The sequence below is a fragment of the Chenopodium quinoa genome, unplaced genomic scaffold (assembly GCF_001683475.1).
Source record: "Chenopodium quinoa cultivar QQ74 unplaced genomic scaffold, ASM168347v1, whole genome shotgun sequence".
NCBI lineage: Eukaryota > Viridiplantae > Streptophyta > Magnoliopsida > Caryophyllales > Amaranthaceae > Chenopodium > Chenopodium quinoa.
In genome coordinates this window covers 1,416,988-1,487,690 of record NW_018744100.1, presented here as the reverse complement: position 1 = coordinate 1,487,690, position 70,703 = coordinate 1,416,988, and the positions used below count along the sequence as shown (strand labels likewise).

Sequence of the window (70,703 nt, the reverse complement as noted above, 5' to 3'; positions counted from 1 at the left end):
AAAAAGCAGAGCGACCTTTATTGTATGGGCATTGCGGCCCAGTTCGTAAGAGCTAAGCCGTAAAGGGGCCTAGCTTCTTTTTTTATGATGACATTTTTGAGCAAGTTTGTAAGTCACACTCAATACTCATACATCAATTAATCTAAATCACCTTTTGTTCTATTTAATGAGTGATGTAATCCTTTTTCATATAAAGTTCTATTTCTCACATTTTTTATGCCAAATAATGTTTTCTTATACCATTTGAAATTGGACTAACTTAATAAAATACTAGATTATACTAGTGATAAATATGAAAAATTGAAGCTAATAATAATTGTTGGCAAACATGATCCACAACATTATTCTTTATTTATTTAATTTTTTGTTATAGACACAACATTATTCTAACCGTGGACAAATATAGTGGATAAATAAAACGGCTTTTTCACCATATACCACTGAGTTTTCACTTAATTCACCATATATCATCGAAAACTTACAAATTCACCATATACTACTGAGTTGAACAAAAATGTCACAACATGCCATTTTCTGTTAGTTATTAATGTTAACTGTGCCATGAGGCAGCATTTGAGTGGTTCTTATTTAAATTAATTAATTAATTAAAAAATAATGATTAATTAATTTTTTTTTTAAAAAAACTTAAAAAAACAAAAAAAAATCCCACCACCCCAAGCCCAGTCATCCATCCTCCCCGCCCCCACACCGCCCCCAGCTTGCCTTCCACCCTACTGTCGGCGCCCAAACTCCCTTCCCTTGCGCCGGCGCCGCCCCTCACCCTAGCCACTCGCCACGATCCTTGAAAACCACCATCACTCCAGAAAATCCATCCACTGCCCCCACCACAACAATTAAAAATCACCCACAACCTCTAAAATTAAACCAACCACCACTCTCGAAACCCACCCACGAGAAGAATCGACCAGGTTGGAGGAGAGAAAAGTAAAAAAAAAATGGGTTTTTTGTTAGAGCTAAGGAGTGAGATTTTGTGGGTTAGGGTTTGGCTGGTGGCACGACGGGGGAAGGGAGAGGGTCGAGGTAAGGATTAAAGGTAGGGGGTGGGTCGGTTGGCGATGGAGGGTCAGTATGGCTGGTCGCCGGGGTGGGGAAGGCGCTGCTGGTAAGTGAGAGGGTGGCTGGGTGGTAAATTGGTGGTGGGGTTGTGGAAATCGGGGAAAGGATAGGGGAAAGGGAGAGGGTTGGGGCGGGGGTTGTCGCTGGTGCGGGAAGGGAGATGGGCGCCGACAGCTAGGCGCTGGCCAGGGCTGGCTGGGGGGCAGCAGTGGCTAGGTTGGTGGTGGTTTTTTTTGTTTATGTATTTAATTCTTTAAAAGTTTTTTAATTAATTATTAAGTATTTAATAAAATAATATTAATAAGAGCCAATAAGTGACAGCCATGTGGCACAATTAACCTAACTCCGTTAGTCATTAAGGACACGTTGTGACGTTTTTGTTGAACTCAGTGGTATATGGTGAATTTAAAAGTTTTCAATGATATATGGTGAATTAAGTGATAACTAAGTGGTATATGGTGAAAAAGCCGTAAATAAAATGTGTGTTGTTGACCGATCCGATTCATATAACATGAATAAGAGAGTTGTCAAAGGATTCAATCTCTCACAATCACCAGTAATTACTAGATCGAGTAATTGCCTCTTGCATATTTAATGCGTCATTGACTCGCAACTCACTATGACTACGAATACTAGTATACTATAGTGATTGAAAGCTTGCATAAGTGTAAACTTGGTGACTTTAATGATGTTAGTTATATTTGTAAAAATAATACGAACTGTTTCGGGTGAAAACAATGGGACCTTGCCGAAGGTCCGATGAAGTGGTGAAGACTAGATTCGATCCAAGAAATGTTGGGCCGAAGGTTTCCTGCACAGTAAACACACGTAAACTAGCCTCGGGGGTGTTGCCGAGGAAGGCCCCTCCGATGCTAAAGTCAGTACAGTGTGTAGAAAGAGAACACTATGCAAGAGAATTAGTTGCTTGAGGCTTTGCTTGAATGAATGTACAAATGTAATATTGATGACTTTTATACCTCTTCATACATGGAGAAGTTGGGCCTTAGCCCAATTGGCTTGCCTTGAGGACTGATCTTTGACTTTAGCACAATTTGGAGAGATGAACCTTGACCTTGGGCTTTTAATTGGATCATTTAATGCCTAAGCCCAATTGGACTAAATTGGACCCAAACAACTTGCCCCCCAGACCCGATTTGGAAGGATGACGGGTCGGGTTTGATTTAATCAGGAAAGGAGGGAAGTGAATGATTTAATTAATCCAAAAATTTGAATTTAAACCGTAATTAATGAGATAACCACAGTTAAGGCGGATAATTGCGGAAGTTGGACGGATAATGGGCAGTTTAATCGCAAGGTCGTGTGTTTAACGGTTACTTAGTGGGGTATTTAAGATAAATTGAAACGCGGACTCCCCGTATTCCCATTTCTGGAGATATAATCAGAGGCGCGTCATCTCTCCTCACTTATTCACCAACACAAACCCAGAATTCTCGAGAGAACCCAAGAACCCGCATCAAAACTTCGCAAATTCCCCGAGCATTAAGCTTAGAAACTGAGACTTGCCACTACCAATTCGTAAATTGGCAACTTTCGCTTCAGATTAAGGTAAATTCCTTTGATTTTAGTTTATTTTTCTTCGAATTCGAACTCCTTCCCTTTTTTTTCGACTTTTTTCTTCGAAATTATCAATGGCGAGAGGAGTTAGGGGTAGAGCCCGTGCTCCAAGAAGAGCAAGGCCGATTCCCGATCCCAGGAACAGGATTGGGACCTGGAATGGACGAAGAGCAGAGTCTGACCTTGCTGAAGGGATCAGGGCGACTCCAGTTTCCTCGGCTCCTCCTCAGAGAACGGAGGGGCCGAGCGCTTCTGGGCGGGACGATGAAGTTCCCGCCGTCCTTTGGGATATCCTCCCCGGGTTTTTAGAGTGGGAGGATGCCGAAGTAGCTTCGGCCATGATAAAGAACCGCCCCTACTCATGGTGGGTGGAGAATGCCGAACAATATCGGTTTGCCAAACAAATTGAGTTGCATTACGGCATCCTTGAAGCTGATGGGTATTGGTGCCGAATGCCCGTGGCATCCGATAGAATCCATCGTCCACCCCCGGGGTATGTGGGGGTGTACACAAGACAACTTCAGTATGGGTTGAGGTTCCCTTTGGACGTATTCGTCCGAGACTTGCTGATCCATTACAATATTTCCCTATGTCAGCTAACTCCTACTAGCATCCGAAGGGTGATGACATACTTATGGGTCTGCAAGTTCTTCAAGTATGTGCCGAACCTGCACTGCTTCAAAAAGCTTCATCGGCTAGTGCCAAATATTCAAAGTGGGCACGGAAGTTGTTTCGGGGTTTTCTGATGTCCTGCGGGAGAGTTACAATTCCGAGACTGGAACCGGACGCCTGTACCTGCAAAATAACGGAGTCTCCTGAGAGCTCCGCCTCCAACGGTCAAGTTAGTACCTGATTAAGGAGTAATTAATACGGAAATTAAAGTAATAAGGTCTCTCTAGGTGAGAGTGCTTAGTGTTGGTAATCTGCTTTGTTAGCGAGATCAGCCGGTTATCACTGTGTGTAATTAATGTATGTTTTTTCTTCTCTCTTAAACTAATGAGGATTAGTTAAGTATTTATAGCCTTGAGAAGCGTGCCACTCTCTAGGTTTAAGGTAAACCTAGGGCTGATCGGGCCTCTAGACTGGATTGGGCCTTGATGGCCAGTTTTCCCATTTGACATGGGTGGACACGTGGCGTGTCTCAATTGGTCCGCAGAGGACGAATCTGTGATTGACACGTGGCAGGCTCCTATTGGCCTACGTGAAGGACACGTGGCGGAACCTGGTTGGTCCACTTGTCAGACGGCGATTGGAGGATAAAAATCCCCTAATCATTTGCCCCTCACAGGTGGCACGTGACTGGTCACGTGTCGCCTGGGACAGGTGTCGCACGATGACAGGCGACGGCCTGCTACAGGTGTCACCTTGCAAACGGCCGAGAGATTTTCCCGCCCAAATTTTGAATTTGTAAGCGACCCTTCGCCTTCTCACTTTGCCTATAAAAGGAAGTGTTGACTTCGGTCATTTTCACATTTGAGAACTTTGCGAGAACATTCGGACCCCTGAACTTGCTCTGACATTTCGGACCTTTTCTGCCTACCGCCTGTTCTGACAAGCCGACTGCACCGGATTTCCAGAACTTCATCAACCGTCACTCGTTCAGGTAACTCAGTTCTCTTACTCTTAATTTTCTTTTTATTTTTTGAAATGGCACCACGGAAGCACACGACACGACCTAAGTTAGTGATCAGCCGGTCACCGGGGACGGCTGAATCTAGGACTAGGAGTGCCGCCTGCCCTTTTCTAGACCCATCTTTGCCCTTTATACAAAGTCCGACTGTATCTGTGTCTATGCAGAACGTGATGGCCAGAACAAAAAAGACTGCTATGATATCAAACTCAGACGGCTCCTCCCAAAGGGTGCTCCTTAGTGAAACATCTGACCAGGCGCCAGATGTAGAACGAGGCGACTGTCAAGCTGACAGTTCTGAGAGAGGGACCAAGGTGTTCCCTTCCCATCTTACCGTGGACATGTCTAATTTTCCTTCTGCTCCTTCTAAGGGAGAGGAGGCGGGCCCCTCTAGGAGAGGGGAAGAGTCGTCCTCTTCGGACTCGTCAGGGGACGAGTCCGAATCCAGCTCTTCTGGCCACAGTTCTTCTGGCTCAGAAGAAAAACATAGCCGCCTACAAGAGGCGAGACGTTCTCATGCAGTTGAGAAGGGGGATAATTGGGCAGAGCCGTCCGCCTCTTACAGAGAGGAAAACGCCCCCTACTACTGCAGGGTACCCCGGGGCCGGATTGCAACCATGCGAGACAACGTGGCGAGCTTTATTGCTAACCACAAAATGGGCCCGGAGTTTTTACTGTTTGTGCCGGATCCAGAAGATACTGTCGTCTGGCCGGCTGGTACCAGCTATGGTGACGGCTGCTTTGGCTGCTATGTGGCGGCCATCAAAGCTGGACTGCGCTTCCCATTACATCCGGCTGTTCAGCGGATTTTAGATGGGTATGATCTGGGGTTATGGCAGTTAGCCCCCAACTCTTGGGTAAACGTACTCGGCTATGTGGCCGGGTGCGAACTGAACGGGGTGGAGCCAAGTTTTGAGGCTTTCGCCCACATGAACTATCTCAGCCGGACCCCTAAGTCGGGAGGTACCGGCTGGTATCAATTAACAAGCCATAGGGGTTACCTCATGACGAGAGGTAAGGCAAACAAATGGAAGGATTGGCGGAACACCTTTCTTATTATCGAGAGTTCAGACACGGAGCTGAACAAACGCTTTAACAAGTGGAATAGGGATCCGCCTCTTCTCGCAGGCGGCCGCAGCATGCCGCCTGTTCCCCCAAAGGCTAAAAAAGAGATCCTAGACAAAGGACTCTTCAAAGTAGAGACTAGGGTGAACTCTACTTCAGGGGTACGAGAGCAAGTACCCCTAAACTGCGTCCCGAGCTTCAAGTGGCTCTATGACGAGTACTTCTTGGCCGCCTGTGGCCTCAGCAGTCGGTGCTCTAGAGGTAGCCGGCCTGATGAATACTCTGTTTTTTCACGCCTTGTTTACTTGGGATTTTTACTAACTTTGCTGTTTATTTCTTTCAGCCGACGCCATGAGTAAAATAACAGCATCTAAGACTGCGGCGGCCATGCTGCGGGTCTCGCTAATGAAGCAGTCGTATGCCGACTCCCCCAACAAGGAGGCACCCTTGGTAAGCTTTGAAAACTCTTCTCCTTTTAGTTGTCTTATGCATATACTAACTCTTTTTGTTTTCAGTCTGGCACTCCAAGGGCTTCTTCCTCGCAACAGCCGGACCCCAAGGCCCGGAGGACGACTGTTGCAAGCTCTCCTGGGTCTTCCAGGAAAACAGTGGGGCCGCCTAGATGTATGGACACTTGCTTGTAAAAACTCACCCTTGCTTCCTTCTTGATTAGGTCTAACTTGTTTTTTCCTTTCGCTTAATGCAGCCGGCCCTCAGGGGCTTGACTTGGTTGAGGTAGCCAAGTCCATGGTTAAAGTAGTTCCTCCATCTGACAGGGAGGCGGTCAGGGGTGCCGGCAACCTTGACCTTGATGGGATTTCAGGGATCCTTGCTGAGGTATACTTGGCATATTTTTGAGTTTTGGAGTTCTAGGACGCCTGTTAACTTTTTATCTGGAAACTGACGCCTGTTTTTCTTTGTACTTAGGCCCTGCTCCGAGTCAACAGCCTACGCAAGCCGATTGATCGGAAAAACAAAGAGGTAAAGGCCGCAAAGGCTATGGCCGCCTCCAGCTGTGATAAGGCAATGTTTCAAATTGCCCAAAATGAAGTACTGACCATTGATCTTCTTTATTATCAGGCGCAGGCGACCGCCGCTGTTCGGGCTCAGCTAGAGGCGGCCCAAAAGAAGGTGGACGAGCTGGAGGGGACCGTCACCAACCTTAAAGCCGAGCTGAAACCCCTTCGCCAAAAAATGCACTCTTACGAAGCCATGGAGAAATCTTTGGCTAACGTAAAAGAACGCCTGGTGAACCAGGAGAAGAGTCTTACCCAAGAGCTCTCGGATAAGGCCGAGCAAGAGAAACAAGAGCTCGTCCGGGAGATGGTGGAAGACTCCGCTCAAATCCAACGCATGACCTGGGAACGACTGTTCCCCAGTGCCGACTTCGCCTCGTGGGAAAGAACGTACCGCCAGTGTTCGGAAATATATAATCAACAGATCCTGGCGGCTGCTGAAGAAGAGGCGTTGGACGGTGCGTTGGAGGAGGAAGAGCCGGTTGTGGCGCTTGTGCCACTTGGGGGTAAGGCATCAAAAGATGGTGCAGCTAAGGCCGAGTCCAGCAAGAAGAGTGCTGACCAGGCGGCTGCTTCTGATACTGAACTGCCCCCTTCTTAAGCTTTAAGTATTTTTTCTTTTCACGGCCTGCGTGCCGTTTGCTTTGTAATTACCCGGCCAGGGGGCCGGGGTTTTGAATATTTTTATCTATTAATGAAATCATTCTTTGCTTGAAATTTGTCTAAGTGTTGAATATTTGATATTGCATTGTACACTATATCGACTGTTTTGCATGGCCGATTGTAGATAGGTACGGATGGTTGAATATTTGATATTGCATTGTACACTATATCGACTGTTTTGCATGGCCGATTGTAGATAGGTACGGATGGTCCGCCTATGCCCCTGGACGACTGGTTGTCTGTTTCCAAGCTGGGCGATCAGTCGGCCATTTATTTAATCGGTCTGACCAAGTAAATAGAGTGTTAGTCGCAAAGGAATTAAGTAGGATAACAAGCGGCGGGTACCGGTTGTTTCCCTTTATTGCCAATGTTGGCTTTTAACTCGTAATTTGTTAACCCATAATTTGTTAACCCAGCAAGAGTAGTGGTTGAGAGCCCCTGTTTGTTAAAAACAGGCGGACGACTCATACCTTTTAGGCTCCATACTAAGTTTGAGTGACTATTAAGTTAACATAAGAGTTACTTAGTCTTCGTCACAATCTAGATTGAGTAGTAGAGGTACCAGGCGGCGGAAGCCGGCTGATCCCCTTGATTTGCCAATGTTTATTGGTTATTAACTCAATAGGTTACCTGGTAGGAATAGGGGTTTGAGTGCCCCTGTTTGTTTAAACAGGCGGACGACTCCAACCTTTTAGGTTCCATACCAAGTTTGAAGGAGTGACTATGAGTTAACGTTAGAGTTACTCAGTCGCCGCCACTTTTGTTTGAGAAGTAGAGGTACCAGGCGGCGTAGGCCGGCTAGACCCCTTGATTCGCCAATGTTTGTTGGCTATTAACTCAATAGGTACCCCCTGCATTTATCCCAAGTAATACAGGCGGTTATCTGACTCAGATGTCAACTGCTACCACTGGTTTGGTTAGTGATAGAGTTATCCTTGTCTCAAAAACGGCTACGTGGTTGCCCTTGGGGACAGTCGTATAGGTGCCGTGTAGTTAGTTTATAGAACAATGTTCCACCCAAAAGGGAGCTGCTCTCTGCGACGAATTTCATCCGGAGGGATGCCGTCGGACGCCTGCTATGATGTTGGGACAGGTCGTATTAGTTTTGTAAATTGATCAGGTGGCTTGGCGCCTGGTCTGATCATTCGGCCGATGGCCTTGGTAAGTTCTTGGTGAACGTAGGTGCTAAGTCAAAGAAGGGTAGCCGCCTGTTAGGCACAGGGTCGGCCAGGCCCTAATCTTTTTAGCTAAGTATTTGTGAGTAAAATACTCAATGGAGAGTAGCCGACTGTAAAGGAACAGGCGGCATGCCCCTCAGAAGATAGAGTGAAAAAACTCAATGGAGAGTAGCCGATTGTAAAGGTACAGACGGCATGCCCCTCTGAAGATAGAGTGAAAAAAACTCAATGGAGAGTAGCCGACTGTAAAGGAACAGACGGCATGCCCCTCGTAATACAAAATTGAATGGTAAGTGCAAACTTTGTTAAGTAGCCTTTACTTTACATCATTCAAAAGTAATATTTCTTTAGATTATCTACATTCCAAGTTCGAGGCAACGGTTGTCCGTCTGGTGTTTCCAGACGGTAGGTACCGTCCCTGACTTCCTCAAAGATTCGGTAGGGTCCTTCCCAGTTGGGAGTTAGTTTGCCAGACTCATTAGCCCTACCAACTGCTTCCATTTTTCTAAGTACAAAGTCCCCCACTTTGAGTGGACGCCTGTGTACTTTTTTGTTGTATGATCTAGTCATTCTCAGGCGGTAGATCTCATGGCGCAAAACAGCATTGCCCCTCTTTTCAGGAAGAGAGTCTAATGCCAGGCGCATGGCTTCCCAGTTTGCCTCTTCGTTATACAGCATTACTCGAAGAGTCGGCTCGTAGTGTTCTATTGGAAGAACAGCTTCTGCACCATAAGTTAGGAGGAATGGAGTTTCTCCAGTCGCCCCTTTTTCAGTCGTCCTAATGGCCCAGAGAACATGTGGTAGTTCATCCGCCCATAGGCCGCCTGCTCGTTCAATCTTTTTCTTGAGACCGTCTGAGATGATTTTATTAAAGGCTTCTACCTGGCCGTTTGCTTGTGGACGGCCGACAGATGCAAAGTAGTTTGCAATTCCTTGGTCACCCAACCAGCTTTTGAGAACAGGCGTCTCAAATTGGGGACCATTATCAAAAACCATAGACATGGGAACCCCGAACCGAGTGATGACGTTTTTCCAAATGAATGAAATTACATCTTTCGTCTTGATTCCCTTTACAGCCTCCGCCTCTACCCATTTAGTGAAGTAGTCAACAGCAACAAGTATATACCTTCTGCCGCCTGTAGCAGGCGTATATGGACCCAGAATGTCCATGCCCCACTTAGCAAACGGTAGTGGGCTGTGAATGGTAGTGAGGTCAGTAGCCGGACGGTGAATTAATTTGCCAAACCTTTGGCACTTGTCACATTTTTTCACCATCTCCATTGCATCTGCTTCCAAAGTAGGCCAAAAGTAGCCCTGCCGCCTTGCCCGTTGAGCAAGCGTCCTACCACCTATATGTGAAGCACAGTAACCAGAGTGGAGATCGTCTAGTATCTCTCGTCCCTTTTCAGGAGTAACACACTTTAAGAAGGGTTGTAGGTACCCCCTTTTGTGAAGTTCTCCCTTTATAATTTCAAAGTTGGTGGCCCGTCTTTTCAGTGCTACCGCCTGTTGAGGATCATCCGGCAGTGTACCGTTTGTCAGGTATGCCCTGATTGAATCCATCCAGGTTGAGCTTCTGTCTAGGACTCCAATAGGGTTTTCCTCGATGCTTCTCTTCTCCATTACTTCCCAAAAAACAGTTCGAGGAGTATCGGAGGAGGCGGATGATGCTAATTTTGACAGTGCATCTGCCTGGTTGTTTTCTGATCTCGGCACTTGGATCAGATGGAAATCCTCAAGGGAGCCGACTGATTGTCGGACCGCCTGTAAATATTTGATCATGGCCGGATGGGTTGCTTCGTATTCGCCATTGTACTGACTCACTATCAATTGTGAATCTGAACAGGCGTCTATTTTTCTTGCCCCTGCCGCCTTGCACATGCGGATCCCGGCTAGTAAAGCTTCATATTCTGCCTCATTGTTTGAAGCCTGAAAACTGAAGCGTAGAGCATACTCGTACCTGTCGCCCTCTGGCGACTGACATACGACGCCTGCTCCACAACCATTTGAAGTAGAGCTTCCGTCCACATATACCTTCCAGACTTGGTCTGGAACTTGAGAGTCAGGAGGACGAGTCATCTCTACAATAAAGTCAGCAAAGGCTTGCCCCTTCACTGCTTTTCTAGGCTCGAAAGTAACTTCGAGGCTCTGTATTTCTATGGCCCATTTGATCATTCGTCCTGACGACTCCATGATGGTAAGGGGCCGTTTGATTGGTTGGTCGGTATACACGACGACTGCATGCGCCAAAAAGTAAGGCTTCAATTTTTTAACAGCCATGAAGAGTGCAAGACCAAATTTCTCCACTAGGGGATACCTCAACTCGGCATTTTTCAGTACGTGACTGACAAAGTAGACCGGGAGCTGACAGCCGTCCCTTTCAGCAAGGAGCACAGCGCTTAACGCATGATCAGAGACGGCCAGGTACATGTAGAGATCCTCTTTGGGCAAAGGGCTGACCAGCCTCGGCAAGGAATGCAAGTGAACCTTTAATTTCTGGAAGGCGGCCTCAGCATCCGGCCCCCATTCAAACCTTGCCTTTTTCTTAATTGCCTGGAAAAAGTATAGGCATTTGTCGCCTGATCGGCTTAGGAATCTCCCCAAGGCCGCCAGACAACCTGTTAACTTCTGAACCTCTCGGATGGTACGAGGCGACTGCATGTCAATGACCGCCTGTACCTTCTCAGGGTTCGCCTCTATTCCTCTCTGATTGATAAGGAATCCGAGAAATTTCCCAGACTCAACTCCAAATACACATTTCTTGGGATTGAGCATGACACGGTGCCGCCTGAGTGTGGCGAAAGTTTCTCGGAGGTCCGTCAGATGATCTTTCTGAAGTTTAGTCTTGACAATCATATCATCAATATATGCCTCGACGTTTCTCCCAATTTGATCAAAGAACACTGTGTTTATCATTCGTTGGAAGGTAGCCGGGGCATTCTTAAGACCAAACGGCATGACCGTGTAACAGTATAACCCCTGATCAGTGACGAAGGCCGTCTTCTCCTGATCTTTCTTCCATAAGGGAATTTGATGGAAACCAGAATAGGCGTCCATGAAGCTCATCAAGGCATGGCCGGCTGTTGAGTCGACCAGGTTATCAATTTTAGGCAGAGGGTAACTGTCTTTGGGGCACGCCTTGTTTAAGTCTGTGTAGTCTACACACATTCGCCAGGTGCCATTCGGCTTTTTAACAAGCACCACATTTGCAACCCAGTCTGGGAAGTAACATTGCCGAATGAACCCTGCATCAAGTAATTTTTTAACTTCGGCGGCTGCCGCCTGACTTCTTTCTTCGCCATGGTTCCGCTTCTTTTGCCGTACCGGCTTCTTTTTCGGATCCACAGCAAGTTTATGTACCGCCAGATCAGGACTAATGCCTGGCATTTCATGGACTTCAAATGCAAAGATGTCCTTGTACTCTTTCAACAGGTTGTGAAGGTCGTCACCAAGGTTTCTCAGAGCAGTCGTCCCAACTTTGACTGTTCGGTCAGGACGTGAGTCGTCTAATATCAGGTCCGCATGCTCACCAGCCGGCTGAGGGCGGAACTCATCCGGCCGCTCCTCTACCAATGATTGCTATTTTCTTGCTTTTCTTGCGGACTCTGTCTGGGACGCCTTTCTCTTTTTGTCGCCTGTTTCTTGAACAGGCGCACTCTCCTTGACATTGTCAAGGTCTGTTTTTCCTCCACTTGACCCAGTGGCCATAACAGTGGGCTTGACATCCGAGAGATAGCACTCTCGGGCCATCCTCTGATCTCCCCTTAGGGAGCCGACTGTTCCATTATCCCTCTCAAACTTAAGCAGCATAAGAGACGGGATTATAACAGCCTTGGATTTATTCAGGGTTGGTCGACCCAGAATCATGTTGTAGGCCGAGAGTTCCTCTACTACTAGGAACCGGACTACCATGTGTCGTCCTTCGCCTTTTTTGCCCAGGCGAATGGGTAAATCTACTCGTCCCAGTGGGTGGACGACTCCTCCTCCAAACCCTATTAAAGGGTGGGAGGCCGGATGTATGCAGTCCGTCTGATATTTCAGTTTTGACAGACATTTGCTGCTGATAAGATCTGAGGAGCTCCCGGTATCTATGAGGATTCGGCCAACTCTCTGGTTGGCCACTTTACATTCAATAACGAGAGGGTCGTCATGCGGCCCCCTTACCCCTCCTAGATCCTCTTCAGTGATAACAATCTCAGGAAAAGTATATTTGGACGGCCGTTCTTGGTGAACGGAATTTACATCTAACCGCCTTATATTATCTTTGTTGCCCCTAATAGTGGGGCCGCCTCCTGAGAAGCCGCCTGCAATGGTGTAGACGACTGCATCATCAGTGTCGGAACTGTCGGCCTGTTGATTCTTTTTGGCCGACTGCTTTTTTGAGGAGGTGTTCCCCGTAGATTTCTTGACATATGTGTCAAGATCACCTTGCTCAGCCAAGCGGTCTAGGTACCGCATGAGACTGATGCAGTCATTGGTGTTATGACCAACGTCATCATGATAAGCACAGATTTTGTCTTGGTTCCGGTTGCTTGCAGAACCCTTCATGGGGAGCGGCTTCTCAATTGAGAACCGTCCCTTTATTTCTTTTAGGATAAACTGGTTATCCTTGTTAAACGCATACTTTGGGGAGTATGGTTTGAATTCTTTTTTCTTTTTCTGAGCCGGCTGTTTAGAGGAATCAGCCGCCCAGACCTCTTTTCTTTTCTCATCTTTGTTGGACGACCGTTTCTGTCGTCCCTCTCTTTTGTCGAACCTCTTCCCGTCCGACTGTTTTATCGTACACAGATCAGTCGCCTGTATATAGGCTTCTGCTTCAATCAAGGCCTCTTGAAGAGTCGCCACCCTTTTTCGAACTAGATCAAATTTGAAGGTAGACCCGTCTTTGAGACCTCTAAAAAAGTCAGTATAAGCTACCTCATCCGGTAACCCTTGAATCTGTATTCTCATCAGGTTGAACCGCCTGATGTAAGAACGAAGCCCCTCCTTCTCGCCCTGCTGAATTGTTCCCAAATCAAGGGTCGTTTTCTTCGCAGGGATGTTCATAGCGAAGTTGGAGGCAAATAAGTAAGCAAGCGTCCTGAAGCTGTTTACACAACCAGTCGGCAGGTTGCCGAACCATTGCTGTGCAATTCCCTTTAGAGTTGCTGGGAAACACTTGCACCAAGTGGAATCGTCCAACCCTTGAAGGTACATCAGGTTGGTGAATGCCATCAGATGGTCTTCTGGATTAGTAGTGCCGTCATAGGCACCTACTAGAACATTTTTTACTTTGGCCGGCTGAGCGGCTTCAGTAATTTCCCTGGAGAAGGCCGACGGCTGTTCACCAAGTCTAAGCAGCCGTAGCTGCCAGTCCATAGGTTGGACGTTTTTTGCTGCAGGTCCACCAAATGGAGGTGGCTGCATGAAATACTGTTGTTGCGGCACAAATGGTAAGTTTGGTACCGCCTGGGCACTATGAAAGCCGGACTGACGGGAGGTGCCGCCTGACTGACTCTCATGGTACGACTGAGTATGCCTCATCGAGGCATTTCGCAAACTGTCTTGAAAATTTGAAGTAGAAGCCGACTCTGATAATCGGTCACTCTTCTTCTGCTCTAGCAGGAGCCGAGCATCTGTGAACGTTTGCTTTGACCCGTCCGCCTGAATATGACGAACCGGTTTCCTGTTTCCCGTAGGATAACGGAATTTTGTGAAATCAAGAGCAGGTGTCTCCCGCTTTTTGGATTTAGGATGAGGAGTCGCCTCTCGCCCTTGAACTGGCTTCCTCTTCAGTGAAGTGGAAGGTTTCTTGGCCGACTGCTCTTTGACTGAAGCAGGCGGTTTTTTGTTGATCAACTCTTGAATCTCTCCCTTGAAGTCCCTCATGAAGGTCATGAGTTCGTTCCTTGTGATGGGAGCAGACCCATCAGTCGGCTGTTGCCGAGCAAGCGGTGCGCCTGCTGGCTCGCTCCCTGTTTGAAGATGCTCCCGTTCCCTCCTTTCGGTATGACGGGTACGTCGGGCTCTTAGGGTCCCGTCTGGAGCTGTATGAGTTTCAACTTCAAATTCACTTTCGGTATCATGGTCCGACTGAACTTGAGGGTCGTCTAGGGGACGCCTCTCTTCTGGAGTCGGTACAGACTTGGATGCCATCTCTGAAGTACTCTCCCCACAGACGGCGCCAAATGTTTCGGGGTTTTCTGATGTCCTGCGGGAGAGTTACAATTCCGAGACTGGAACCGGACGCCTGTACCTGCAAAATAACGGAGACTCCTGAGAGCTCCGCCTCCAACGGTCAAGTTAGTACCTGATTAAGGAGTAATTAATACGGAAATTAAAGTAATAAGGTCTCTCTAGGTGAGAGTGCTTAGTGTTGGTAATCTGCTTTGTTAGCGAGATCAGCCGGTTATCACTGTGTGTAATTAATGTATGTTTTTTCTTCTCTCTTAAACTAATGAGGATTAGTTAAGTATTTATAGCCTTGAGAAGCGTGCCACTCTCTAGGTTTAAGGTAAACCTAGGGCTGATCGGGCCTCTAGACTGGATTGGGCCTTGATGGCCAGTTTTCCCATTTGACATGGGTGGACACGTGGCGTGTCTCAATTGGTCCGCAGAGGACGAATCTGTGATTGACACGTGGCAGGCTCCTATTGGCCTACGTGAAGGACACGTGGCGGAACCTGGTTGGTCCACTTGTCAGACGGCGATTGGAGGATAAAAATCCCCTAATCAGAAGTCATGGTTCTGGGTGGTACCGGATTGAGTCTCGGCCCCAGTACCTAACCATGTGGCCGAACGACTCTTCAGACAAGGACTGGAGAGGTCAATGGATTTGGGTTAGGGCACCCACGGATCCGGGCCACCCTTGCGTCTTCAGCGCTCCCCGGTACCTTGCTGAGCCTGATCCCGACATGGGAAGCTTAGGTCCCCCCGCAGATAACGGCCCAGATCCAAACCTTAATTAACAGAATATCTTCGGCAAGCTGCCGAAATGGGGGGGCAGCGGCCGAATACAGCATATCCCGGAGACTTGGCTCCCCGATACGCATTATGTTTTCCAAGAGAACATGCTAGCAGCTGTCGGCCTCAGCCGAAAGTTTAAGGATGGTAAGCTTCTTCGGCTGGGGCCGAGGCTTTTTAATTATATCCTTTCCTCCTCTCACTTCGCTTTTTTATGCTGTGCCAACCTAACTGAACTGACCTTTCCCCTTTTCTTTTTCAGAGCGGGACGAGACCAACGTCGGCATTAACTACGCTCGTCTTGGCGTCAACCGAGAACGAGTTGTAACTGATCGGGCCCCCTCTATCACTGAACCGAGGCATAGGGAAGTTCATCTAGACTCTTCCCACTTCCAAATTGAGGTTGTTGCTCTGTATCAGAGGCAGAAGCCTTGGTGGAAGAAGAGAGATCCATGGTTTCAGCTGCTGGACGAAGAAGCTGAAGCTGCCCGTACGACCGAAGAGGTTGCACGGGTTATTGAAGCTTGTGAAGGAGGAGAAGGGTCCTCCAGGGCTGCTGAAGAAGAAGTTGCAGCTAGGGCAGCTGAAGAAGACGAGGCTTTGCTGAAGACCTCGGTGAGCTTTCAGACTTAACTTTGTCTGTTTCTTTTCTTTTTCTTTTTTTTTTTTTTTTTGCTCACATTCTTCCTCCCCCCTTGTCTTTTACAGTCTGAAGAGAGTAACAGACACAGAGAAGGGAAAGCCCCTGTTCGTCCCGAAGACCAGATACAAGAAGAGTCTTCAGACTCAGACATGGACGAGCAGCCGCTTCAGAAAAGGCGCCGAAGAATGGCCATCATCGGCCCGCATGACTTTCAGCGGAGGCCGATGACCATCGGCGTTGAAATAAGGGAACCCAAGGAAGGCAATGGATCGCCGAGGGTTCCCCGGCCACCACCTCAATCACCTCCAAAGACCCCTCCGCCACCTCCTGAGATGGAGGTGGATCAGAAAACTCCCGAATCTAAGGGAGGGGTCCAAGAAGAAGTTCAGGAGAGTGCTGCTGAGCACAAGAATGAGGATGCCGTGATGCCCAGTGCTGAGGGTTTTACGGCAGACATTGCAAGAGAGGTTGAGGCTTTCGTCCTCACCCCTGAAGAAGAGGAGGTCATAATAATTGACTCTTCTGAGAAGGAGGATGCTGAGCCATCCAAAGTTAAATAAGCTCCGTCGTCATCCTTTCCTTCCTTCCAGACTCTGCAATCTGGAGAAATGGGTTTCTCGGCCCCCCGAATTCCAATCCCAGATCACATCTGGGACCTCATATGGGGTCAGAACCGAGAAGGTGCTGCAGCCTACTTCGGCGATTTTGCTGGCACGTCCGAAGTAGATAGGGCAAGAATCTGGTCGCTGAAGGCCACTGCTGGGATGGGCGAATCCAGCAGATCAGTTCCTGACCCAGCCAGGTCTAACCAACTGCTGATGATGCAGGTGATTTTCCTTGCCTTTATTTCCTCTAAAATTCAGCTCTATTTTTATTTTTTTTATTTTAACTTGTGCTCCTGTTTTCAGTTCGTGCACAATAAGACTCTCACTGTAGAGCTGATAGATACCCTACAAGATAGGGTAGACGCTGCCGAGCACGACAAAAAGGTAGCCGAAGAGGAGTTAAAGCTTGCTAAGCTGAAGCAAGCAGCAACTGAAGAGAAGCAGCAGAAGGGTGAGGAATACGAGAAAAAAGCTGTTGAAGCCTTCAAAACCTTCTGCGACGCTATGGAGAAGGAAGTTTTTCCCCCACTGATGGAAGGGGAAAAATTCCTCCAAGAGCACATGGGAGTGGACATCTCCAAATTCAAGGCTACCATTGAGAGCCGAATCCAGGAGGGAGCTGCTGCACAAGCTGAAGTGCAGCAACGGCTAGAAGCTCTTGAAGCCAGCAGAATGGCTGCTGAAGAGATGCTCCAAGCCAGGGATGTCCAACTCTCAGAGGCTGCTGCTGCTGCTGAAGCTCAGAGAGCTAAGCTCCAAGAAGTTGAGGATCAGCTGATGGCCAAAAAGGAAGAAGTGGCCCAGGCTCAGACAGAGGCTTCCCAAGTTCAGCAGGAGCTGAATGAGCTGAAAGGTTCCTCCTCCAAGCTCGCCGATGAGCTGAAGAAATCCAAGGAAGACTTGGAGGAGACCTAGAAGAAGTTGGCTGATGCTGAGGCTCTACTCAAAGTCCGTGTCTATACCCAGGAAGAATATGAAATGGGTTTCAGAAACGGGTTCAGAGTGTGCCGAAGAGTCTGCCTTCATGCTGAGCCGAAGTTGGACTGGTCCAAATGTGCTGAATGGGTCCAGAATCCCGAAGACCCTCATATGAAGTATGCAACTCCAGTCGAAGCTGAAATTCTTAAGGCTGAGGAAGCCGAAGAAGAAGCTGAGAGAATGGAGTTGGAGGCTGAACAGAGGGAAAGGGAGGCTCGGCAGAGTGCAAAGCCTGCTTCCTCTGCTGCTGGGGCTGAGACCACCATGAGGCCCAACAATGCTGACCAGTCTGATCCTCGGGCTGAAGCATAGGAACTCGGGCAGTCGTCTTCAGAATCTTGCGGTTCATCATGCGCTCAACTTTAGACTTGCCGCTTTCTGAATTTTTTGCCTTGTTTTTTTTTTGCTTCAGCTTGCCTTGTCGTACAAAACAGTTTATTTTTTTGCTTCTGTACGTATTTCGGCAGCTGTTATTTTCCGCTTGTGGGCGGCTGCCGATACAGTTTATTTGAACTTGTAGCTCAATTTCTGAGCATAAATTATTAATTTGATGTTCTTTTCTTCAGCTGCTTTGTTTTTGAGTGCTTTACTGTTTCTTCAATTCTGCTGAACATAAACTTGCACTGGTAGTGCTTCTTGCCCCCCCAGAAATTGAAGTATGGCTTCAGCTGAATAAACAATTTCTTTATTTCTTAAAAATGGGTATTCGAAACACAGGGCCAACTGAAGGCAATGCTTCGGATAATGGCTTTCTGGGATAGGAAATATCCCAGAATTGTCCATGGACTCACGCCTTTGGAGAACAAATCTTACTGAAGCTTGACTTCAGCTGAAAGACTAGAGCTCTTTAAAAAATAGATATCCGAAACACAAGGCCAACTGAAGGCAATGTTTCGGATAATGGCTTTCTGGGATACAAGGCTCAGTTAAGGCAATATCCCAGAATTGTCCATGGACTCATGTCTTTGGAGAACAAGTCTTACTGAAGTTTGACTTCAGCTGAAAGACCAGTGTTCTTTAAAAAGACGAGTTTTGTCAGCAATCTGAAACCCAGTTACCCGAAGGCGAAGGTTTCAGACGAGGCTGAATAAACAATTTCCAACTGTTGCTGTTATCCTTGATTTTCTGTCTATCATTGAAAAATGGATATCCGAAACACAGGGCCAACTGAAGGCAATATTTCGGATAATGGCTTTCTGGGATACAAGGCTCAGTTAAGGCAATATCCCAGAATTTTCCATGGACTCATGTCTTTGGAGAACAAGTCTTACTGAAGTTTGACTTCAGCTGAAAGACCAGTGTTCTTTAAAAAGACGAGTTTTGTCAGCAATCTGAAACCCAGTTACCCGAAGGCGAAGGTTTCAGACGAGGCTGAATAAACAATTTCCAACTGTCGCTGTTATCCTTGATTTTCTGTCTATCATTGAAAAATGGATATCCGAAACACAGGGCCAACTGAAGGCAATGTTTCAAATAATGGCTTTCTGGGATACAAGGCTCAGTTAAGGCAATATCCCAGAATTGTCCATGGACTTATGTCTTTGGAGAACAAGTCTTACTGAAGTTTGACTTCAGCTGAAAGACCAGTGTTCTTTAAAAAGACGAGTTTTGTCAGCAATCTGAAACCCAGTTACCCGAAGGCGAAGGTTTCAGACGAGGCTGAATAAAAAACCCTTAAAGAGTAGATAGAACCAAGAAAACTTTGAAAGGATAAAAAGTTGCAAATATTTATATAAATGGTGGCTCCAAGGCCTTTCATTAATTCAAAATGTACTTACAAAGATTGTTCTGCCCCGAAAGGTTTACACATGATATTTTTTCAGTACATCAGCGTTCCAGTGATTTTTCAACTCAGTTCCATCCAACTGCCGAAGTCGGTATGTCCCTGGCTGAAGCTCATCACAGATTTCATAAGGCCCTTCCCATGCAGCTGAGAGTTTCCCATGGATTCGGCCTTTCTGAACTGCAGCAGCATTTCGAAGGACAAGGTCTCCAATTTTAAGAGGCCTTGCATGGACCCTTCGGTTATAAAATTTGCTGATTCTCTGCTTATAAGCGGCCATTCTGTCTCGGGCTGAGTCTCTTACTTCGTCGAGGAAATCGAGAGATTCCCTCATCAGTCGCTCATTCTCAGCCGAGAAGTGGTGCACTCGTAGGCTCTCAGAGCCAATTTCCACTGGAAGAACGGCTTCAGCACCATACACCAGTTCAAAAGGTGAATAGCCCGTTGCCTCTTTTTCAGTTGTCCGAAGGGACCAAAGGGTTCCAGGGAGCTCCTCCAGCCACTTGGACTTTTGATCTTCCACCCTCTTCTTGAGGGAATTTAGGATCTGTTTATTTGCAGCTTCGACTTGTCCGTTACTTTGCGGGTGGCATACCGCTGAATATGCCAGTTTGATGCCGAACTGATCTGTATACCGCTTCAATGGTAAGTTATCAAATTGCCTCCCATGATCGAAGACAAATACTCTCGGGATGCCAAAACGAGTAATGATATTCTGCCAGATAAATTTTCTGACAGTTTGCTCTGTAATGTTCGAAGCTGCTTCGGCCTCGATCCATTTACTGAAGTAGTCAACACCAACTATACCGCTAATCTGATATGCAACTAGCTGAGAGTCTGTTTTCAGGCAGACATGATCGGCTTCCAGGGAGATGCACAATTCTAGGCCGGCGATTGCTGCCTCATATTCGGCTTCGTTGTTCGAGGCCTTAAAAGAAAATTTTAGTGCATACTCAAAGGATTTGCCTTCGGGAGAAGTTATCACTACTCCTGCCCATGAACCGTTTTCGGTGGAAGATCCATCCGTAAACACGGTCCAGACTTTCTTTTCATTGTCTAGCGCTTCTTGGTATGAGCATTCGGCCAAGAAATCCGCTAGAGCTTGAGCCTTAATGGCAGCCCTCGGGCGGTAGCTGATGCTGAATTCGGTGAGCTCAAAAGCCCACTTGGCTAGCCTACCAGATTTTTCAACCTTGCCGAGAACTTTTTCCAACGGCTGATCAGTTAAGACCACTATCTGATGGCAATCAAAATAAGGCCTCAGCTTCCGAGCAGCTACTACTACCGCGAAAGCGACTTTCTCGAGTAGAGGGTAGCGAGTCTCGGCATCCGTCAGTGTATGACTGACAAAGTAGATCGGTTGCTGACTTTTACTTTCTTCCTTCAGCAGTACTGCACTGATGGTGGCTGGGCTAACGGCCACATACATGTACAAAGTTTCTCCTTCAGCTGGGCTAGCCAGCGGTGGGAGTTGAGCCAGATGCTCCTGAAGCTGCTTAAAGGCGTCTTTTTGCTCTTCCTCCCAAACGAGCTCTTTTGTTTTCGGGAGTTTCAGGGCTTTGAAGAAAGGTAACCCCTTATCCGAAGCTCTGGAAATGAACCTCGAGAGGGCTGCCATTCTTCCGGTGAGCCGCTAAACATCCCGCTTTGTTTTCGGCTCAGGAAGGTCGAGCGCTGCTTTGACTTTGGAGGGATTGGCATCAATCCCCCTTTTGCTGACTATGAACCCAAGGAATTTCCCTGACTTCACGCCGAAGACACACTTCTTCGGATTCAGCTTAATTTGATGCTTTCTTAAGGTGGCAAAAGTTTCAGCCAGGTCCTTAACATGGTCCTCAGGTCTTTTGCTTTTGACGATCGAATCGTCGACATAGACTTCCATGTTTCGGCCCTTTTGATCGGCAAAAACTTGATCCACCAGCCTTTGATAGGTTGCCCCCGCATTTTTCAATCCGAAGGGCATCATTTTGTAATTGTACACCCCAGCGTTCGTGACGAATGCTGTCTTTGCTCGATCGTCGGGGTGCATGAAGATGTGATGATACCCCGAGAATGCGTCCATGAAACTAAGCAAGGCATGGCCACTTGTCGAATCGACTAGCTGATCGATCCTCGGCAAGGGATAGAAATCCTTCGGACAAGCCTTATTTAGGTCCGTGAAGTCAACGCACATACTCCAGGTACCATTGGCCTTCTGAACCATCACCACATTTGCCAGCCATTCTGGATATTGGCAAGGCTCGATGAAGCCTGCCTCCAGCAATTTTTTGACCTCGGCTGCGATGTCTCGGTTCTTATTAGCGGAGTAATTCCGCTTCTTTTGCTTAATTGGTCGACACGTTGGGTCAACATTAAGCTTATGGGAGATGAGGTCTGGACTTATCCCGGGCATATCAGTTGCCGAGAAAGCAAACACATCTCTGTTGTCCCGAAGGAGCTGAATAAGTTCACAACGGGTGTTCGAATCAAGGTCCATCCCGATTGTTACACATTTCTTAACGTCTCCTTCGGCCAACTCAACTGTTTCAGTCTGTTGGTCCATGTCCATTGCTGATGGACTGGACTCTTCATAATCTGGCCTGCTACCTGTCAGCAGGTGTCCCAGTCTTTTTGTTCTTCGGCTGGCTCTCTGAGTCTTGCTGTTCAGCTGAAGAGCTAGCCTTTTCCCTTTCGGGCCCTTTACCTCTGGGTACAGATCCTTGGGCCGAAGCAATTAGGCCTTTCGGCTTTTTTGTGCTTGGCTCTCTTTCTTTTTCTTTCTCCTCCTCATCCTTGTCGTCATCTGGGCGACTACTGGATGGCTTGAGGTAGTTGCACCTTCGGGCGTCCTTTTGGTTGCCCTGTATCCTTTCGGGGAAGCCGGCGTCTTAGACATAAATCATCAGCTGATGATAAGTTGAGACGACCCCTTGGATCTCATGAATTATGGGTCTCCCCAAAATCACGTTGTACACTGAAGGAGCGTCAATGTCCAAAAATTCAATCATGACGTTCCTGGCTGCCTCATCGCAGCCGATGGTGATAGGAAGTGTCACCTTCCCATCTGGATAAGTTGAAGCCCCGTTGAACCCGGATACCGGGTAGGGTACCGGCGTAAGGTGCTTGGGCTTCAGCTTGATTTGATTGTAGGCCTTTCGGAACAGAATGTTTGCTCCGCTGCCACCGTCAACAAGGACCTTACTGACGTCGTGGTTGGCCACCGTGGCGATGATCACCAACGGATCCTCGTGAGGGAACGTTATCCCCCGGCAGTCGGCGGCTGTGAACGTCATGTTCGGCACCGGCGATTGGGGAGACTGAATGTCAGCGTTGTTCACCTGGTGAGTCAAAGCCCTAAGGTGTCGCTTGTGCTCCCTCCGAGAGCATATTCCTCCCGAGATAACATTGATCGGAGAGAATTTCCCCTCCGGCTTTTTACTGTTCTTCCGGGGGAAGTCGAGGTCTTGCCGAGAGTCCTTTGCTGACTTCTCGGACTCTTTTTTCTCGCGGTAATCCGCGATGTATTTTTTCAAGTATCCCTTCCGGACCATGTCCTCTATCTGGTCCTTCAGTTGGATACACTCCTCAGTGTTGTGTCCCGGAGACTCGTGGAACTCGCACCACTGATTTTTATTTTTTCGCTGATACCACTCTAGGAGTGGTCTCGGCTTTCGGTAACTCTGCTCCTCCTTCGTCACGCTGTAAATTTTGGTGCGTGGAAGAGAGAGCGGAGTGTAGGACTCGTATCTGCCTGTGTATGAGGCAGATTTTTCCTTCTTTGGGTCGCTGGCCGAAGATTGCTCCGAGGCCTTTGACTTTCCCTTTGCCTTATGGCCTTGGCCTTCAGACAAGGGTATTTGTCTTTGTTTCCCTCCCCCGAATTGAGGTTGGGTTTTTGCTTTGTTCCATTCTTCGGCTCGGATGAATTTATCCGAGGCATTCAGAGCTTCCTCCAAGGTCTGTGGGGTATGCATGACCATGAAGTCTAGGAACTTCCCGGGCTGAAGGCCATTCTGCATTGCAAAAATAGCTAGCCCCTGGTCTAGCTGAGAGACGCTGGATGACTCGTTACTGAAACGGGTCAGATAGTCTCGGAGGCTTTCGGTTTCCCCCTGTTGTAGACTCATGAGTTCTACAGTAGTCTTCTCTCGGCGGTTTGCCGTGGAAAACTTGCTCCTAAACTTGGAGGACAGATCATCCCACCCTGTTATGGAGCCTTGCTTTACTCCCTTGGAGATCCACGCTTGCGCGACCCCCTTGAGAGTGGTTGGGAAATATTTGCACCAAGTCGCTTCGGATCTGGGGCAAAGATGCATATGAGTCTCATACGAGCCCACGTGGTCCTTCGGATCCGAGGTCCCGTCATATGTGATGTGCGACGGTATTTTAACCGTGGGCACGTGCTCTTCCAGTATCCATTGCTCGAATGGCGAACTGGCGGGTAGCATAACGGCCTTGCCCTTGTTCCTAGCCGAAGGGACCGCGCTCCGCCCTCTTAGAGAGGTAGGAGTGGTTTTCGTCCCTGGCTGGGAAGTCTGGGCCTCGGCCGCAGGGAACGAGAGGCGACTGCGCACGCTCGGTTCCTTGCCGCCGAGTCGGTCGAGGACGCTTCGGCGAACAGTCTCAGGTTCTCGGTGAGTAGATTCTGGCCGAGAAGCTGAGCTGCTGCTCTTATGCGTTTCTGGTCGGGAGGATGAGGATCCTTTTAAAAATTGAGGGTTCTTTTTCCTCTCTTTTTCATTTTTCCAGGTATCCTCTTCCCACTCTTCCAGTTCCCAGAAGGAAGGAAGCTTCCCACCATCATGGTCTAGCTTCCTCCGTTGATGCCGGGTATACGGAGGAGTTCGATCACGAGGTGGTGGCATATTTTGTGCCCTCATTGCCTCCATGAGCACTGCCAGCGCTCTTGCCACCTCCTCCGAGCTGGGCCCCGTCAATGGGGTCCTCGACCGAGTATGGGAATGAGGGCGCACAGTCGATGGTTGGCTTTGGGGCACTGAATGTGTCCTATGATCGGACTCACCCCTGCTAGACCGAGAGTGACTCGGCCTATGATGAGAGTCATGAATTACGGGAGAAAGGGAATCCTCCCTGTATGATCCTCCCCCCGAGCTGGCACCCTTGGGAGAGTTCCGGTCCGGCGAGGGTGATGGTGTAGGGGTTTTAGGCTTTTCGCCCGCTCCTTGACGGAGGCCTTTGCTCTTGCGGTTCTTAGCCATTACTACTAAGATAATTGCAAGATGATCTTGGTTAGAAATTTGGCTTAAAGATTTTTGAAAGTCTTCCCCACAGACGGCGCCAAATTGTTTCGGGTGAAAACAATGGGACCTTGCCGAAGGTCCGATGAAGTGGTGAAGACTAGATTCGATCCAAGAAATGTTGGGCCGAAGGTTTCCTGCACAGTAAACACACGTAAACTAGCCTCGGGGGTGTTGCCGAGGAAGGCCCCTCCGATGCTAAAGTCAGTACAGTGTGTAGAAAGAGAACACTATGCAAGAGAATTAGTTGCTTGAGGCTTTGCTTGAATGAATGTACAAATGTAATATTGATGGCTTTTATACCTCTTCATACATGGAGAAGTTGGGCCTTAGCCCAATTGGCTTGCCTTGAGGACTGATCTTTGACTTTAGCACAATTTGGAGAGATGAACCTTGACCTTGGGCTTTTAATTGGATCATTTAATGCCTAAGCCCAATTGGACTAAATTGGACCCAAACACGAAATATAAAATAAAACACAAATGATTTTAGAATCAAAGAATAACTAGTTAATGAGCTTCAGCAACACTTGAATATATGAGCTATTAAATATTTAACTTACATGGATAACATATAATTGAGACTTACTGTGTGTAATTCATGAATTGCCAAGCTTATCTTTATTCTATGATATGATACGAGGTATAAAGCATAACACGATGAATAATCCTCTAGTGTTTAGATATAAAGGAATTTTGGTGGTCTTATAGATGACTAATATAAGACTCTATTAAAGGATATATAAGACTATCATACAATGAATGAATTGATATAATAATACTTATTTAATATATATATATTTTCCATATATTTTAGTATAGATAGTGTTGGGTGTAGCCGCGTAAGAACTCGTGGGAAAATTAGTAGCATTCACCGAAATTACGTACTAATGAAAATAAACTTTTCTTCCCTACCCCACCCAATTAATTATATTGTGCAACTTGCAAAAATTGACAATAAAAATTGACTAGTTAGTTACTCATAGATTTTGATTTTAAGGTTGAGTTTGCAATGTTAATTATAATCAATTCATCATACACAAAAATACACAATATGTATGCAAAAACATTAAATCAAGTGTACATGTATCAGCTATTACTAGTCCTAGCCATGGCAGCATGCCTATTACATATCTCCGCTGCGGCCGGGCTACCCCGGCCGCGCATAGCAAAGCCAGGGTGTAACGATCATTGCGGAAACGTGAGCATTCCTTACCCCTTCGGCATAGGTCCGAACTGCTATCACAACCCTTGGTTCGATATCGAGTGTGTTAACAAAAGTGATAGTTTTCACCTAAAAAGATTAAACAACAACATTCAGGGTATACAAATAAACTTACATCCTTTAAAAGAGGAACGAAACTTTGTCTCAGTAGTTCCCTGCTATCGAATCTGCGAAGGAGACGGAAATCCTCGAACACTCGTGTTTGGAAATTCTGATAATTTAACAGGAAGTCCGTTTCTCTTCTCTAGGAAACGTAACGTGTTACTAGTAAATGGTTGCGGAGGAGGTATCGTGTTACTAGACAAAGATAACAAGACGATTGCTGGGTGTGCCGCGGTCTGTATCAATAATTCTACCAAGCAAGAGGTTGATTGTTACGGAGTAGGATGTTGCCAGACTTCAATTTCGTCGTCTGTGGATTATTATTCGTTACAAGTTTCGAGCATGGGGGATAATCGTATTGTGGATTGAAAGGATCACAATGGTAATGGAATAAACATATTAATACTCTAGAGGGGGGGGGGGGGTTGAATAGAGTATGGGCGTTTTTCGCAAAACAGAAAATGTCAAGGCCTTGAGATCAGTTACAGGGCGGAATAAACTGATCTCTGTTTTACAAATCAAGACTTTGAAAACTATTTAAAGTAAAACAGTTAGTAAGCAGAAGGTTATAAACGTTTGTTTTGGATTTTGTTAAAACTGTTTAAAACAAAGAACGAAAGCAAGAATAAGGCAAAAATAAAAACAGAAATAAACACAAGGAATTGTTACGAAGTTCAGCACAAAGGCCTACGTCTCCGCCTAGGGTTGTCCAACCCGTAGGATTTTAACCAACTTTTATTTCTTCCCTTAGAGTTCTAAAGCAACCTAGAAGATCTCACTATCTTCTCTCCGTAGTACTTCCCACTACACCTTAAACACTCAAATCCTAGAAATAAAAGCTAACACACTCAAACAACTTCGAGTATTATAATTTTACTACGAAGTGTATCACTCAAGTATTACAAAGTTTAGCACAAGTGAACACTCGTATTTTTCCCTCACTTTTAAGTAATGAAAAGTAGTAAACAATGAGAGAATTAAAGCTCTTAGAATAGCACAAGACTTCTTGAAAATCTTGGATAATGAAACCGGCTGATCTTCATGCTATTTATAAGGCTTTGAAGCTGACTTTAAAACGTTGCCAGCAGTCTCTGGGTCTTCAACAAACTCCAGAAATTTCGAAGCTTTCAAATTCAAACTTCAAAGCTGCTTTTAAATTCAACGTTTATCTTCCAGCTAGAAATCTGTTACAGCATACTTAGCTTCCTAAAAACCAGGTCAGCAAGCACAAGTAACAGCAAAATATATCTTAAACAGAAATCTTATCATATTTAGAAAAAATTCAACAACCAAATAAGATAAATAATAAGCTAGATAAATAAATACATTTGACAGAAAATATTATCTTAGAAACATAAAGATAAAATCAGTTACTTAAAGAATAATAAAAACATAAACATGCTTATAGCAGAATATACGAATAGGTTAGCATACTTAGCAGGATATATTCGAATATAATTTGACAGAATCATAAAATAAGCTAAGATAAATAAACTAAACATATTAGCATATTAAATAAACATTGACTATTCATTTTGACTTCCATCATCCAATATAAAACTAAGTAGGAATATAAACGAAACAACAAGGTGGAGTCATCAATCTCCCCCTTGATGGAAGTCAAAACCTGTGACAAATAATAAAGAGAACAAGTATGATTAGAGTAAGATAACATAAGGAGCATAAATAATAACCATCATTCAAAAACATTAATCATATATATACCAAAAACTTTCCAATAAATAATAACCATCATTCAAAAACATTAATCATATATATACCAAAAACTTTCCAATAAATAATAACCATCATTCAAAAACATTAATCATATATATACCAAAAACTTTCCAAAAACTAACACACACAAACACATATGTTCTCCCCCTTTTTGACATCCAATCAAGGGAGAAAAATGTCTGGAACAAAGGTTGAAAACAACTAAAAAACATAAGTTCAAAGTTATTACAGACCAAAAGAAGCAAAATAACTTTTTAAAAAACATCAAGGCCTTGAAAATCAGAAATAAGCCTTGAGTCCTGCAACTCCCCTGCTCAACCAGCCAACTGAGCACTGATTTCATCAGGCTTCCTCTCAACATCTGCAAACAGGGAGTACATGGACTGGCGAAGATCCTCCATGCCAAATTCCAGAGCTTGAAGTTTTGAAGCAGGAACAGGAATATCAGCTTCGGGTTTATAGGCAGAGGGAATGGCAGTAAGGTCTTCATCAGAGAGGTCTGAGATGAACTTCCATGTATCCCTTCCAACCCTGAAAATTCCGATTTTGTTGAAGAGTTCCAGGCCCACACTAGGAGTAGTAAGACGATCTACTTCCTCTGTGTCAACTGGAACATCAAAAAATTCGAAGATCTTTGGCAAAAGGTTTGCATAGGGAAGGGTAGCAAGACGAGTAGAGTTGTAGATGTGAGACATATATGTGAGAATAATGGAGGGCAGATCAAGAGGATAGCCATTGAACAGCAAATACAGAATTTCAAGGCATTGATCAGTCAATAATTCCCTTGAATTAGATCTGGGCATAATAGTTCGAGTCAGAAATTGGAAAATGATCTTAGGTTCAAGATCAAGAGAAGAGTGAGTGAGCTGCTTTGAGGTAGGAGTATTAGGCAAAAGAAATTGAGTCCTAGCAGCAGTAATACAAGAAAGACGAGAAGGAAAGGACTTATCATACACAACAGGAGCAACTCCCAAAATTTCTGCCATAATCTGATTAGTTAATCTAATTTTGATTCCTTTAACAATTGACTCAATTGAAGGCCCCTCACTAGAATTAACAAGAGTCATATTAAGATAAAATAAACGAGTGAGATGAGGGTATGCAAAATTAGGCAGAGAAGCAAGATGAACAAGAGAAGACTCACAAAATAGCTTGAAAAATCGAAGCGATGAGGAATTGACAAGATCCATAGCAATTGGTTCACAAGAACAAATCTTGCGAGAGTGATACCCATCCTTCCATTTACCAAGGGTTGTGAAATTCTTGAACCATGAAGGAGGGAGAGAGGATGGAACTTCAAAAGTGTGTTCTTGAGAAGCCGAAGCTTGAGATTTCTCAGGAAATTTGACAGGAATGGCTTTCGATGGGGTTTCCTCTTCACGAATTGGTGAATGAGAAGATGTCGATTGTGAAGGTTCAGAGTATGGAACTTGCTTTGGAGCTGTCTTTTGAGCTTTGGCTTGTTTCTTTTTCTGAGCAAGTTTAATGGCGACATGCTTTCTTTTGGGCGCCATGAAGAAAGGGAAAAAAGAATAATGGAAGAGTGTAGAAGAGGAGAAGACAGAGGTAGTAGAGGAGAGAAAGAGTGAAATCTTTTTGGCGGATGAGAGAGAAGGAGTGAATGCAGGCAAGTATTTATAGGTACGGGATAGTAAAAGATTTTTCAAAACAGATTAAAAAGATAAAAAGGTGAAAAGGTGCGACTGTTTAAAAATCAAATAGATTAAATGAATGTACGAGTTTTGAAAACGTTTTCAAAAGAAATAATAAATAAGTACATTGAATGAGAATTCACGAGAATAATCACCAAGTACTGTTCCAGATTTATTTATTTATTTTTCGACAGTTTTACTTCAAGGCCTTGAAATATAGTTCAGGGCTCTGAAGTAATTTGCACTTAACACAAAAACAAATACTTAAAGAAATTAAATAAATTAAGTAACGTACCTTGGCTCCCCCTACGAAGTTGCATCCTTATTTAGTATTCCCAACTCAAGCCGTATAAAATTAAATCTTTCTTCACTCAAAGGCTTGGTAAATATGTCAGCAATTTGAAAATTTGTAGGAATGAAAGAGATAGAAATGTCACCTTTCTCCACATGATCTCTTAAGAAATGATGTCGAACATCAATATGTTTGGTTCGAGAGTGCTGCACAGGATTTTTAGCAATTGATATAGCACTGGTATTATCACACTTTAAAGGTATTCCTGTATAATTAAGGCCCAAATCTTTAAGCTGTTGAGATATCCACAATATTTGTGAACAACAAGCACCGGCTGCAATGTATTCAGCTTCTACAGTTGATAAAGCTACAAAATTTTGTTTCTTAGAGTGCCAACTTATGAGAGATGATCCAAGAAATTGGCAGCAACCTGAAGTACTTTTCCTGTCTACTTTATAACCTGCAAAATCAGCATCCGAATACCCAACAAGCTCAAAGTTGCTATTTTTAGGATACCAAAGACCAAAGTCCTTAGTTCCATTTAGATACCTTAAAATACGTTTAACAGCACTTAAGTGTGATTCCTTAGGATCAACTTGAAAACGTGCACACATATAAACACTAAACATAATATCAGGTCGACTTGCTGTTAAATAAAGAAGAGATCCAATTATACCTCGATATTGCTTTTGATTTACTGATTACCATTCTCATCTTTGTCTAAAGATAGTGATGAACTCATAGGAGTTTTTGCTTCTTTGGATTGTAGCATATCATATTTCTTAAGGAGCTCTCTAGTATATTTGCCTTGATTCACAAAGATGCCTCCTTTATCTTGTTTGATTTGCAATCCAAGAAAGAAATTGAGTTCACCCATTAAGCTCATTTCGAATTCCCTGCACATTATATCAGAAAATTCCTTGCAAAGGGAATCATTAGTAGCACCGAACAAAATGTCATCAACATAAATTTGCACAATCAGTAAGTCACTTGCTTTGATTTTAACAAACAGAGTTTTGTCAACTTGACCACGTTTAAAACCGTTTTCCAAAAGATATTTTGATAAACGTTCATACCAAGCCCTTGGGGCTTGTTTCAGACCGTATAAAGCTTTATCAAGTTTGTAAACATGGTCAGGAAAAGATTCATTTTCAAAACCAGGAGGTTGTTCTACATAAACTTCCTCTTTTAGAAAACCATTTAAAAAGGCACATTTTACATCCATTTGAAATAGTTTGATACGCATAAAGGATGCAAAAGCAAGTAAACTTCTGATTGCTTCCATACGTGCAACTGGTGCAAATATACCTTCTTCTTGATTGTAGCCTTGAGCTACTAACCTTGCCTTATTTCGAGCAATTTTACCATTTTCATCCAACTTGTTTCTGAAAACCCATCTTGTTCCAATTATTGATTTTCCTTTGGGCCTTGAAGTCAAATTCCAGACTTTGTTTCTCTCGAACTCATTTAGCTCACTTTGCATAGCAATAATCCAATCCGGTTCATGTAAGGCTTCTTTGACATTTTTTGGTTCAACAAGGGAAACAAAGGCATGAAAGGCACAAAGAGACTTTAAGTTTGCTCTGGTTTGGATTCCAGATTTTGGGTCAGAAATGATTTTATCAAGAGGATGAGATGAGGCATGTTTGAATTTTCTGCGCATTAGTAAGGGGGTAGCAGGAGGTTCTTGGAGTACTGTTTCAAGACCATGAGATGAATTTTGGCTCGATTCAGGTTCAGGTTCAAGGTCTTGAGATAAGCTTTCAGGGCTTTGAGGAGGAGAAACAGAGGATTGATTTAATTCTTCTGTGGTTTGAATGGGTTCTTGGATGTTCTGGGTAGGGCGCATTGCTGGAGCTTCTGCTGCTTCTTTATCACTTTCATCATCTGTTTCTGGTTCCTCGTATCTGTTCAGCCTTAGACTTGTAAAACTTTCACTCAAAGTATCCTTTTCGGATTCGTCAAAAATAACATGTATGCTTTCTTCAACAAGCTTAGTTCGCTTGTTAAAGACTCTATATGCTTTAGAAACAGAAGAGTATCCCAAGAAAATAGCTTCATCACTACGTGCATTAAATTTCCCAAGGTTATCTTTTCCATTATTATGAGCAAAGCAAGTACATCCAAATGGTTTTAGATGAGCTATATTGGGTTTCCTTCCTTTGAAAAGCTCATATGGAGTTTTCTTTAAAATAGGGCGAATTAAACAACGATTTGATACATAGTTAGCTGTGTTAACAACTTCTGCCCAAAAATATTTTGGTAAAGCATTTTCCAAAAGCATGGTCCTGAACAGATCCTCAAGGGTGCGGTTCTTGCGTTCCACAACCCCATTTTGTTGAGGTGTCCTTGGAGCTGAAAAGTTGTGAGAAATACCATATTTAGTACAAAACTTTTCAAAATTAATTTGATCAAATTCTCTACCATGGTCGCTTCTCACAGCTACCACAGGTAGGTTTTTCTCAGTTTGAACTTCTTTGCAAATTTTTGAAAACTCCAACAAAGCTTCTGATTTTTCTCTTAAACATGAAACCCAAGTAAAACGAGAATAGTCATCAACAACCACAAGGATATACTATTTTCCTTTTGGGGTTTTGACACGCATAGGACCACATAAATCAATATGTAAAAGTTCAAGGGGTTTAGAGGTACTTACAACCTTTTTGGTCTTAAAAGAACCTTTAACTTGTTTACCTCGAGCACATGCTTTGCACAACCCTTTTTCTTTGAAATTTAATTCAGGCAAGCCACGCACTAAACTCTGTATAGACAACTTTTTCATAGTATGCATGTTAATATTTCCAAGTCTTCTGTGCCAAAGCCTTGTATTTTCAGTCAGGGCCTTGAGACACTACAGACTAGAACTTTCAACAAGATTAGAATGAAACGAATACACATCATTATTTCTAGGAGCAGTTAGAATGATCTTACCACCTTTGTCACGCACTTCACATTTTTCACTATCAAATATTACCTCGTTGCCTTTGTCGCACAGTTGAGAGATGCTTAAAAGATTGTACTTCAATCCATCAACTAGATAGACATCATCAATGGAGTTAAATGCATCACCTCCAATTTTTCCAATGCCAACGATATTGCACTTCTTTTTGTCTCCAAGGGTTATTGTTCCACATAGATTAGTTTCAACCTTAGAGAATAAAGCAGAATTTCCACTCATGTGCCGAGAACATCCACTATCTAAAATCCATCTATAATTTTTCTTTTTCAAGCTCTCCTGCAAAATAACAAATTGTCAAACCTTTCTAGACCAAACTGCAAATTTGGAATCATATTCGGGATAGACCATGTTTGGTGGTCTAGTTCCCTTAACTACCCAGATTTGCTTAATAGGAAATGAATGTTTGATAATACGAGGATTTTTCCTTTTGAAAGGATAGGTAAGCTTGGTATGACCTTTTTTGCAACAATAAAAACAGGTAGGACCATTAAAACTTCCTTTGGCTTTAACAAAAACAGTAGGTTTCTTTTTGTCAAGATATTTGTTAAAACCAAGTCCAGTTTTGTCTCTGGATCCTCGTGCTTTATCCAAAATTTTGTTAAAATCATTTTCAGAATTTGAAAGTTTATTTAAAAGACTTTGCTGATTTGAACACTTTTCAAAAAGACTTTTCTTCTCGTTTTCAAGACTATAATTACAGTAATTTAGAGAAGTGAGTTTTTGTTTCAAAGTACTGTTCTCGGTTTTCAAGGCCTTGATCTGAGTTTCAGACACTTTGACCTTGTTTTCGAGAGCTGTATAAGCTTCTTTTAAAACAGAAACTTCTTTGATTAAATTCTCAGTAGTTTCAACTTGCGTACTGAGTTTTTCTTTCAAAATTTTTGACTCTTGAATCAAGCTTTCCTCATTGATAATCATATTATGCAAGAATTCAGAAAGAATATTTGAAGGACTAGACATGAGATTATTTACAATTACCTGAAGATATTCCTCTTTAGAAGTGTCTTTTTCTGCCATTAGACATAGGTTGGCTTGATCATCATCGTCTGAATCACTTGAGTCAGAATCGCTCCAAGATGCCACCATAGCCTTTTTCTTGAATTCCTTTTTGTAGGGCTTAGACTTCTTTCTTTGAGGACAATCTCGTACAAGGTGATCTTCTTCACCACATTCATAGCATTTCAAGGTATTGAGTTTGTTGTATGTCTTTCCCTTAGGCTTTTCTTGGCGATTGTTGTATCAATCAGATTTTCCATGATTTCTTTCTTTTGAGAACTTCTTCTTCATTTTGAGGATTTTGGTAAGACTCCTTGAGAGAAGAGCAAAGGGGTCTTCATCATCATCTTCATCCGAATCTTCCTCTATCTCTTCTTCTTTCTTGGCTTTGAGAGCTAGCCCCTTTGTGGATGAGGCAGGCTCTCCATCTTCTTCATCAAAGGACATTTCATGGGTAATTAATTTTCCCAATAGATCATCAAGAGGAAGGGTTCTTAGATCTCGAGCTTCTTCAATTGCTGTAACTTTAGGACCCCACTTTGCTTTTGGAAGACATCGAAGGATCTTTCTCACTTTTTCTTCATTTGAGAAAAACCTGCCAAGAGAATCAAGATTGTTAATAATTTGAGTGAATCTAGTAAACATTTCTTTAATAGATTCATTTGAAAGCATTTTAAAAAGTTCATATTGTCGAAGGAAAATGCTGATTTTGGTCTCCTTGACTTGGCTTGTTCCTTCATATGTGACTACGAGCTTATCCCATATCTCCTTGGCACTTTTGCATGTAGACACACGGTTGAATTCATTAGCATCTAGTCCACAATACAGCAAGTTCATAGCACGATAATTCTTTGCAACACTTTCAAGATCCGTTTGGTTGAACTCATCATCATTCTTAGGAACGGCTACTCCACTTTCAGTGGTCTTCATAGGAACTTTAGGACCCTTCTTGATAATCTCCCAGAGTTCAAGGTCTTGATCAATCACGAACATTTGCATCAATGACCTCCAATGAGCAAAGTTGTTGCCACAAAAGAGAGGAGGGCGATTTGCGGATCGACCTTGAGCGAAGCCTCCATCACCAATGGAATTCATCTTCACAGATTGTTAGATCTTTACGTGAATACCTGCTCTGATACCAAATTAAAGGATCACAATGGTAATGGAATAAACATATTACTACTCTAGAAGGGGGGGGGGCGTTGAATAGAGTATGGGCGTTTTTCGCAAAACAGAAAATGTCAAGGCCTTGAGATCAGTTACAGGGCGGAATAAACTGATCTCTGTTTTACAAATCAAGACTTTGAAAACTATTTAAAGTAAAACAGTTAGTAAGCAGAAGGTTATAAATGTTTGTTTTGGATTTTGCTAAAACTATTTAAAACAAAGAACGAAAGCAAGAATAAGGCAAAAATAAAAACAGAAATAAACACAAGGAATTGTTACGAAGTTCAGCACAAAGGCCTACGTCTCCGCCTAGGGTTGTCCAACCCGTAGGATTTTAACCAACTTTTATTTCTTCCTTTAGAGTTCTAAAGCAACCTAGAAGATCTCACTATCTTCTCTCCGTAGTACTTCCCACTACACCTTAAACACTCAAATCCTAGAAATAAAAGCTAACACACTCAAACAACTTCGAGTATTATAATTTTACTACGAAGTGTATCACTCAAGTATTACAAAGTTTAGCACAAGTGAACACTCGTATTTTCCCCTCACTTTTAAGTAATGAAAAGTAGTAAACAATGAGAGAATTAAAGCTCTTAGAATAGCACAAGACTTCTTGAAAATCTTGGATGATGAAACCGGCTGATCTTCATGCTATTTATAAGGCTTTGAAGCTGACTTTAAAACGTTGCCAGCAGTCTCTGGGTCTTCAACAAACTCCAGAAATTTCGAAGCTTTCAAATTCAAACTTCAAAGCTGCTTTTAAATTCAACGTTTATCTTCCAGCTAGAAATCTGTTACAGCATACTTAGCTTCCTAAAAACCAGGTCAGCAAGCACAAGTAACAACAATATTTATCTTAAACAGAAATCTTATCATATTCAGAAAAAATTCAACAACCAAATAAGATAAATAATAAGCTAGATAAATAAATACATTTGACAGAAAATATTATCTTAGAAACATAAAGATAAAATCAGTTACTTAAAGAATAATAAAAACATAAACATGCTTATAGCAGAATATACGAATAGGTTAGCATACTTAGCAGGATATATTCGAATATAATTTGACAGAATCATAAAATAAGCTAAGATAAATAAACTAAACATATTAGCATATTAAATAAACATTGACTATTCATTTTGACTTCCATCATCCAATATAAAACTAAGTAGGAATATAAACGAAACAACAAGGGAAACAACAAGGTGGAGTCATCATGGATCATGCTTGTACTAGAGCGTTTTTGGTGGATACTGATTGGATCGCTAATAAGAGTAAGAATCTTGAGCATTTTCAAAATATATGTGATCCTGCTCGTGTTGTATTGGAGTGGAGTGTCACTGATTTGCCTGTGAATTTGCCGAGTTATGCGAATTCTAGTTGCGTTAATAAGGCTCCTAGTCCTGATGATGCTGGAGGATATGTTTGTCGTTGCAAAGGCGAGTTTTATGAAGGCAATCCTTATCTTCCCAATTGTTGCCAAGGTATGTATGACAGTATTTTCTAAATTTTAAGTTTATTGTTTGCACGAAAATTTATTAGAAACATAATAAGGTACGAGTTAAAAGAAAAAAAAAAGGATGGATGGATGAAAAAAAATGGATTTCAAGATTTTTGTAGTCTTCCTATAACTTGCTGAATTTTTTAAAATTCTCATCAAGTCAATTGAGTTTATTAATATGGTTTTTCTATATATTACCATGAAGTTGTTAGAGGATGTGAAGGTTGCGTACAAGATTGCATCTCTCTTGGAAATCATACCTTTGGTTGTCCTCAAAAGCCAGAAAAGGTGAACACAACAACAATAGCAGTTGGGCTTGGTAAGTATTTCAATCCATCAACAACTTATTTAAAAATCTCTAGTTATACAACTATGAATATGAAAATATAACTAATGAAATCGTGATATGGAATATAACGCATGCATTAAGTCATCATTTAGTTGACATTTTATAAATATGAAGTATAATAAAAAGTAGAAATTTCTAAGAATCATAAAATGGAGTTGTTTGGTTGGCGAAAATTTCTAACTCCTAAGAAAAAGAAGATTGTTGCATCTGTTTCATTTTCTCTAGGATAAATACGCAATCATATTGTCATCTACCGTATTAAATTATTACTGTTCTCTTCATATTTTTGATTTTTTCACTTGGACGGTTGATATGAAGGACTAAAGATAGGCAATACTAAATTAGCAAATATGTACACCGTGCAGGACTAGGCATTAGCATTGTACTAGTACTTGCTCTAGTTGGCGTATATTGGTTGTACCATGTACATAAACGAAGAAGAAACAATAGAATCAAAGCTAAAAACTTTGAAAGAAATGGTGGTCTATTATTGAAGCAACAAATGTCTTCCGAAGACAACAATGTTGAGAAAACAAGAATTTTAACTTCGGATGAACTAGAAAAGGCAACTGATCAGTATAATGTAAATCGAATAGTAGGCGAAGGAGGGCAAGGTACTGTCTATAAAGGCATGTTAAATGATGGAAAGCTCGTCGCTATAAAGAAGTCCAAGAAAGTAGATGAAAGCCAATTGAATGTATTCATCAACGAGTTGGTAATTCTATCACAAATTAATCACAGAAATGTGGTTAAGCTAATAGGATGTTGCTTAGAAACAGAGGTTCCTATGTTAGTTTATGAATACGTGTCGAATGGGACTCTTTAGCAAAATATACATGCTTTGAAGGAAGACTTCCCAATCACTTGGGAAATGCGGTTACATATAGCCACAGACATAGCAAATGCTCTTGCATATTTGCATTCGTCATATCTAATACCTATATTTCATCGCGACATCAAGTCTTCCAACATCCTCTTGGATAACAAATACAGAGCTAAATTATCAGATTTTGGAATATCGAAGTCAGTTGGTGTTGATCAAACTCATATCACAACTCGTGTTGTAGGTACGTTTGGTTATTTGGATCCAGGGTACTTTCAGTCCAACCAATTCACTGATAAGAGTGATGTGTATAGTTTTGGAGTGGTACTTGTCGAGTTATTGAGTGGACAAAAGGCAAATCGTGTGATTGATGATGAAGAAAGGGGTCTAGTAGTATGGTTTCTTGAACATATGGGAGATTCTTCACTGTATGACATATTAGATGCTCGAGTCAAAAGGGAAGGAAGAGAAGAGGAGATAATGCTTGTTGCTCAACTTGCAAAAAGATGTGTAAACTTGGATGGAAAGAGAAGACCGGCTATGAAAGAAGTCGCCGCTGAACTAGAGACTATAAGATCATCCTTGCAACATGGATTGTCAAAGAACCAATCAATCTCAAACAATGAGCAAGATGATGCACAAACAATATATTCTTCGATTGACATGAGTTTAGATGATACAATAGAAGAACAACATTTATTTTCCAGATTTCATTGAAAGGAAGGGATTATTATACTTTGAATACTATGTTAAGTATGTTTGTATTCATGTTGTATACCCGTGTTTGTGTATATATATACGTCTACAGAGCAATCAATCCTAACTAATTTTCCATAATATATACATACTGGCATTGCGTAATACTCCGTATTAGAAAGTCTATCGATCATCATCAGTTCATCACTTATTACCACCTATACAATAGACCATAAGCGTGTCTTGAAAGTGATTATAGTTGTATAATTGTTAACTTAATTTTATATGATATTCTATTTTAAGACGTCGATTATTTAGTGACTAAGAGAGTACTTCAAAGTCTTCACTGTATATCAATGTCTGATTTTATTGCCTATACCATTAGCAGTTTTGAGAGTAAACTGAAGGACTTGTTCAATGCAAAAGTTTGAAGAGGTCAGCCTAATGTTAACAACTAATGGTTGAATTTGGACAATCTCTCTTTAATTTGGATGTCACTCATTTCCTCTAATGCCTCTGTTTTCTGTTTCATAATTTTGTTGCGACGCTTGAGCTAGCTCATCTAAGCTCATCTTCTATTGATGGTGTATGCATCCTTTTGATAAGAGCAAGCAAAACAGAAATTGATTACAAATTCGGAAAAAGAAAACAGCAACAACATGAAGGTTACAGAGTCCATGGCAATTCAAGGGATCACTAAAGTAGTGACTTTGCTTGGATATGCATTTGCACAATGATCATTTAAATACCCTATTCCGTTCTTCTTCATGATTATGGTCTTATGAGTTATATGCATTGTTAAGTTGCTTCGTATACATGCGCTATACTGCTATGCAGTGATGTGTTGCAAGCCACATACAAAATCTTAATCATTACCTACATCTCACATTAACAACTTCCTATCTTTACAGCATGCCACAATATATTATGTACTACTAATAGCATTTATTGGGACCGAGGAGGTAAAAATGGACAAACAAAATTTAGATGAAAAGAACTCATAGAACTAATTTAGATGAGTAAATTAGGAATTAAAAGTATATATTAATTCGTATTTAAGACGTACATAGATGTCTAGGAGAAAAAAATAATTAGGTACACTACTATACCACATTGTCACATGCACATGCTAGGTCGGTAGCTCCATCCCATCAGAATATATACTAGTACTTTATTAATTAAAGCACATGAAATGTATGCAAAATATAGAATCAATACATAAATTTGTGTTCAGGTTAGCTTCTAATAAATTAAAACATATGCTTGTAGCTAGGAACGTGCATGACTGCTTCTTTGAAGTTTCAATGTTCTGCTGTTTAATTTTGACTACTTATTTTATTAAGAATGAAAATAAACACGTAAGCCACTTCAACTCATAAAAACAGAATAATGTAGATTGATTTAGCAAATAATTAATACTTAATTTTAATCATTCAATGAATGCACATCAATTAAACAATTTTACTTATTCCATAGAAAAATCAAAGGATCGGATAATATAGATTTGTCAAGAATAGTCAAAATTAGTAACCTATTTAAAATTGAAAAAATTAATACCTTTAATCTTCTACTAAAGCATGAAAAATGTTTTCCTCGAGTTACAACAAAAAAATTAATCTCACTGGCAATAATGTATCCAACTCCAACCCTCATCATATTTAAACTCCTCCTATTCAAACTTCTTCTTGTCATCCCAATGGCAACATCCCAATCCCTCTCGAATGGTGACGATCACGAGTCGTCGTCGCTCTTCTGCGAAAGCTGGCGGTTTTCCGTAGAAGCAAACAATGCCGGAAATTGGTCGGCTGTACCCGATCGTTGTTTAGAATTTGTGAAAGACTACATGACCGGTGATCGTTACAAGTCGGATTTCGGTCTTACTGCGAAGAACACGTTGGAGTTTGCTAAATCAGTGGATATAGCCGAAGATGGGAAGGATGCTTGGATCTTTGATGTTGATGAGACCCTTATTTCTTTCTTGCCTTACTATGAATCTCATGGATTTGGGTAAGTTATCTTTATTCTCGTTCTTATTTTTGTTGCAAATAATTATTTAATCGTTATTAAATACTTGGTATATGGTATCACTTGTATGCCGTTCACGTAGTTTTAACTTTTAATTAAGAGACTAACTAGTATGGAGTAATTAATTCGATTCAATAAGAAAATCGGACAAGTAACAAATAAATACAAATAAACTACTCTATATTAGACAATAGTGCAAAGGGTGAGTGGCATACACAAATTAAAAAAATTACTTAATTCTATTAGGGCGCATCTATAGTTATGTGCATCCAAAGTAAATTTTATAATTCGTATTTAATTTTTAGATGAACAAAAACTTACCTTGCTAATTGTTATATTCTTTGAAGGAAAACCGACCAAAAAGAGTTTGTAAAATGGGGGTTGCGGAACAAACTACCTGCCTTGCAGGCAAGTTTGAGTCTATACAAAGAAATCCATCAACTCGGGTTCAAAATCTTCCTCTTGACGGGCAGGCCAGAATGGTTTAGAAACTTCACTACAACAAATTTAGCCGAGGCCGGATACAGTGATTGGGAAAGATTGATTTTAAGGTATAATTAAGCACTTGTAATGCCTCTAAAATTCTCTTCCATTTTTCTTTTGTGTCAAGCTCATTGGACTAGCCTTAATTAACTTTCTAATTGTTGTTTTGTATTTGATCATGTAATGATGTAGGCAGCCTTCTGATGAAAACAAAAAAGCAATTGATTACAAACCCGAAAAACGGAAGCAACTATTAGATGAAGGTTACAGAATCATTGGCAATGTTGGAGATCAATGGAGTGACTTGATGGGATATCCGATTGCACAACGATCATTTAAATACCCTAATCTAATGTACTATGTTGCATGATTATTATGTTCTTGCACCATTTAAATGTGCTCTCACTTCCTATTTACATTGTCATCTATATATTAAACTATCAATAATGTCTTACACTATGTTAGCTTGTTTTGTACGGTAGGTCAAATTAGAGTTATTGCATTTTTCTCCCAGTATACGGACTTAATACATACTTCAATTCTTGACTTTTACACAACCTAAGTTAATCTTATATACCAAGCGAAGCTTGGTCTAGTTTATTTTAGTGTTTAGACAAGGCATAATGAGAATCGATCCCAGAATCTCCTGAAATTGGGAGGGGGAGCCCTAACCACATGATTTATCTCACTCTCAGCAAAGCTTGGTCTAGTGGTAGTAATGTTTGTATCTCCCAATATTGAGGTTGTGGGATCAAATCCCACTAGAAGCACTTTAGGGTGGAGATTCACTTATCCTTCCCCCTCACTCTCAAAGTGCCTAGCCTGCTAACCCGAGCCGTGAGAACTTGTGAGATTTCGGGCCGATAAGGCTCTTCTCATTCCAAAAAAAAAAAGTTAATCTAATAGAGTACGGACTTGGAATCATAGGCAAATGAATAAATGATGGTGCCTGAGTGTAACGACAGAGCACTAGTTTATCAATTAATCAATTATCATATACAATGAGACAAGCTCGAAATAAAATTTATAGAGGATATTCATATCTTAAAAAGGATGAATAGTGGACTGCTGTTAAAACTTTATGGAGAATGATTTTACACGCGCAACTTCAAGTTAGTGCATCCAATCATTCAATGCATTATGTAAAAATATATCCACGTAGAAAAATCAAAATATAACAAAGATGAGTGAAATTGGTCAATATTAGCAACCTATCTAAAATCAAAGGATAAATTGAATTTATTGGAACCTTATTATAACAACCTTTCTTTTTCTAACACCAAATTTATTCTAGGCAATAATAATGTATCTTCCTAAGAACCTCATCATACTTGTTGAACTCCTCCTTTTCACTCTTCTCTTTGTCACACCATCGCAAACTCTCTCGCAACCAAATCAAGTACCCCTCCCTACAACTTCAAAGCTCCAAAATCACGACCACGATCATGATGAGTCATCATCCCTCTTCTGTGAAACCTGGCGGTTTTCCGTGGAGACCAACAATGCCGGAAATTGGTCAACTATACCCGTCCGTTGTCATAAATATTTGATGGACTACATGACCGGAGATCGCTACGTCTCAGATTTCGGCCTTACTGCTAGAAACGCATTGGAGTTCGCTAGATCAGTGGATATAGCAGGGGATGGGATGGATGCTTGGGTTTTTGACGTAGATGACACCCTTCTCTCCACTTTTCCTATAGTTCATGGATTTGGGTAAGCTTTCCTTAATTTCTCTACTAATTTTGTTATTTGTGACTAATAGAATATAAAACATATTCCTGTGCCTCAACCATCAGCAACGTTGGGTATAAGGAGGGCTCATGCTGCATCCACGCTTCAAGCCCAATGAAATCTTGTGTGAGGGGGCGTGATAGAGTATAAAATATAATCTTGTGCCTCAACCATCAGTGACTAATTAATTATAAATTATAATGATATTGACTTTATTTAACTGATTTAACCATTGCTTTATCACTCTATACAGTATTTTATGAGTATTATTGCATAAAATGTTTATGATTGTGTCAAGTAACCCTTATATTTTGTTAAAGAGTTAATAAATCAAGTAAAAAACAACCACTAATAATACCCCCCTTTTTGTACTAAACAAGCACCATAAATTGAATTAAGAAGAATTAATACTAATTATTAGTTTCAACTTTGAAGGAAGAAAAACAGGACAGAGTTCATAAAATGGGGATTAACGAAAGGGACTAAGCTACCTGTCTTGAGGGCAAGTTTGAGTCTATACAAGGAGCTGCGTAAGCTCGGGTTCACGATCTTCCTCTTGACAGGCAGACCAGAATGGATAAGGAACTATAGTGTAGCAAATCTAATGGATGTAGGATACAGTGATTGGGAAAGATTGATATTGAGGTATAATTTTATCTAGTCTTTTCTAATAATGCTTCTGAATTTTATTATTTCGTTATGATGCTTGAGCAAAGTTGAGCTCTTCTAGGCCAATTATATATTAACTTTAATTTGATCATGTAATGGTGTAGGCAGCCTTCTGATGAAAGCAAAAAGGCGATTGATTACAAATCCGAAAACAGAAAGAAACTATTAGATCAAGGTTATAGAATTCATGGCAATTCTGGAGATCAATGGAGTGATTTGCTCGGATATGCAATTGCTCAACGATCATTTAAATACCCTAATCCAATGTACTATGTTGCATGATTATGAAATTATATATGTTTTTATGCAGCCATGTAGTCATCATGTGTCAAGGCACTCATACAATATTACTCGTACTTTTTTATTTTTATTTGACAATATTACTACGGAGTAGTTACTCTACTATTAGCACTATATTGTCACCTATTAGTAAAAGTGTTACACATTTTAAGTTTTTATGTATGATCATACCTAATAACTCCTAGCACGGACGTCATACGGGACGCGTGCTCGGTTACCATGGATATGACTGTGGAAGAGTTGAATGAGAAGTGCGGTACTAAAACCATTAGTATGAATTATTTTCCTATTGAAGTTGTATACATATCCTATAAATCAACAATTTTTTCTTTGTTGAAGATAAATACAAAGTGAAGTTCACATGAACTTCTCTAGTGAATATTTGGTAGCAAACTTAGTACAATAATAGTATAATAATACAATTGTGCAGATAATTGTATGACAATATTTTGCCTATAAATAAGCTCACCATTGTGAACTATGGAGAATGCAATAACATTAACCGTAGCAATATTTCTCTACTTGTTCACTTCTCTATTTTTCAATATCATTCTATAGTTAGAAAGCCACCTTTTAACACGTTATCATCACCAATTCCTAGTCAGATATATTTATACCTACTTCTCAAAATTATAACAAATAAATACTATCTACTTCTAAATGTTTTGAGGAGTATGTTCTATAATTGCCCATATTTTGGGATTCTCTATATTAGAAACTCAAATATTTACTGTATCGAAACAACGGTGGAGAAATTCTCTTATTTATGAATTCATTACTATTCTCCCTTGTTTTATTCATGTTGATGTTTTTTTGTTTGATTCATGCATGTTGATATTACATGCTCATCGATCTTTTACGTAAAATTTGATTTTAATAGTAACTTTGCATGCATATTATTAACTAAATTGACAAAAAGATGCAGCCTTTTTATACTTATTATTTTTCTTTCTTTTACGTACTTTTTGTGTTTCTTTCTGTTTTCGAACCCATGATCTTTAATAGATATTAGGGCTCTCGGACCACTATGGCTTGCATTCCCAGTGTGATAACCTTTTACAATTATAAATATTTATATTTGGACCATAATTTTGCCAGTACATTAGACTATTATATGATATTTTTACAATTGTACAAAACAGTAAGGGATAAACCTACCTCTATAAAAGACAGATTTCTCCCGATTTCACCACAAATCCCTTATCCTTTCCCTTTTTTTTATCCAAAAATCACCTAAAATTTTTCACCCTTTCTTCTTCGATATGTTCCCCGACGACGGCAACCAAAACACCCACACATTCACTTTTGAGGAATATTTAAGGAAGATAAAACATTATTTTCTTCTAATTATGGCGCTTGTAGTTCTGTTAGTAGTAATATTAATTTTTGTCATGATGTACAAGTGAAGTTTGTTTATTTTGTCGTTTTAGTAGATTAAAAACATGTTTTTTTTATTATATTGTTTTGTTGTTATTAATCATCATTGTATAATATTACCGTTATTATTATAATTATTGTTACTACTGTTGTTGTTGTCGTTTTGCTGTTTATGCGACTAATATGATTTATTTTTGCCTAATTATGTAATTACTCACAATAATAAACCAAGGGGGAGAAATGAACTATATTTTTTATGGTTTATTATTGTTAAATAAATTTAATTATCACGTGTTTCATTAACAAACTATAGATATGGAAGAATTAAACATATGTGTTGTACATATGATTAATTATTATAAACTAATTATCACGTGATTTGTTGTAGTTAAAATGGGAGATCTTATGAAAAGACAATTTAGCATCCTAGATTTATCTGGAAAGAAATTTTTGGAATGGAAAGTGGATGCCATGATGAATTTAAAAGCTTAAGGGTTGGAGCACACTGTTAAAGATAATAAAAGTCCCTCTTGCCAAGCAACTGATGCTACCACTTCTGCAATGACAGTTGTAAAATCTATAATTGAACAAGAAAAGGCAAAATCCTTAGTGTTATTAAGGCATCATTTGCATGAAGGCCTTAAAACTGAGTACATGATGGTTGAAGATCCCAAAGAATTATGGGATAGCCTTAATGAAAGATTTGGACACCACAAAAGGGTGCTCCTTCCTAAGGCTTTATTTGAGTGGACAAATTTACGGTTTCAGGATTTCAAATCTGTAATTGATTACAATTCAACCATACATGAGATAGTATCTATATTGAGATACTGTGATCATCCAGTCACCGATGAACAGATGATTGAAAAAACACTCACTACCTTTCATGCAAGCAACATACTGTTGCAAGAACAATATCGTGAAAGAGGTTTCAAAAAGTTTAATGAATTAATGAGTGTATTTCTTGTTGCGGAACAAATTAGTGATCTTTTGTTGAAAAATTATAATCTTAGACCAATTGGGTCTTTGGGCATTCATTATGAGGCAAATGCAACAAGTTCTTATCCACCTGAGGCAAATGCTACACGAAGAGGCGGACGTGGAAATTACAATGGCCGTGGAAGAGGCCGTGGAAATTATCACAGACGAGGCCAAGGACATGGTAAATTTTCAAAGAAACAGTAATTTTAAAAATTCTGAAAAACAGAAGGGACAGTCATCTGGAAGCCACAAACAAACTCCTTCAAAAGGAAAAGACACATGTTACAGATGTGGCATGACAAGACATTGGGGACGTTCTTGTCGTACGACCAAAAATTTGGTAGACCTTTACCAGGCTTCTGTAAAAGGCAAAGAGAAAAATGTAGAAGCAAATTATGTTAATGAAGAAAATGCTCCATGTCCTACCCTTGATGTATCCAATTTTTTCATGGACAATGCTGAAATTGGAAATGATTTCATCTTTGGAGAAAATAACAATGCTTAGATAACCCACCTACTAATGCAATATATACTATGTTTTAATGTATTTTCTGTTATGTACTGTATTTTAAATGTCTAGTCATGTATTTTTAATTTCTATCATCAATAAAATGTTCATATGATATTATTCTAAACTAATCTCATATTTATTTTATGAAGATATGGATATGCCTGAAGTTGGTTTCGAATATCAGTGCCTTTTGGACAGTGGAACAACACACACTATCTTGAAGGATAGAAAATATTTTTCACAACTAAAGTTGTTTCAGGCAAATGTAAACACTATTTCCGGGTCAGAAAAATTAATTGAAGGATCTGGAAAGGCTTGTATAATGCATCCAAATGGGACAAAATTGATGATCAATAATGCTTTATACTCGAGTAAATCTCGAAGAAATCTCATAAGTTTTAAAGATGTACGCCAAAATGGCTATCATTTAGAAATAACGACAACAGATGAAAAGGAGTATATATGCCTCACGACAGAAAAACATGGCAAGAAACATATTTATGAGAAATTGCGAGCATATTCTTCAGGGTTATATCATATAAACATACGACCCGTGGAAATCAATATGATATCTAACCAGAAGTTAGATAACAAACATTTGATTATTTTATGGCATGATCGTTTGGGGCATCCAGCAACTGGGATGATGCAAAGAATAATAGTGAATTCAGTTGGACATTCAATAAGAAATGTCAAAATTTCTCGATCAGATGAATTAACATGCTCTGCATTTCACTCGGCAAATTGATAATTAGGCCATCTATGAACAAAATTGCTACTGAATCCCCAAAATTCTTGGAAAGAATTCAGGGAGATATTTTTGGGCCAATCAATCCGGCATGTGGACCATTTCGATATTTCATGGTTTTAATTGATGCTTCTACACTATGGTCACATGTCACTATGTCAGTCTGCTTTCAAGTATGAATGTTGCCTTTGCAAAATTACTTGCCCAAATTATCAAATTAAGAGCACAATTCCCAGATCATACAATAAAGAAAATAAGACTCGATGGGGAATTTACATCCCAAACTTTTAATGATTATTGTATGTCAATTGGAATTGATGTTGAACACCCAGTAGCTCATGTTCATACACAAAATGGTCTAGCTGAATCACTAATTAAGAGATTACAATTGATTGCGAGACCATTATTAATGAGGTCAAAATTGCCATCATCTACTTGGAGACATGCTATAATACATGCAACAACACTAATTAAATTGAGACCTACAGCTTATCATAAATTCTCACCACTACAACTTGTTTGTGGTCGAGAACCAAGTATTTCACATCTAAAAATCTTTGGTTGTGCTATATATGTTCCCATTGCTCCACCCCAACGAACAAAAATGGGTCCACAAAGATGGTTGAGAATTTATGTCGGGTTTGAATCCCCCTCTATAATTAAATATCTTGAAACATTGACTGGTGACTTATTTACGGCTAGATTTGCCGACTGTCACTTTAATGAAGCAGTATTCCCAGCCTTAGGGGGAGAGAAAGTGGACCTTCGCAAGAAAGAAATAGAACTTATTTGGAATGCAACACAACTATTGATGTTAGACCCACGAACAAATATGTGTGAACAAGAAGTCAAGAAAATTGTTCATTTACAAAGTGTTGCAAATCAATTGCCTGATGTATTTGTAGACACAAAGAAGGTGACAAAATCACATATACCAGCAAAAGATGCCCCTGCACGTATTGAAATCCCAACTGATAATAAGGCCATTGAGAATTAATCTCAAGCACGCAGAAAGCGTGGGAGACCACTTGGTTCAAAAGATTCTAAACTAAGGAAATTGAAAAGATTGGATGGAATAGAAAATGAGACTAATGATGTTCCCCCGTCAGACGGTCAAGAAAGACCAAATGTGGATGAAAGTAAAGAAAATGATGATAATCCAAAAGGGGATGAACAAGAAGACAACCCTACGGGGAATGAACAAGATGTTCAAAACATCGATAACAATGAAATTTCAATGAGTTACATCTCTACCAAGACTCAGTGGAATAGGAAAGATGTTATCGTGGATGAAATATTTGCAAATTCCATCGCAATCAACATTGTGTCTGATGAAAATGATGTTGAACCAAAAACAGTGGAAGAATGTCGACACAGGAGTGATTGGCCAAAGTGGAAGGAGGCAATACTGGCTGAGTTGAAATCACTTGAAAAACGAGAAGTTTTCGGAAAAATAACTCTTACACCAGCAGGTGTAAAACCCGTTGGATACAAATGGGTATTTGTGAGAAAACGTAATGAGAATAATGAGATAGTTAGATACAAGGCAAGACTTGTAGCCCAAGGATTTTCTCAAATTCCAGGGATTGAATATGAAGAAACATATTCTCCAGTAGTTGATGCAACTACATTAAGATTTCTGGTAAGTTTGACAGTCACAAAAGGACTGCAAATGCGATTAATGGATGTAGTGGCTGCGTATTTGTATGGGTCACTCGATACAAACATTTACATAAAAGTCCCCGAAGGACTAAAACTACTAGAAAATCACAAGTCTAGACAATTACTTTCCATAAAACTAAAAAGGTCACTTTATGGATTGAAACAATCTGGAAGGATGTGGTATATAACCGTCTAAGTGAATACCTTATGAGAGAAGGGTTCAAGAACAGCCAAATTAGTCCCTGTGTTTTCATAAAGCGATCACAGTTAGGATTTGCTATTATTGCAGTTTATGTTGATGATTTGAATATCATCAGAACCTCAAATGAACTTGAGAAAACTGCAAAATACTTGATGAAAGAATTTGAGATGAAAGACCTTGGAAAAACTAAATTTTGCCTTGGATTGCAAATTGAGCACTTGAGTCATAGTATTTTTGTCCATCAGTCAAACTATACAGAAAGAGTTTTGAAAAGATTCTTCATGGACAAAGCAACTCCAATCAACTTTCCAATGGTTGTTCGTTCTTTGAGTATGAAAAACAATCCATTCAGACCACAAGAAGAAAATGAAAAAATTCTGGGTCCAGAAGTACTATACTTAAGTGCAATTGGAGCCTTAATGTACTTAGCTAACAACACTAGACCCGACATAGCTTTCTCTGTGAACTTGTTAGCCAGGCATAGCAATGCACCAACATATAGGCATTGGAAGGGAGTCCGACACTTACTCCGATACCTACGAGGAACACAAGACCTTGGTTTATATTATCAACCAAAACAAGATGCTGCCCTCATTGGGTATGCCGACACTGGATATTTGTCGGATCCTCAAAATGCCAAGTCACAAAATGGATATCTGTTCACTTATGGTGGCACGGCAATATCATAGAAATCAACAAAGCAGACATTGACAGCGACATCCTCAAATCATGCAGAGTTGATAGCCCTTTATGAAGCAGGACGAGAATGTGTATAACTCAGGTCGATGATTAGTAATATCCAAGAAGAGTGTGGAATGAGAGCAATAACAGAAAATCCAACCACCATCTTTGAAGACAATACAACATGCATCTCTCAAGTAACTGAAGGATATATTAAGGGAGATAGAACAAAACATATATCCCCAAAACTATTCTTCACACATGATCTGCAGAAGGATGAGGAAATAGATATCCAGCAAATTCAGTCTTGTGACAACCTTGCTGACCTGTTCACCAAATCACTTCCTTCCAAGAAATTTGAGCAATTAGTTCACAAAATTAGAATGCGACATCTTCGTGAACTATGCTGAAATCAGGGGGGTATTATATGCACTGCACTCTTTTTCCCTTCGATTAGGTTTTTATTCCACTGGGTTTTTCCTGACAAGGTTTTTATCGATGCAGTATATCAAAGCATATAATACTTTTAGCTATGGTTTTATCCCATAGGTTTTACCTAGCAAGTTTCACAAGACAACCCATACTCCATTTCATGTGAACGTTCAAGGGGGAGTGTTGAAGATAAATACAAAATGAAGTTCACATGAACTTCTCTAGTACAATATTTGGTAGCAAACTTAGTACAATAATGTATAATAATACAATTGTGCAAATAATTGTATGACAATATTTTGCCTATAAATAAGTTCACCATTATGAACTATGGAGAATGCAATAAAATTAACCGTAGCAATATTTCTCTACTTGTTCACTTCTCTATTTTTCAATATCATTTTATAGTTAGAAAGTCACCTTTTAACACTCTCTTTTATTTATTTATTTATTTATTTATTTTTGGCTAATTGAGTAGGTTAATTAAGATCAGAGTCTTACGACACTTCAACTAAAATTGTAAACTTTAACATATACTTCTCAATAATTTGAGATTTTACCTTATTCATTCAATAGTAAGATACCCATTATTAATCCATTACAAAGTATAATTTTTACGTAAAGAAAGATTGAGTAATGTTGAATCTTGTCAAATTGTTCTCGATATACACATCCAATTTAAAATATGGCATTAATTCTTTATACACCAACTTTAAAGATAATTAATGGTTGATATGATGCAATAACAAACATAATTTAATGTGAAATAATTAAAGGGTAATGTTATATGTAGCCCTTATAATAAAGGTGATTAAAGTTAGCCCAGCTCAATTTTGGGCAGAATTTTTTGGCCCGAAATCGGGTTGGGCCCGGCCCGGTCCGAAAAATTATTTTTTGGGGCAGGTTTGGGAATGTGAAAATTATACCCTACATCCTAGTGTAGGATGGTCTACCTACACCCCCTGATGCTACGCCGTTTTGTAGCTTGCGGGGAGTACTCACAAGCTAATTCATGCTTCAATTCTTTCCTTTTTTTTATTTAATTTTTTAATTCCTTGTTTCTTATTATTCAAGCTATGTATATAAATGATTTTAAATCCAATATTTTCTCTCTCCTCAATTGATCAATTTCCATTTTTCTACCTACATTCTCTCTAGTTAATTCATCTTCTTCATTTGATTTTATACTAATTTTGCCGTTTATTTTTCCTACGATTTTGATAATTGTTGTTGATCATCAATGGCTGATTCTTCATCTGCTAATTTCGATCGTGATTACGAAAGTGGGTTTCCGTCTTCTAGAGTTCGATTGATTGATTCGTTTGTTCATCAACAATGTGAGTAATTACAATCATAATTTTGTAATTTTTATCATCAATACATTGTTTTGTTGTGTTATAATGTTCTGTTTATTTCAACTTAATTTATGTATTATTATTCTTTTCGTTGCTTCAATTTTCAAAATTTGATTATGATTATGATGAACGTTTTTGGATTGTTCATACTTTGTTATGAATATTTCGCTGCTTCAATTTATTTCATTGCTCTATGTTTGAAAATTGCGTGATTTTGTTTGTATGCTTTTATTTATTTATTTATTTTTGGATCATTTTTATATTTAAAATTAATCAATTATGTGTTATCATTTGTACTTCTTAATTTTTTTATGTCATATATGATTATTTGTTTTTACCATTTTTTCTTGATAATATTATGTGTCAAAATTTTCCACATTGATCATGTGCAATTTTGCTATTGAACATTGTATTTGTTAATTATTGTTCATTTTTGAAACATGTTATGTTCATTTATAATTGTATATTAAAACTTTGTGCAATGAGAAAAAAAACTGATATTTCATATCTTGCTAAGGTTTTGATCTTATCTGTTTATTTAAGTGTTTGAAATTGAACATTTATATATTTTAATATGATCATTTAACTTTTATTTGAAGGCGAAGGATTTAGTGTTTAAAGGATTTAATATGATCATTTTTTGAAACTTGTTATGTTCATTTATAATTGTATATTAAAACTTTGTGCAGTGGGAAAAAAAGCTGATATTTCATATCTTGCTAAAGTTTTGTTTTTCTTATCTGTTTATTTAAGTGTTTGTAATTGAACATTTATATATTTTAATATGATCATTTAATTTGTTTTGCAGTCGAAGGATTTAAATATTCCTATAAATAAAAGTGCTGCTGGTGTTTCTGCTGCTCAAGCTCAATGTAATGTTCCTATAAATAAAGGTGGTGCTGGTGTTAAAAATGATGCTCAAGTTAATCCAAGAGTACTAATGCGTCTACAAAATCTCAAACTAGATATTTTGTTCCACCCGTAGTTCTTGGCATTGTTCCAACTTCAACTCAGGATTGTTCAAACTTCAATCCAGAAATGTTTAAACCCCATTCCAGAAATGTTCAATCGACAAATGTTTAAGTTATTCCTCCCACGGTTCCAATAAATGATCAAGGTGCTCTTGTTCAAAGTTCTTCAAGTGTTAAAGACATAAGAATTTGTTTCTATATAATACCTTTTTTAGTATATTGTTTTTTTTAAAAATTCAACATATGTAAATGATTATTTATCAATTTGAAAATGAACAAAAGTAAAGAACCAACAACCAATTCATAAAACCTAAAAATTATATATTTTTTTTCATACAAATAAAGATTAAAATGAAATATCAATTCCAATAATTTTTTTAACAAATAAAATCTATAAGTCTATTTTCCTCCAAAAAAAATCATCTATAAAACTATATACTTCCTCCGTTTTCTTTTACTTGCAACACACCTTTTAGGCACACAATTTTAGGAGATGATTAGTGAGGGTAAACGAGCTATTTTATCAATATAATTTTTACACGAAGATTAGAATAGGGTTAAGTATCATTTGTAAAAATTATAATGAATAATTTATCCGTTTACATTACATAAACCCGACCTCAAAACACGTGCCACAAGGCTGTGTTGCAAGTAAAAAGAAACGGAGGAAGTATAAGATATGATCATATACACATTCATTAATGAACATATACACTTTCATAAATGAACATATAACATGTACTATTCATTTGCAAACTTCCTTGCTTATCTTCTATTTAACCTATATTTAGTGTTTTTCTTCAAATAACATCAGTTCCGCATCCTTGCTTCCTAATTTGGTTCACCTGTTGAACAAAATGAATTAACAAATGTTAATTATTATATACACTACTTTATAAATGAACAATATATCTTACATTATTGAACATTTATCACTTTTACACTATTTGGTTTCAAATCACAAATCTAACTCTCATTAAGTTTAGTAGTGAATGTTTCTATATGCTTCATAATGTATACTCCGCAGTTTGTATAATCAGCGTTGGTAAGCCATTTTATCTTCTCCAAAACAACTACGTATTCTTCAATTCCATGTGCAAATTTATATCAAATGTGTAACTTTGGACATCACTACAATATAGCTAGATTAGTTGTAAGATATTAGTTTTAATGCATACAAATGAACATTATCAATATTATACATGAGGATAATGTATAAAAGAAATGAACATTCGTTATTTAGGCATATAAATATATATGTAAACTGAAATGAACCAATATTAACATATATTTTAAAATGAACATTACTTTATATGTAAATGAACATTATGAATTTCATAAATGGTCAAAAGATTTGATAGAATAAATAAGTCAGTTTCTCAACTCAAATGAATGATTATTTATGCATTTCATAAATGTGCATAACATATCATAAAAATGAACATTATTTATTTAGGCATATAAAGTCAAATATAAACTCAAATAAATTCAAATATACAAATGAACATTTATAATTCTATATATGTTCGTATATTAACTCGGAATCGTAGAAATGTTAACATCTATACGATAAGACTTTTTAATATCTTTTAAAAGTTCTAGATCTACAACTTGAGACTTTTGTTCGTTGTTTTTTTTTTAAAAATTTTTTCTACTCTTGTTTAAATAGGTTTTTGAAATAATACTTACGTTTCTTCAGACTATGCCTTGTTATGTTCAACGAACAGGATTCTTCTCTGAATCCTCATTCTCTTTATCTCTCTAATTCGAAATATATTTTTCGGTTCTGTAAAAAAAAAAACACAAAACATAGTAGATTTTAATGATTTTTGCATAAAATAGTTCTAATCAAGTTAGATTATGTTTCTGAACATGTAATTTCAAAATGAAATACGTAGTAGAAAAAATAGGTTCATACAAATTTTTTTAGTAAAATTACTTACTCTTTCTGTGAATGTTGTTGCGATTGTTGAATTTCTTCGCAAATGTAGACATTTGAAGGAATTTAGCAATATTTTGAAGCAATTTCGTAGTATTTTGAAGCAATTTCGTAGTATTTTGAAGCAATTTTGGTTCATATTTTCTGGTTTTGATGAGAGAGAAAGTCTAGAGAAATGAAGAAGAAGGTTTTAGAGAGAATGGTGGGTAGTTACAGTAGGTTAGTGGGTTATGGGATGTGGGTAACATGATAAACACATCATTTAGAGGGGGGTGTAGGTATCCCTACCTACACTAGGGTCTAGTGTATACCAATTATTTGGGAATGCGTTTGTATGCATTTTTAGTTGATTTTTTAGGCCCGGCCCAAAAATGGCCCGAAAAGCCCGCATGGCCCAACCATTTCGGGCGGGTTTGGGCACAAAATTCCGACCCGAAAAGTGGGCATAATTTTTTAGCTTCGGCCCAGCCCGTCCAATGATCATCTCTACCTTATAAGCATTAAATACACTTGTAAATCAGTGTAATTAGTGTTTTTATATTTTTATTTATAATTTTCTAAATTTATACGATTTTTTAATGTGTATTTAGTGTTTATATATAACCCCAAAAACTGTGTATAACATCTTTCATAATCAAAATACGAGTACATTGCATCAAAATAAGAAACTTGAGAAAATAGGAAAAAATACAGCATATTATAAGAACACAAGTGTCAGTAACTTATTGGTCCATATTCTTCCCATTCCCTCCTCAAACCAATTCACCAATCCCAAATTCTTTCCGTCAAAACCAAGTTTTCCGGCAATGTTCTTACCTGAAAACTACCTTTCTCTCTCTCTCCTCCTTATTTTCTCTCTCTTCTTTCTCACTCCTTCCCATTCTCTCTCATCGGGAAACCACCTTCTCCTTCCCAGCAACCGGAAATTCGGCCAAGATGACCAACTCTTCTGCGAGAGTTGGCGGTTTTCCGTCGAAACAAACGATGCAGGGATTTGGGATACCATTCCAACCCGATGCTTTGACTTCGTGAAAAACTATGTTACCAGTGACCGTTACTTGTCGGACTCCGAAGTCGTTGCCGGAGATGAGTTGGAATTCGCGAAATCTGTTAATGTTTCCGGCGATGGAAAGGATGCTTGGATTTTCGATGTTGATGAAACTCTTCTCTTTAATTTGCCTTATTATGAGCTTCATGGATATGGGTGAGGTTTTCTGTATTATTTGCGATTAAATTGATTGTTTTTTATTTTAGTTTAGTTAATTGGAATTTGGTAAAATTTGATTTGATGATTGTTGTTGTTATATTGTCATTAATTTATGAATTTTTGGGATGATAACAGCTAATTTCTTGATTATCTCTTTATATGAATTGATTATAGCTCCATTGAATCTATATTTTGTTGGATTATAGCTCAATGTGATAGAATTGCCGCATTTTTTGTTTGTTTGGGGAAAAATTGCCTTAAATTAGACTAAGTTATGTTGGTTTTGGAGATTCAAATGCTGGATTGAGCATGAAATATTGTGTGTTGTACTTGTAGGTTGTGATCAGGTGTTTGAATTCATGGCGAATTCAGTTTTTGAGGGTGTTCATGTTAGGAATTTCATGTGATCAATGTATTCTTATTTTTTATGTTGATGCTTAATTTGGAAGGGAGGCTGAATATTGATAGTCAACTGCTTCATGTGCAAGTTCTTAACTTGTTATGTTGATCCTTAATTGGCAAGGAAATTTCATGTGTTCTTAATTATTGCTATGGTGATCCTTGCTTCATCCATTGTTTCATTATGAGGAGTGATTGTATAATGAAATTAAAGGCGGTGTGATGTTTGTGTCAGTTATTCTTATGAGTTGTATCAGCTTTGTGACATTGGAAATGGTGCTAATTACAAAGAAATCTTTTGAGTTTGTCCTGTAACTCCTGTTGATTAATGTGGTAAGCTGGCTAATGTTAGAGATGTGTGACATTTTAGCAAGGGTTATGCAGAATGTGGCAATGTGCAATTTGGTTTTTAAAAACTGTTAATAGACCATTATAGAAACTCATTTACTCTTGAGAGCTTGTAATACTGCCATCACTTGAACACATTTCTCAGTTTAAATTTAGCTCATAGCGTGTCCTATTGCTATGTGGTGATGGATTCTCAAGTGTCTTAAAGTGCATAAAATAAACTGAAGTGTGCAATGCTGATAAGATAGGTGATCAGGATCATGGACAATGACAGGATATGCGACTTGCATATAATTCTGCTTCTCTGTCTAATGTCTATAGGATAGAGATTTAGTTTCTGTGAAAAGTATAACTATCAACTCTGATTTCAAATGCAAAACAGGATCCCTTCCTGTTTTTGCCCAGTTATTGATTTCCGAAACATTTTGAATGCAAAGCAGTATCAAATGCTTCTGTTTTCTGCTGTTTATCTCATTTGATTCGACAGTTGTGTATCATTCTTCATCTTCTTCTCTTCCCTTTCTTGGTTTTCTGAGAAATGATATACCTTGATTGCTCTGTTTCTTTCTGGGAACACATTCCTCTGTAATTCAACAACTTGTGATCTATTATTATTCATGACACAACCTACTTGTTTATATATATGTAGGTTTACAGAAAGCGGAATTGTGCCTCTTTCTGCTTCAAACTAGCAATTCTTCTAGTGGTCTTAACTAACTTCATAATTTGTTTCTTGCTTACTCTTCTAGACTAGAAAGATACTATAAATTAATCCAGAGACTCCATTCATTGCTTATTTTATCACAATGATTCTGATCCTTTTGTTGGAATAGAGTTCATGTGATTGATGTGAAGTTGTGAACCTTACATCTAAAGATCTCCGTGCTAGTATGCTACTGGTTTGGACGATTGAAACAGCGCTGCTTTCTGTTATCCTTACTCTTTGAAAGAAATACGAGTACATCATTTCTGATTTTCATATCCAAATCTTTTGGCCCTCATTTGTCTGTAGGTGGTGTTGATGGAATGTATATATTCATTTTCAACTGCTCAGAAGACAAGAATTTCTTTTGGATACATTACTTGATTAATGTTTTTGATCATATGACGAGTTGATGTATCATTCTGATGATCAATAGTTCGACACTTCCACATCATACCAGCTCTTAGTAAAATAAATTCATTTATTGGCTTTATGTGAATATGCATAAAGTGGAGAAATAAATTAAATGGTCTGCCAAACCCAGTAGTTAGCAGTTAATTCGTTCTTACTTTGCTTCCTTGACTTAAAGCTATTTCTTACTTTGCTTCCTTGGCCTAAAGCTATGCTTGCGTTTCTTGTGCTTAGATCAGAGATCTTCGATGAAGAGTCTTTTGATGAGTATATGTATCTTGCAAATTCACCTGCTTTGTCAGCAAGTTTGAGCCTGTACAAGGAGCTTCAGCAACTCGGGTTCACAATATTTGTCTTGACAGGCAGGAGTGAGCCTTTTAGAAATGCTACTGAGGCTAATCTACGGGATGCAGGTTACAATATCTGGGAAAGATTGATCTTAAGGTACGTTTAACATTTAAAGTCAATGCTTCCAGGTTATGATTGTCATATATCACTAATCTGGCTCATTATCGTTTCTTTGTTTGGTTGTTGTAATCAAATAACAGGGGGCCTTCTGATAAAGGTAAACTGGCTGTTGAGTACAAGTCCGAGAAGAGAAAGGAATTAGTGGATGAGGGTTATAGAATTCGCGGCAACTCAGGAGATCAATGGAGTGACTTACTAGGATATGCAATTGCCCAAAGATCGTTTAAACTCCCAAATCCAATGTATTATATTGCTTGATTCTGTATTGTTGTATCTTTTTAGCTGCATTCTGTCATTATATGTAAAATTCAAGCTTTGTCCATCTCAAATCTCAAGATCTTCATTATTTCCAATTATCAGTAGCTTAAATTTCTGTAAAATGGAAAATTGATTGTACAAGGGGAAGTTTGGAGGAAATTCTTTATTTTGAACATGGATATGATCCATAAATAAAAATGTTACAGGGATTGAAGATATCTTTGGAGGCTAGATTGACTTCTATTCAACATAAGAGCGTAAGCTCTCACAAGTACATCTTAACACTAGCAATAGTATGTACCATACTACCCCAAATTACCAATCATTTAAGGGATTGCTCGGAGTAAATACATAGCTTTATTATATTTAAAGCAAGAGAAGATTGAGTTGACATTATTAAGAATTCTTACTCATACTTTGTATGATCAAGTACTTGGAGAAGTAAAAGCGAGGAAGTCTGCATCGGATTGCAAGGCGTCAATCTCTTGCTCTTCTAATAACAACCAAGCTTCTATTCCTCCACAGTCAGGAATCTCAATCAGAATGAAGAGATTCCTAAATTCAAGATTCAGCTTACCACCAGTAGAACCCATCCAAACTGGGATACCAAATCCGAAGTCTGGTTGCACGTCAAGCTTACTCCAACTGGTGAACATGTATCTAGTTATATTTTTATCTTTGCTAATATCTGCCATCTTCTGCGGTCTGCCTGTAGATGTATGGCTTCAGCCCTTTTCTCACCTTGGAACTTCCTTAAAAAATTGGCATCCTTTGCTTCAGATAAACCTTTTCGAGTTTCAGCAACCAGCCCCTAGAGATTCAGCTGACTGGAAGAATGCAGTGGCATGAATGATCAGATTTCCTATGACTGGTTGGGGGTATTGGTGGATTGATACGTGGACGCATGTTCACTGTATGGATCAGCACTGAAGAACCTGCTGATCAGCATTTTATAATACATTATAATCAGTTTTTCATATTCAATTTCTGAAGCAAAATCTTTCAGAATGATAATATAAAATTAATGATGTGAACCGGTAAGTCCAAACATTTACTCACCAGATACCTCAACCTCCGACTTGGCAGCAGCAGCAGCAGTAGCCGCGGTCATTTCATGCTTCCAAATGAAGCCAGAAAGAGCCTCAATCCAAGTTGGAACGGGAACAAGCTCACTCCTAGCAATATCCTGTAATTCAGTTATAGCTTTCGGAGTAAAAATAAGCGCTCTTGCTGCACAACCACTGTCATCTTCCTCGTGATCACCTCCACTAAGAGGCCGAGCTGTTAAAGGCTTCGAACACCTCGGAGTAGCCCAGCTACAGGGAGGAAAAAGAGAGGTTGCGGTAAAAAAGTCCGGGGTAAATTACCTTCTCAAATTGCTCAGCTGAGGGCAGCCCAACTAGTGAGGAAATTACCCCAAGAGACTCCATCAAAGATTTTGTGAAGATATTGGCATCCTAAGCTACCCCTCCGCAGTCAAATGTGCTCATCTGTATTGCTAGTGGGACGAGCTCCAAGGCGTTAATAGAGGGTAGGGATTGGGAGACTGTTTCGACACGATTTGGGGCTTGAAGGAAGTCCTCTAGTGTGATGTTGGCTTGAGCTTCGACGAAGATGATCCCGCTGTCATTGCAATCGACCGTGAATTTGTCATTGGCGAGTCTGCCGGCAAGAGGATAATAAAAGGAGAGTGTCTTGGAGAGAGTTAATATGTTTATATTATCATCTGAGGAGGTTTATTTGTTGAGTAGAAAGTGAGGAACATATGACAAATCGAACAATTGGTCAAGAAGACAAAACTTGTAAGATTCTAGATGAATGGGTGTTGGAGTTGATGGCTTCATCATTTTGGTTGATAGTGTTTGTACTTGTAATGCAAGTGTTTTTTTGCCTATAATCGATGGAGTTAATTGCTTCTTCATCCCTTTTCCTTAAAAAGATGGGGGTTAGATTAAGAGAGGTGCATTATGTATGTCGTCTTTGGTATGCAGTTACTCTAATCATCATCTGTCTGATTTCATAGATTTTAAGGTACAGTATTTCACGAAGAAAAATAATGTAAACGAGACTTGATGGTCAAGTACCAACCACCTTAGTAATTTTAACAAAAAAAATTAGCTGGCCTCTAATGAAATAGTATTTTATACACGAATTAAACATTTACCCTCACTACATAAATTTAAACAAAAATGTCAAATTGAATATTAGAATTCTCATTCAATTAACTAATACTACTCCAATTCCTTCTTTTTGCTGTTTTGATTTACCCGTGATACTAGTGTAATTAAATGATCACCTCTGTACACTACTTTACTCACACATATATTACATTATTTTAATTGCCTAAGTTGTACGGCAAGTATACGTAATTTCTAATTGATGTAATTATGTAAGAACAAAAGAAGAGCCAACATAATCCTATGAATTCAATCCTGTTTTGTTCCCCTTATTATCATATATATGAAAAAAATAAGTTCACATAAGAAAATTTAAATAAAAGATCTCTCATCTCTAAAAAAAAAAAAAAAAAAAAATCATTAAAGGTTTGATAAGACCGGGTTAATAAGGATTACTTAACTTCAATTCACAACTAAACTAAGATCAAATAATTACTCAGGTGAATGGAACTCATTCAACTGAACTGATATAAACCCACTTATTCACTTTATTTAACCTCTATACCTTTCTTCTTCAAAAAAAACCTCTATACCTTTAAGAAACCTAAAATTCAACTAAAAGTAAAAAAAAAAAAAAAAAATAGCCACTTTTCGAATCATTAAGCTAATTGGAAGGGTTAAGAGGCACAAATACCTCAGATCAGGCAACTAGGTAAGTGCTCTACTTTTTTTGGCATTGCTGTTCTATAAATAAAAAATAAAAAGAGAAAAAAAAGGTGCATGCCAAGTCGCCAAGCCACTAAAAATAAGCACATACTCCATGTTGGGTTACATTGGTTAGTCTCATATACTCTAAATGTTTCATCTGCTCTATATAATTGCAATTTTATTTGAACTTTTACTCTTTTACATATTGTATTTTGATTATTTTTAGTGATTTACACTTTAGGAAAAATAAAGTATGTGCTAGTTGAAGCTAGTTGGACTCCCTTGTCAGAGTTGTAGCTTTTGTTATGAATTTCTTTGTGTTATCGAGATTGAACATACACGGCATGATGAGTGCTTCACTGCTCCACTATCTTTGGTGAAGACTTTTGCTACCATTGAGCTGTATGTTGTGAATTGAACCATCGACTTTGAGTTTGAAGATGGTGGTGGGAGGTACCTTCCAAGATGTAAAGATGGGTGATGTTCTGTTGGATGATGACTATGAGGAACAGGTTAAAGGTTCTCGGAATGAAAGATCCCATAAACTGATAGGAAAAAAAATATTCGTATTATAAAAAATTGTAAGATAAACACAAAAACAAGTACGCAACATATACCACTAAAACAACTTTTTGGTGCAACAGGTTACACCGTGTGGCATGGGTTACCTGAGTTATTTAGTTAGGGGTTACCCGAGTTATTCAGTCAGGGATTACTCGAGTTACTCGGTCAGGGGTTACTTGAGGGGTTAGGATAGGGGTTACTTGAGGGGTTCACTCGGTCAAGGGTTACTTGAGGGGTTACTCGGTCAGGGATTACTCGAGTTACTCGGTCAAGGGTTACTCGAGTTACTCGGTTAGGGGTTATTCGGTCATGGGTTACTCGAGTTACTCGGTCGGGGGTTACTCGAGTTACTCGGTTTGGAGTTATTTTAGGAGTTCGGTCAGGGGTTACTCGAGTAATTCGATCAGGGGTTACTTAAGGAGTTCGGTCAGGGTTACTCGAGTTACTCGGTTAGGAGCTATTTTAGGAGTTCGGTCAGGGGTTCCTCGAGTAATTCGGTCAGGGGTTACTTAAGGAGTTTGGTCAGGGGTTACTTAAGGAGTTTGGTCAGGGGTTACTCGGTCAGTGGTTACTTCAAGGTTTAGTCAGGAGTTGCTTGAGGGGTTAATCAGTCAGGGGTTACTCGAGGGGTTCGGTCATGGATTACTCGAGGGGTTACTCGGTCAGGGGTTACTTGAGGGATTACTCGGTCAGGAGTAACTCAAGTAATCCTTGACCGAGTAACTTGAGTAACCTCGGCCGCATAGTACAGCAGGCCGCATACAAAAAATTGTGATACTAAAAATTAATATATGTTAGTTTTAAGATTTCTTTCTATTCATCATTGGCTCCCTTACTACCCATATAAATTCTTGTCCCATTGCTTGTCAATTGTCATGAAGCTGAGACGTCAAGAACATGGACAAGGTGCCAAACCATACGTAAACTAAACAACCGAGTTTAGGTATGATTTTTCAGGATAATTTCACTTTCGGCCCAAATTTTAGATTTAGTTTCAGGGCAGGCTTATTTTTTGGACATATTTTAAAGATAGAGACGATTTTAGTGGGCATATATGGGCTCAGCCCTGATAGGCCCAAATCTGGCTATTTATGTTTCAAAAACTGACCAAGCCATGCCCATTACCATCTCTACAATTTTCTATACTAGATTGTATTCGTGCTAGTTATAAGTATGTGCACACCACTAAAAAATATCTATAATCTATAACTATATATTATATACTAAAAGTGAATAAAAAGTGACACGTCTGGTTAAATAATTTCTCGCCAATTTTTTATTTATTTTTTTTTAATTTTTTTTATTGTCAAAGCATCTTAAAAAGTATTAACTCCGTAATTCCCTTTAATTTTTCTTCCTATTTCAAATCTTCCACACATCTTATATTAAGAAAGAAACTAATTTCAATGCAATGCAATCTTTCCTTCCCAAATCAATAGAAGATTAAGCAGATTATTTAACAAAATTCTTATTGTGCATCATACGACTACAACCTAAAATTTACTATTTTAGAAAATTTTAATGAATGCGGAAAGTTATCATACTTTTTAGAAGAGATTAATTTGTAAAATTGATTTCAAGTTTTTAAATTTTAATTTTTGTGTTGTTTTTTTGTAAATTCTGATATATTTATGATTGTTGAGCTGTTGTTAAAAAAAAAAAAAAAAAGTTCACTTACAGAGTTACAGCCTTACAAGGGAGTGGAGCAGAAGTAGTTAGTAGCTTATAAAAGCTAAAGCCTATTGATGATTATCATATTGGTCGTCTTTCCCTCTTTATAAAGGAGCATAACAAAGCTGAGAAACCGTCCATATCGAAAAGAATTTGATTCCATGAAAACGAATAAACACGAGTAATAAATTGTAAAATAACACGTTGTAATGTCGCAAGAATATATAATCTTCTGAAATTAAAAATCATTCTTCTATACTATAAATGGAGAGTTTGTAGCAGTGTGTTTAGGCATTCATACAATTGATTTCTAATACTATTCATTGTTTATGAATCCATAAAATAATAACCAAATTAAAGATATACTCATTTTGGTAAATCCTATGGCTTCCTTACAAACCATTACTAGTAAGAATTGTCACATAGTGATAGTGCCATACCCGGGTCGAGGTCACATAAATCCCATGTTCACCCTATGCAACCAACTAGTCTCCTCTCCGTCGGGTACAAATTTAAATATTTCATTCACCATCGTACTCACTGAGGAGTGGGTTACTTTGATCAACCCGAATGACAAGCCGGCAAATGCTTGTTTTGCCACCATTCCAAATGTTCTCCCCTCGGAACACATTCGAGGGGCTGACAATGAAGGCTTCCTCCACGCTGTGTACACCAAGATGGAAGAGCACGTTGAGCGGATTCTTGATGCCCTCGAAGCTCCTCCGAATGTGATCATCGCGGATACTTTTCTTCCGTGGGTGGTTGGTGTTGGGACTAGAAGGAACATTCCAGTTGCTTCATTTTGGCCTTTGTTGGCATGCTTGTTTCCGGCTCTTCACCACTATGATCTTTTTGTGAGCAACAATCATTATCCACTGGACTCCTTGATGGGTAGTTTACCTTCTAATTTTGAAATTATTAGGTGCATCTGTGATCACCATGCTCTTTTTGTCCCCAATTCCGAAAAAAAAAAACAAGATTCGATTTCACAATATGTACAATATGTTAAATTTGTTTTATCATATCATCTCTTGTTATTGTTTGTTCACAATAATATGTCGTTTTCTAGTCAACAGGTTAGTTTTAATTTTGTTCGTTAATCTTCGTGGAATACAAGAGCATGATAAAGTTAATTAACTAGTCATGGTTGGACGATTGAACAACTAATTATAGTGTGTTATATAGCACGTTGATCGTGTAAATCAATACATTAGTAAATCTCCTAAAGAGGGCTTCCTAATGATTATTTTTCTTACCTTTTTAAATAATAGTGCATTAGTTTTACAAGATTTCTTATTTGTGAACAGGGGAAAGAGGAGATGAACGAGTAGACTATATCCCCGGCATTGGTTCGACACGTTTAGCAGATCTTCCTCTGGCTCTTCACTCTTACAAGAAAAGGATGTTAGACCTTATGCTGGATGCCATTTCTTACATGCCTAAAGCACAATTCATCATCTTGAGAACTCTCGAAGAGCTCGAAAGGCCAGCCATCGATGCTATGAAAACCATCTTACCCTCTACCTCCATTTACCCTATAGGTCCCGCCATTATTCTCCCAAAACCCGAAAATAACCAAACAAGTGATCATCATTGCCTCGACGATCAACCCGATTACATAAAATGGCTCAACTCCCAACCTGAAAAGTCAGTATTATACGTTTCATTAGGAAGTCATCTCTCACCTTCGATGGCACAACTGGAAGAACTGGCACTCGGCTTGTGTGATAGCCGAGTGCCATTTCTATTCGTAGGCCGAGAAGAAACATCATTTTTGAAGGATGTATGTGGTGATCATAAAGATGGCTTCATAGTCCCTTGGTGTGATCAAATGAAAGTGTTATATCATAAATCTATAGGAGGTTTTCTTAACCATGCTGGGTTGAATTCTGTTCTAGAGAGTGCTTTCGCCGGGGTTCCAATGCTTACTTTCCCTCTGTCTACTGATCAACCCATGTATAGCAAGTTAGCCGTCGAAGATTGGAAGATTGGGATGAGGTTAAGGGATAAAATCGAAAAGGATATCTTGATTAAAAGAGAGAAAGTTAAGGAGCTTGTGATCAAGTTTATGGATTTCGAAAGCGAGGAGGTTAAAGAGATGAACAAGAACTCTAAGGAGTTTAAGCAAGTGGTTTGGGCAGCAATTGCTAAAGATAGCACGGCAGAACACTATGTTGGGGAATTTCTATCAGAGATTTCTACTAAAAATGCTACTAATTAAGCGCTAACTTTACTTTCTTTGCTTTTGTTTCTATTTTCTGTTGCACTATCAGCTTATATATCTTTATGTAAGCATTATAATGGGTTGTGATTCCTTTGGTTTGTATTTTCATGAAGAGTGTGTATCAGTGTGCTACTGCACGTTGGAAGAGCTTTGTTTGTTTTTTAAAGATCATTAATAAAACATTTAAGTTTGAATGGATACTAGAAATTAACTGAGGGGATTACTATCTCCCTATCATAATGTTATTAACATTTTGTAGTACTTCTTCTGTTCTTTTATTGTCGCATCATATATATTGGGTATAATTTTTTTTTGGTAGTGGAAAAAAGGAAAAGAGAGAAGGGTAAAAGTACAAATTGACCATGTGATGTAAGCAAAGACTAAAGAATCAAGTATTAAAATAAGGGTATATTGGTTATTTGCAATGTGAACAGTGACATGTGAAAAACTTCCTTAAAACGCAAGTGGTGCAATATTTAAAAAACAAAGGAAGTATGATATTATTGCAACTCCACTATCTTTTGTAATTTATGCTCAAGCTAGGAAAAACATTATCATGTGGGTCTTGTTAGATTTGCCTCAATCGCGATTTTTCTTAAAAAAAAATCATTTTACATGTACACAATTGAAAATTCTATTATACACTAGGGTTCACCAAATGGTATACCCTGCATGCCGTAATTTTTTTTTTTTAAATAAAAATTTATGGTTCTGATTCCTTAATTAAAGCATTCTATTATTCTCTTGCTGTTACAAGGCGATGTTCTTTGTCTAATAAACTGGTATTCTTCCACTTTTTTTACTTGTTTCGAGGCCTGCATTTCATGTTCTTTTGGCTATGTTTTGATCCAGGTGTACCATGCGCATGGTACACCTGGGTGTAGCAACCACGCATTGGTACACAATTAGTTAGAGATATAGATGCATATTACGGAGGGATTTTGTCTGCGTATAATTGCGACGGGCTCATGACTCATACGCACGGAAGGTGTCGAATACGATGAACCTCGACGAGTTCGTGACGAGAGATTCCATCGTAACTGTTCTATTATGACAGCCTAATTAATGACGCTATTTTTCATCGTTATTAGCACCGCACCTTTTCTTGCAATGACAAAAACACAAATTTTACTTGGTTCAGTAATGATGAGTTGATTATGAACAAGTGAGAGGAGAGCTTTTTATTGACCTTGAGCAAAACCCCCCGTCGCCATAGTCGTTCAAAGGGCTAATTTATTCAAATCATATTATTTTAACAATATGCACATTGAATACCGTGCAAAAATCAATTAGATATTAGGTTGAATATTAAGGAACAATCAATCAATAACAATATACTAAAAGACACACCAGTAATGACACATGTCATCTTCCGGTATGTCCTTAGTATTTATTTATTTATTTTTTGCTGAATGAAATTCAATTAAAGAAACAAATCTTATAAAATATAATTCCCTAATCTTATACAATATAATTACTTAAAATAAAAAAAGATTTGACATATGTTTAACACAAATATTTATATAGCTATAAAAAAGTTATTAACATAATTTTAATCATTCTACATCATTTTATATCTAACATATCTTTTGTAATCCTTTATTATAATCAAAATTTGTCAACTATATATATATATAGAATGTTTATAAAAAAACTAATTATAATCGTAGTTTAATAATGGTTATTGAAAATTACCGTGCATGGCACGAGAACTAACCTAGTAAAAGGGTATTGTTAAGCCATGACCAAAAATTTGTCACGATTAACTCAACTTAGGTATTATTGATTATTGGCAACTAAATCAATTAAGGATAATACTTCCTCAATTTTTTTAATTGCATCATTTGTTGTTTTGGAAAACTACATATTAATTGCACTATTTTGTTATTTGGTACTCCGTATGCTTTATTGACTTTATACTTGTGTTCATACACCAAATACACACCCTGACGACCCTTATAAATATATGATAACAACTAATGTTATCCCCTCTTTTTCTCTCTCATTTGCTTGTATCATATGGGCAATTTTGACATGCCCCATATTTTAAATAGTATGGTTAAAAAAAACTAGAGGATGTACAACACAAGTAACAAAGGAGTACAATACATTTCTATAGCAATATAAAAATACCTTCATAGTCGCCCTCTTTAGGGCAAGATTTGTATTCAAATCGCTAATCCCCGGATTATTAAAACTACAACATACCAGTTATACATTTATTAGGGTACATTTTTTTTTTTGAAACATTTTATTAGGGCACATAATTATAGTATTAATACTAGTCAGGTCCACTTATTAGTGTAACCAAATAACTCTTGACCACATCAGGCATAGAGGTGAGGGTAGAGGAAGAGGAATTCTTGAGCAACCTTATGTATGTTCTTGAGCTCTTCTTGCCCATATTTAACATCCTTTTCTGTAGGCATGACATCTTTTTTGGGATGGAAGTGGCCTGTCATCTTAAAATGACTACCGGTAATCGAAGGTTCGATCTTGACTTCATACTCAATATGATCCCATTTGTCCCCAAGAATGTCACCTTCAATTGTTGAGTACTTGATGTAGAAGTTATCACTATCGATTTCATCCACTTTGTTCTTCATATAATTGAACGGATGCCCTGCAAATTTAAAATATCATCAAATAAAGACTTGTATAATTTAAGATGTCATTTGACTTAGATGGTATGTAAAGTCATGCAAATGATACTTTTATAGTTTTATATGATCCTAGATCAGGTTTCGTCTACATCAATTTTTATGTCGTGGCTCCAAAAAAAAAAAAAAAAAACCCAATTCTTTTCTTAATTATCTTAAATCTTCAAGGTCAATATAATGAAAATTGTGATCTATATACGTAAATTGGTTTATTACTCATGCTATAAAACAAAACAACAAAGATAAAACCATACCTTTTGGAAACTTGATTAGCTTGACACTCCCAACCGTAGTAGAGTCGCCAACAAGGTATTGAATGGTCTCAAATGACTTAGGGAGGTACTTCGGTAGGAAGTTGAGATCGTCGAGAAAGTGAGCCGCGAACAACCGGTGTCGTTCAGCTGGGCTAGTGTAGTCAGCAATGGTATGAGTGTAATAGCAACTACCCTCATAATTCATATTAGTCCCATATTTATGAAGAATGGGACTATAAGTTGGTCCAAGAACAGATAACTCACAATTAGACACCAAAATGCCACTACTATCAGCACATAACCAATCTCCATCCCTAATCAAAGTTCCACCAAAATGAACCGTAACATTCTTCTCACCCCCTCCTTTCTTGGAGGACCTCACCGGGACACACCCTAAGGCTCGAATCCCGATATCAATCGAATTGATCTCATCAATGTCTCTTATGCACCCATTTACAACTATCCCAGCCCACCCCATGTTATGTCCCATCTGGGCTAGAACACTTCCTACCATTGACCGCCTTAGGCTTCCCCCTGCATCGATGACTAGGACATTCGGCTCGTGCAACTTGTTTGCAAATATTGCTTCCACCACCACTGCATTGTCCTCGAATGACTTCACGGTCACCACACGGCCACTGAAGGCTCGACGAAGGCCATATGGTTGGAAGATTTGGTTAACGACTCGTAGCTCACCCGTGGCTAGGAGAGGAGAGTTAGCATCGCAAACATCAGTGGTTTCGGTTGGAGTTTGGGGCCATTGTAAAGCAGTGACACCATTTCCATTCATTAAGTATCCCATTTTTTTTTTATTTTCCAAATGCACACAAAAATAATCAAAGTTTACGCTCTAATTGAGTTAATAATGAATATAAGCTAAGAAAAATGTTACACAAGTATTTTGGGTTATTTTTTTGAAGACAAAGAACAACTCAATCAATTATTAAATGCTACTTATGAGTTGTGATGCTAATAAAATGGTCGGGGTGCTCTCGTTTATATAGCGTCATTCGCCATGATATACCATAGTATATAATAATACGCATAATTACTTTATCATTTGATCGTTATTCTCCATCACATATCCACATATGCTTTTTCAATGTTCCTTTATTTTTAATAATATCGTGTGTTAATAAAGCTATGTATAGTTTGATGAGTTTACAGAAGTATATACTCTACAGGAAATTAAACATTAAACAATTCAAACGAGATCACATGTGAAACTTTTTTTTTTTTTTTATAAATAATTCTTCGGTTTTATAGATTTATAACATTACCCCTAAGTAACTCACAAAAATGACTTTTCCACCCTTTGACAAAATAAACAACTTTTGTTTACAAAGAATATTAACTTGTACTTTCTCTAGGTTTAGTTAGATTTTTACGAAGACATATGAAGTAGTTTGTAGAAGTTATGTAATATGTAGCATCATATGGCAAGGATGACATTTGAAAATTCTTATATATACTTGAGTGCAAAATGCAGTCAAGGTTATTATTTTGGAAAAATTGCTTTAAATAATACCATCTTTCACCCGTCCGCTAGAAACAAGTTGACCTTTTGATTATCTCTAAATAATACCATCTTTGGAGGCTGTCCGCTTTAAACAAGTCATGACCTGTTGTTGACTTGATTAATAGGTATATGGGACACGTGTCAATGTTTGATTGGGTTAAAAAAATTAATTTTTTTTTATTTAATATTTTAATTTTTAATAGGTAATAATATTAGTTATTATTATTATTTTTGTAAAAAAAAAAAAAAAAAAAAATAACCCCTTCCCCCACCAGCCACCCCTTCCCCTCCCTGCCAAGGCTTCCATCACCTCTTCTCGGCCGTCCGGCGCCACAACCTCCTCCTCGCGCCGGAAAAGCCCACCCCAGCATCCCGCCCCTCAACCCTATCGCCCCTTCCCCTCGCATCCATAGCCACCCCCACCCTCATCCCTGTAGCCACCCGACCCACCCCCACCCTCATCTCCAAAGCCACATGAAACCAACCCCGAAACCTACGCTAAACATCTCGAAACCTAACAATCGGCCATGGGATGGGTTTTTTGGCGGTTTTTCGATAAGGTGGGTGGGTTTTTTCTGGAATTCGAGGGGTTGGGTGTTCAATTGGGTGGTCGGAATTCATGGAGGAGAAAGGGAAGGGAAAAGGAAAGGGGATTTCAAGTGGGTTTCGAGTAGGGGTTTCAAGGGAAAGTGGAAGGGCGGCCGAAAACAAAGGGGAAGGAGGATTTTTGGAAATGGAGGGGATGGGGGGACTGCCGGAAATGGAGGGGATGGTGACTGCCATTAATGGAGGTGAAGGGGGAGGGGCTGTTAAAGGTGAAGAGGGAAGGGGAGGATCGACGGTCGACAACATGGGTGGGGAAAGGAGGAGGTTGCAGTTGGTACCGGCCGGATTTCGCTCTGTAGTGACAGTAGCCAAACGTGGGTGGGCGTATGGTCGGTGAAGTGACTGGCTACATGTGGCTGGGCTTTGTCCTGGCTGCCGTTGCGTGCGTTGGCTGGAGTCTTCTCTGGCTGACGTGGCAGCACAACAGATTTCAAAAAAAAAATCATTTATTTTAAAAATAAAAATCAGTTTTAATTTTAAAAGATATTATCAAAATATTTTAATTGTAATTAACAATCATTAAAGTTGTTATTAAGAGTTAATTACATTATTAAACGAAGTTATTAAAAAAAAATTTAACTGGTCAGTCAGGTTGCAGGTTAAATAACTTGTTTAAAGCG

General features: G+C 39.3%; 7 protein-coding genes, 2 long non-coding RNA genes and 1 pseudogene across 9 annotated transcripts; 7 read left to right on the top strand and 3 right to left on the bottom strand.

Annotated features, from left to right (window-relative positions):
- The first annotated feature begins 25,453 nt into the window (after positions 1–25,453).
- On the top strand, positions 25,454–38,039 carry LOC110692334 (annotated as a pseudogene).
- Positions 38,040–39,342: 1,303 nt separating this feature from the next.
- Positions 39,343–40,851, top strand: LOC110692333 (acid phosphatase 1-like). The gene is made up of 3 exons (XM_021869345.1): positions 39,343–39,903; positions 40,269–40,472; positions 40,597–40,851. Exons 1-3 carry the CDS (start codon positions 39,527–39,529, stop codon positions 40,772–40,774), a joined length of 759 nt encoding a protein of 252 aa, XP_021725037.1. The 5' UTR covers positions 39,343–39,526; the 3' UTR covers positions 40,775–40,851.
- A 784-nt stretch (positions 40,852–41,635) lies between these two features.
- Positions 41,636–43,120, top strand: LOC110692332 (acid phosphatase 1-like). Its single transcript, XM_021869344.1, has 3 exons — positions 41,636–42,120; positions 42,574–42,783; positions 42,912–43,120. The coding sequence occupies exons 1-3, from the start codon at positions 41,708–41,710 to the stop codon at positions 43,087–43,089; spliced, it is 801 nt and encodes a 266-aa protein (XP_021725036.1). The 5' UTR covers positions 41,636–41,707; the 3' UTR covers positions 43,090–43,120.
- A 1,925-nt stretch (positions 43,121–45,045) lies between these two features.
- Positions 45,046–45,970, top strand: LOC110692365. Its single transcript, XM_021869371.1, has 2 exons — positions 45,046–45,558; positions 45,692–45,970. Exons 1-2 carry the CDS (start codon positions 45,046–45,048, stop codon positions 45,968–45,970), a joined length of 792 nt encoding a protein of 263 aa, XP_021725063.1.
- A 4,644-nt stretch (positions 45,971–50,614) lies between these two features.
- Positions 50,615–52,225, top strand: LOC110692379. The gene is made up of 2 exons (XR_002505450.1): positions 50,615–51,038; positions 51,865–52,225. It is a non-coding gene; the product is annotated as an uncharacterized LOC110692379 (long non-coding RNA).
- Positions 52,226–52,693: 468 nt separating this feature from the next.
- LOC110692378 lies at positions 52,694–54,277 on the bottom strand. Its single transcript, XR_002505449.1, has 3 exons — positions 53,971–54,277; positions 53,717–53,813; positions 52,694–52,872 (listed from the first exon to the last, which is right to left on the bottom strand). It is a non-coding gene; the product is annotated as an uncharacterized LOC110692378 (long non-coding RNA).
- A 353-nt stretch (positions 54,278–54,630) lies between these two features.
- On the top strand, positions 54,631–57,991 carry LOC110692331 (acid phosphatase 1-like). The gene is made up of 3 exons (XM_021869343.1): positions 54,631–55,170; positions 57,269–57,478; positions 57,583–57,991. Exons 1-3 carry the CDS (start codon positions 54,773–54,775, stop codon positions 57,758–57,760), a joined length of 786 nt encoding a protein of 261 aa, XP_021725035.1. The 5' UTR covers positions 54,631–54,772; the 3' UTR covers positions 57,761–57,991.
- Positions 57,992–58,579: 588 nt separating this feature from the next.
- On the bottom strand, positions 58,580–59,496 carry LOC110692364 (vinorine synthase-like; the record flags this gene model as incomplete). The annotated part of the gene is made up of 3 exons (XM_021869369.1): positions 58,580–58,695; positions 58,820–59,108; positions 59,227–59,496. Coding segments are annotated over 3 exons (675 nt in total), but the record flags the coding sequence as incomplete, so codon positions are not given.
- A 3,632-nt stretch (positions 59,497–63,128) lies between these two features.
- Positions 63,129–65,244, top strand: LOC110692330 (UDP-glycosyltransferase 87A2-like). Its single transcript, XM_021869341.1, has 2 exons — positions 63,129–63,711; positions 64,128–65,244. Exons 1-2 carry the CDS (start codon positions 63,204–63,206, stop codon positions 65,039–65,041), a joined length of 1,422 nt encoding a protein of 473 aa, XP_021725033.1. The 5' UTR covers positions 63,129–63,203; the 3' UTR covers positions 65,042–65,244.
- Positions 65,245–67,150: 1,906 nt separating this feature from the next.
- On the bottom strand, positions 67,151–68,898 carry LOC110692377. The gene is made up of 2 exons (XM_021869381.1): positions 67,959–68,898; positions 67,151–67,667 (listed from the first exon to the last, which is right to left on the bottom strand). The coding sequence occupies exons 1-2, from the start codon at positions 68,758–68,760 to the stop codon at positions 67,372–67,374; spliced, it is 1,098 nt and encodes a 365-aa protein (XP_021725073.1). The 5' UTR covers positions 68,761–68,898; the 3' UTR covers positions 67,151–67,371.
- Between the last annotated feature and the right edge of the window lie 1,805 nt (positions 68,899–70,703).

Coding starts and splice junctions, on each gene's coding strand:
- LOC110692333 (XM_021869345.1), top strand. CDS start 39,527: ATGTATCCAACTCCAACCCTCATCATATTTAAACTCCTCCTATTCAAA. Junction 39,904..40,268: donor TATGAATCTCATGGATTTGG/GTAAGTTATCTT, acceptor TATTCTTTGAAG/GAAAACCGACCAAAAAGAGT. Junction 40,473..40,596: donor TGGGAAAGATTGATTTTAAG/GTATAATTAAGC, acceptor GTAATGATGTAG/GCAGCCTTCTGATGAAAACA.
- LOC110692332 (XM_021869344.1), top strand. CDS start 41,708: ATGTATCTTCCTAAGAACCTCATCATACTTGTTGAACTCCTCCTTTTC. Junction 42,121..42,573: donor CCTATAGTTCATGGATTTGG/GTAAGCTTTCCT, acceptor TCAACTTTGAAG/GAAGAAAAACAGGACAGAGT. Junction 42,784..42,911: donor TGGGAAAGATTGATATTGAG/GTATAATTTTAT, acceptor GTAATGGTGTAG/GCAGCCTTCTGATGAAAGCA.
- LOC110692365 (XM_021869371.1), top strand. CDS start 45,046: ATGACAGTTGTAAAATCTATAATTGAACAAGAAAAGGCAAAATCCTTA. Junction 45,559..45,691: donor CAAGTTCTTATCCACCTGAG/GCAAATGCTACA, acceptor TCTGAAAAACAG/AAGGGACAGTCATCTGGAAG.
- LOC110692331 (XM_021869343.1), top strand. CDS start 54,773: ATGTTCTTACCTGAAAACTACCTTTCTCTCTCTCTCCTCCTTATTTTC. Junction 55,171..57,268: donor TATGAGCTTCATGGATATGG/GTGAGGTTTTCT, acceptor TCTTGTGCTTAG/ATCAGAGATCTTCGATGAAG. Junction 57,479..57,582: donor TGGGAAAGATTGATCTTAAG/GTACGTTTAACA, acceptor ATCAAATAACAG/GGGGCCTTCTGATAAAGGTA.
- LOC110692330 (XM_021869341.1), top strand. CDS start 63,204: ATGGCTTCCTTACAAACCATTACTAGTAAGAATTGTCACATAGTGATA. Junction 63,712..64,127: donor TCCACTGGACTCCTTGATGG/GTAGTTTACCTT, acceptor ATTTGTGAACAG/GGGAAAGAGGAGATGAACGA.
- LOC110692377 (XM_021869381.1), bottom strand. CDS start 68,760: ATGGGATACTTAATGAATGGAAATGGTGTCACTGCTTTACAATGGCCC. Junction 67,668..67,958: donor GCTAATCAAGTTTCCAAAAG/GTATGGTTTTAT, acceptor TTAAATTTGCAG/GGCATCCGTTCAATTATATG.